Source organism: Cajanus cajan, chromosome 3, assembly GCF_000230855.2.
Source record: "Cajanus cajan strain Asha chromosome 3, NIPB_CcT2T_4, whole genome shotgun sequence".
Classification (NCBI taxonomy): domain Eukaryota; kingdom Viridiplantae; phylum Streptophyta; class Magnoliopsida; order Fabales; family Fabaceae; genus Cajanus; species Cajanus cajan.
This window is the reverse complement of record NC_138519.1, coordinates 17,382,196-17,444,160: the sequence shown is the minus strand read 5'-3', so window position 1 is coordinate 17,444,160 and position 61,965 is coordinate 17,382,196. Positions and strand designations below refer to the sequence as shown.

The window sequence follows — 61,965 nt, the reverse complement described above, 5'->3', positions numbered from 1 at the left end:
ACACCCCATTTTTCTTATTTCAATTTTATTTTATTTTAATTGAGGGTATTTTGGTAATTTTATAAAGCTGATAGGGGTGATTTAGTAGCTTGGAACGGGCTGTTCCGGAATTGGAACAGGCCGTTCCAAACTACCAAAAGGTATGTGATTCAGTAGCTTAGAACGGGCTGTTCCGGAGTTGGAACGAGCCGTTCCAAACTACTAGAGAAAGTGTGAGTTAGTAGCCCAGAACGGGCCGTTCTCAAGTTGGAACGGGACGTTCCGGACTATTACTTTTGCCTTAAACCCTAAATGGGAACGGGCTTGGAACGTGGTGTTCCCAAATTTATGGCCGTTGTGAGTAATTAATGCACACCAGAACGGGCCGTTCTGGATGTGATTTTTACCCATGGTTTAAGGGTCCGGAACGGGCCGTTCCGGCGTAGAATGCCTATAAATAAAGCTGTTCTGCTTCATACTGAGGGGAACCTAGCGAGGGAGATCAACCAGATCTAGTGTAGATTCAGCTTCTACATATCTAGATTCAACTTCTACATATCCAGGTACGGGGGAAAAGGGAATTATTTATATGTAGAGTTACATAAGAGAATTGGGTAGAAGAAGAACCCTTAGGATTATGAGCATTTTTATAATTATTTCTGTTTGGAGAATTATTGGTCTTATTTGATTCTGTATATATTTAGGACTACGAATATATGATTTATATGTAAAAATGATGATTTGGGAGAGAGAACGAAATTATAGAAAAGTACCTGTTAGTTAGGTTGTGAAAAATTGGATGATTTCTGTTTGAGGAATTGATGATCTGGGAGAGAGAACGAAATTGTAGAAAAGTGCCTGTGAGCTAGGTTTTGGAACAATTAGGGGTTTTACTATTTATGTTGAAATTATATTAAATTAGTAATTCCTTTGAGTATTATATTAATTTATGAATGTTAATGCTATATTACTTGATAAAAATTGATGACTTAGATGTGAATTGCTTGAGATGTATGAACCCATTATTTTGGACTTATCTGATATGTGTATGGAATTGAACTATGAGATGTGGTTGTGGTTCTTCACACCTATGACCAGGGGTGAGCACGGCACGAGATTGTTATATGAGTATCGTGACCTTGGTTAACATGTCAGGGGTGAGCACGACCCTAGGTTAGGGGTAACGTGACCTTGGCACAGTGTTATATCTGGGTGAGCACGGCCCGAGATTGTTACATGAGTATCGTGACCTTGGTTAACATGTCAGGGGTGAGCACAGCCCTAGATTAGGGGTAACGTGACCTTGACACAGTGTTATATCAGGGGTGAGCACGACTCTGGATTGTTACGTGGGTATCGTGACCTTGGTTAACATGTCAGGGGTGAGCACGGCCCTAGGATAAGGATAACTTGACCTTGGCACAGTGTTATATCATGGGTGAGCACGGCCCGAGATTGTTAAGTGGGTAGCGTGACCTTGGCATAGTGTGAAGTGCAAGATTTGTGATGATTGGTGTGATTGAGAATTATGACGTGATGACAATACATGATTGATTGAAATACGATATGTTGAAATATTTATGAATATTAAATTATAATGAGATAATATATTGTGTTTTCTTATGTGCTATATATATAGATGTTTTCTTTTCTCACCGTGCGATTTGTGGATATTTTAGGTAAGGAAGATCTGGCTACGAGTGGTATCTAGAATGCCAACGGTTGAATTGTCGGGATGCTCTGATATTGTGACATCGGGGCAAAGGATTTTTTAGAACATAGGTTTTTATTGTAAATGTTATTTTTGAAAACAATTTGAAAACTCTTGCGTTTCATTTTTGTTATTGTGGTTATTGAAGGATAATTTTTAAGATTCTCATGTGAACCCTTTTACTGAAATTGAAAAAAATTATTTAAAAAGTTTTTATTATTACAATATATATGTTGGGGGTAGTAAGGGTGTCACATTTAGTGGTATCAGAGCAGGTCGATCCAATCGGCCGTGAGTTATGAGTCTACTATGCTTGTTTGGTAGATAATTGATGGAATGATTGATTGTGGAATTTGTTGATATGTTAGTGTTATGATTGATTAAGTTTATTGTTTACTTATAGTATTATTGTTAACTTTTCTGGTGATCAGAAAAGTAATGGCAGGAGGTAGGAACGACCGTGCAATCGCTGATGCTTTACAAGCGATGGCTCAGGCTCTTGGTAATATGAACCAACAACTAGAAATAGATTGGTTGGAGAGATTCCAGCGAAATAATCCGCCAAGCTTCCGTGGGGGTTATAATCCTGATGGAGCTACTGACTGGATTTTTGAAGTTGAAAAGATATTCCAAGCTATGGGATGTCCTTTGATACAAAAGGTGACTTTGGCTGCCTTCATGCTTTCTGGAGAGGCTGGCATCTGGTGGCAAGGTTCTTTACAAAGAATGATAGCTGCAGGTACCCAAGTGAACTGGGAGAATTTCAAGCGGCTATTCTTGGAGAAATACTTTCCCCGAGATGTGAGACATAAGAAACAGGTGAAATTCCTTGAATTGAAGCAAGGAGAAGAATCTGTGGCTGATTATGTGACTAAGTTTGAAGACTTGGTTAGATTCTGCCCTATGTATGATGGTGTGGGCAATGAGGAGGACAAATGTGTGAAGTTTGTGAGTGGTCTTCGCCCTGAGATTAAACAAGTTTTCAATTATCAAGGGATCACTCACTATCATGAATTGGTAAACAAGTGTCGAGTATATGATGAGGACAACCATGCTAGGGTAACTCATTATAAGAGTGGATGACCCATAAGGAATAATAAGTTTGGTTCATCTAGTAAGAGTAAACCTTACACCAAGTCTGCTGGGGACTCAAGTTCTAAAATGAATAATCAAGGTTCTGTGCAACAAAGGAGCCAAGCTCCAACGGCTAGCAAAACTTCTAGAGGAAGAAGTGTGGGTTCTGTTCCACACAACAACTGCTACAACTGTGGGAAGCCAGGTCATAGGGCATATGAATGTTTGTTGTCCAGAGTAATAACGTGCTTCAAATGTCAAGAGAAGGGACGCACATAGCTTGTGATTTCCCCAAGAACAAGACAACAGAGGTTGGGGGGAGTGCTAGCAAACCTCGAGCGACAGGAAGGGTGTTTTCCTTGAGTGGTGCTGAAGCTTCACAATCCAAAGACTTAATCCAGGGTATGTGTTTCATCAATGGAACTCCTCTAATTGTTTTGTATGACTCTGGTGCGACTCACTCTTTTATATCACATGCGTGTGTGTCCAAATTAAAATTTCCTGTTTCTTCCTTGTCTTTTGAGTTAATAGTAGAGACACCAACTAGTGGTTCAGTGTCTACTTCTGATGTCTGTTTAAAATGTCCTTTGATTATTGAGGGTAGAGATTTCATGGTTGACTTAATTTGTTTGCCTTTAAGTCAGCTAGATGTTATTCTGGGTATGGACTGGTTATCTTCCAATCATGTCCTTTTGAATTGTGCTGATAAATCTATTGTTTTTGGTGATCCTGTTGAAAAAGTGAGTAAGGATTATTTGACTGCCAACCAAGTTAAGGTATCTTTGCAAGAGGATGCCCAAGTGTACATGTTGTTAGCTTCTTTGAATTCTGAGAGTAATATCTTGGTGAATGAACTGCCTATTGTGTGTGACTTTTCGGATGTCTTCTCTGATGATATGTCTAGCTTACCGCCTAGAAGAGAAGTAGAATTTTCCATAGACTTAGTACTAGGAACATGACCTATTTCTATTGCACCTTACAGGATGTCACCCGTAGAGTTAGTGGAACTTAAGAAACAAATAGAAGACTTGTTGGAGAAGGGGTTTGTGAGGCCTAGTGTATCACCTTGGGGAACACCCGTACTCTTAGTCAAGAAGAAGGATGGTAGCATGAGATTATGTGTAGATTATCGCCAGTTGAACAAGGTGACCATTAAGAATAAATATCCATTGCCTAGGATAGATGATCTTATGGACCAGTTGGTGGGTGCTTGTGTATTTAGTAAAATTGATCTTAGATCGGGGTACCATCAAATTAGAGTTAAGGGTGAGGATGTACCTAAGACAGCATTTAGGACTCGTTATGGACATTATGAGTATCTAGTAATGCCTTTTGGTGTAACGAATGCTCCTGCAATTTTTATGGATTACATGAACCGAATTTTTCATCCGTACTTGGATAAATTTGTGGTTGTCTTCATAGATGACATACTAGTTTATTCCAAGACTAAAGAGGAACATGAGGAACACTTAAAGGTAGTACTTCAAACCCTCAGGGAGAGACAACTTTATGCCAAGTTGTCTAAGTGTAACTTTTGGCTAGAGGAGGTGAGTTTCTTAGGACACGTGATTTCAAGTGGGGGTATAGCAATAGATCCATCTAAAGTTGAGGCGGTGCTTAAATGGGAGACACCTAAGTCAGTTAGTGAGATTAGGAGCTTCCTTGGATTGGCTGGATACTATAGAAGATTCATAGAGGGATTCTCTAAGTTAGCATTACCCTTGACAAGTTTAACTAGGAAAGGAGTTGTGTTTGTATGGGATAGTAAATGTGAGAATAGTTTTTGAGCCCTTAAGGAGAAGTTGACTAGTGCACCTGTTTTAGTGTTGCCTGACCTTAGTAAGACTTTTGTGGTTTATTGTGACGCTTCTAAAATGGGTTTGGGTGGAGTGTTAATGCAAGAGGGAAAGGTCGTATCTTATGCATTTAGGCAATTAAAAATACATTAGAAGAATTACCCCACCTATGATCTTCAATTAGCAACTGTGGTATTCACACTTAAGATTTGGAGACATTATTTGTATGGTTCAAAATTTGAGGTGTTTAGTGATCATAAGAGTCTTAGGTATTTATTTGACGAAAATGAATTAAATATGAGGCAAAGGAGATGGTTAGAGTTCCTTAAGGATTATGATTTTAATCTTAGTTATCATCCGGGCAAAGCCAATGTGGTGGCTGATGCTTTAAGTAGGAAATCTTTGCATTTGTCTTCTCTTATGATTAGGGAGATGGACCTTTTGGCTCAATTTAGAGACTTGAGTTTGACTTGTGAGGTGACCCCTAGAAGTGTGAGATTAGGTATGACTCGGGTGACTAGTGAGTTGTTGAGGGAAATTGGAGAAGCACAGTTAGTGGATTCATTTCTAGTGGCTAGACGTGATGCTATAGGACAAGGTGTTGGAGGAGAACTTACCTTGGGTGTAGATGGAGTGTTAAGATTTAAAGACCGAGTGTGCGTTCCTAGTGACCCTACACTTAGACGTTTGATCCTAGAGGAAGGTCATAGGAGCAAGCTTAGTTTTCACCCAGGTGCAACTAAGATGTATCAAGACCTTGGAAATATATTTTGGTGGCCTAGGATGAAGAAAGATATAGCTGAATTTGTGAGTGCCTGTTTAGTGTGGCAGAAGGCTAAGATAGAACATCAGAAACCTTCAGGACTACTTCAGCCTTTGAGTATACCCGAGTGGAAGTGGGATAGCATTTCTATGGATTTTGTAGTTGCTTTGCCTAGGACTAGGAGATGGCATGATTCCATTTGGGTTATAGTTGATAGGTTGACTAAGAGTGCACATTTCTTACCTATTAACATTAGGTATTCTCTAGAGAGATTGGCTAGACTGTATATTGATGAGATTGTGAGATTGCATGGGATACCATCTAGCATAGTTTCAGACAGAGACCCTAGATTCACCGTGTCGCCACCGGCCCGAAACGGGCTTTCGGCATTCGCGAAGGATGGTTGGACTCGTTTATTTGTTTAAAAATATGGATTGCTAGAATGACGTATTCTCAAACTGAGACCTTGTCAAACGAGCAATTTTATTAAATGATTCACCAATCCATATTAATCCCAAGCGAGACCCTCCATGGATTAGTGGTTTTCGCAAAAGGAGGGGTTCGTGGAGTCGCCACCAATGTTTTACTCAAAACATTGGAAAAAGGGATAAGGCAATTGATTTTACAAATCAACTTTGGCCATTACAACCAGAGTTGGGTAAGGGAGTCGGTTACGCGTGGGGAAGGTGTTAGCACCCCACAGCGCCCCTTTCGGGTTCCCTATGACAAATTATTTTCTAAAATAACAGCGTAAAATTACTAAATTACCCCTATTTATTCTAAGCAATTATAAATTAACTATCTACATGATGACAGTTTAAATATGCACACAGAAAGCAGTAAAAGGAAGGATTTAAGAAGAAACCTCTTGAAGCGTGCTTTTATATATTGAGTAAAACTGGGAAGCTTTTTGGCGTTCCCTCGCTCTACAAGCTCGCTCGCTCCTTCCTAAAAACTTTTAACTATGGAAATCCGGAGGATTTCCCTTCGACTAGGTTCGATCCTCAAGCAAAATGGCTCGGGGCTCAAGAACTTTGTCGGATCAACTCTCCGAGTGATTTCTAGGGCAGAACACTGCTCAAAAACCCCAGAATACTCAAGGAGAGGGTTAAAACTATGTAAAAAGTGTGGAATGACGTCCAATTGACGTCATATTTATAGGGAATAGGCGCAATACGGCCTACAGGAGCAATACGGCCGTATTGAAATTTTTGAACTTCAATACGGTCGTATTGAGTTCAATACGGCCGTATTGAAATTCAGAAATTTCAATACGCCCGTATTGGTTTCAGTACGGCCGTATTGAAGTTTCAGAAACTTCAATACGCCGTATTGAGTTCACTGCGGCCGTATTGAAGCTTCAATACGGCCGTATTAAGTTCAGTACGGCCGTATTGGGCTTCATTCCCTCCACTTCCTTATTTTGAGCTTTTCTAAGACCTCTAGACCTACAGAGAACCCTCCTAGGGCCTTCCGGGAGTCCTTCTGGCTGATCTTCCTTCAGTCTTCGAGAGTCTTCAAGCTTTATTTCCGACCCGGACAATTTTAGGGGTCTACAGCTGCCCCCCCTTTACTTTAGTCGGACGGCCTTTTGGTGTACCGGCTGACAAGTAAAGGAGTTGACCCAATTGTCCGGGTGATGCGCCGACCTTCTGACTTGTAGCGTCTTCCGGTGGAAAATTGTCGAGTAGCCTCTCCAGGTTTTGCTTTGCTTGTTTCCCAAGCTGGAAGCTATGAGTACCGCCTCTCCAGGCTTAGCTTCACTCTTTGTTCGAGCCGGAAGCTAAGTACCCTTGTGACAACGGTAGCAGTGTGAGTTTCGCCCCTCCAGGCTTAGTCTCGCTCTTTGTTCGAGCCGGAAACTAAGCACCTTTGTGACGACGGTGAGCAGTGCGAGTTTCGCCTCTCCAGGCTTTGCTTTGCTTGCTGCCCAAGCTGGAAGCTGTGAGTACCGCCTCTCCAGGCTTAGCTTCACTCTTTGTTTGAGCCGGAAGCTAAGTACCTTTGTGACAACGGTAGGCGGTGAGTACCCTCTTTCCAGAGATAGCTTCGCTCATTGCTCGAGCCGGAAGCTGCATACCTCCGTGTTTGTGACGACGGGGTAGCGTGAATATCTCCTTTTCAGGGATTTGTGATGATTTTGTCTCCACAGTCCACGATGCTGCTTCGACGGTTGTTTTTTAATTTTTGTGCCACTGAGGGCTGGATAACGCAGGGATCCGTCTAGGGGATGTGCAGTTACTCATAGGTTCTTGTGTCCCAACTTTTCATTGCGTAGTTGGTGCCCACTGGGGAATTTCTGATTCCTTTGGGGTGCAGACACAAAGATGCTCTTTCTGATGTGAGCGGTGCCTTATGATTGGCTGACGTCCTTTCGACGTTGGTGGAGTATCCCGGTTATCCTTGTTCGGGTAACTCTTTTTGATTTTCTGATTTTTTGCTGCCTCTGTGTAGGCTGTTATCCGCTGGGGATTCTGGATGTTGATTTTGTCTCCGCAGTCCACGATGCTGCTTCGACGATTGTTTTTGATTTTTGTGCCACTGAGGGCTGGATAACGCAGGGATCCGTCTAGGGGATGTGCAGTCATTCACAGGTTCCTGTGCCCCAACTTGCATTGCATTGTTGGTACCCTTGGGGAATTTCTGACTCCTTGGGGTATAGACACAGATGCTCTTTCTCTCTGAGTTGAACGATGCCTTATGTTTGGCTGACGTCCTTTGACGTTGGTGGAGTATCCCGGTTTATCCTTATTCGGGTGTCTCTTTTGGTTTTCTGATTTTGCTGCCCCTGTATAGGCTGTTATCCACTGGGGGATTTTGTCGTTGATTTTGATTAGCCTCTTCTGTTAGGCATATCACCTTGATGTTCAATGATTGGCTGAGAGCCAGATTCCACTTGGGGAATGATTATTGATCTTTTTATGATTTTTCCGTTTGAAGGAGTGCCTCTTATGTAGGCGATTGGGGAATGGGGGATCTTATGTATCCCAGAGTATTATTTAGGAAGCCTCTACAGGCTTAGCCTCACTCGACACTTGAGTTGGAGAGCTATCTTCACTGAGGAAGTTTAAGTCCTTTGACTTGGATATTCTGCTTGGGAGATCGTACTTCCATTGGGGATTTTGACGATCTTGCTTGATAGCTCTTGCTGGGGATTTTGAATCCAAGAGCATGAGTTGAGGTTCCCTATGGGGAGTATTATTTCTGCGAGCCTCTCCAGGCTCATTTATTCTGCATACTGTGGAGGATGTGGAGTATTATTTTGGTAAGCCTCTCCAGGCTTAGTTATTCGGTTCAAACTGTTTGTTGGATTTTCTGTATCCTTGCTTTTTTTATTTTCGGCTTTTTCTGTATTTTGCCTTTTTTATGTTTTTGGCTTTTGCTGTACAGAAATTAAAAGTGCTAAAGAAATTAAATTTAGTTATTATGAGAGAGTATTATTTCGGCGAGCCTCTCCAGGCTCAGTTATTTTGTAGGAGTATTATTTCGGCAAGCCTCTCCAGGCTCAATTATTCTGAAGGAGTATTATTTCGACAAGCCTCTCCAGGCTCAATTATTCTGTATGACGAGGGAGTATTATTTCGGCGAGCCTCTCCAGGCTCAGTTATTCTGAGAGTATTCTTTCGGCAAGCCTCTCCAGGCTCAGTTATTCTGAAAGAGTATTATTTCGACAAGCCTCTCCAGGCTCAGTTATTCTGTGGGAGTATTGTTTCGGCAAGCCTCTCCAGGCTCAGTTATTCTGAGAGTATTCTTTCGGCAAGCCTCTCCAGGCTCAGTTATTCTGAGAGTATTTTTTTCGGCAAGCCTCTCCAGGCTCAGTTATTCTGTATGACGCTGTTGATTTTCTGAATCTTTGCATTTTGTTTGCTGCTGTCATACACAAGCAATTTTTCTATTTTTTCTATTTTATGCAATTGCCTCATGATGAGGTCTTTGAATGTGCAATTAATTGTGCGCGATGCACAAAATGCAAGTTTAATTTATTTTATTTTTTGGAAAAAATGAATGGCTTCCCCTATCCTCTTCTTCTTGGAGGAATTTTGTCATTGATGTGAGGGAGGATTTCTGTTATTGCCAATACGGCCGTTATTCATTTCAGTATGCCCGTATTGAATTGAAAATTTGTTCATAACCCTAATTTTGGTACGGGCATACTGAACACGATACGGGCGTATTGTTTTTCTGAAGTTTATATATTTTTTGTTTTTTCAATAAACAGAGAATAAGTGATCTTCCAGTACACCTATCATCTGTATGCATGTATGCAGTATGATGCACCTAATTCTATTTGATTCTTTTTTCAAAAGAATTAACCGATGCGTTTTTGTGTTTGGATTTTGCCATTCCTCCAGACGGACTGTGCTCTGCCGATTTCTGTTACCGAGGAATGATGCATATTTGATTTTGGTGTCATCAACCAAATGATTCTTCCCTTTCTTTAGAAGATGTGTCAACCCTCCTATTGACCACTATATCTCCATGTTTCCACTAGATTATTCAAAAATCGTTGGGACAAGAGAGAAAAGAAGGAAAGGATATATATTTTCAAAAGTTTGTGTTTTAGAGGGGATTATTTTATTTTTGAAAAATGGATTTTGTAAGAATGGCTGGCCATTGGTAGGCTTATTGTGTTTAGGCTTGTTTGATTAAACACTTATGAAGTTAAGCACATCTTTATTAATGATTGTGCTTTTGACAACTTGGATAGCTTTTCTTGAGCCCCTTGTTGAATTCATTTGATGGTACCATCATGGATTTATTTTGTTTTTCTGTTTGTCCTTATTTTTGCCTAAAACCCCCTTTTGTGGCGTTTTAGCGGACCTTTGTTTTTTGTTCATTTTTGTAACCCTAACTTTTGCCTAGGTCACCCTTTTGTGGGATTCCTAGCGGGTCTTTTGCTCTTATTTTTGCGCAGTCCCCTTTTTGGGTTTCCTGCCGAGCTTATTATCTTTAGGATTTCTTTTATCCATGATGGCACTTATTGATGCCAAGAAAAGGTGCTCCAAGCTATCATGCACACTTCCACATAAAAATGATGCGGGTTTATTGATTATTAAGACGATTTTAACCTCACTTATGTTTATTCAAACAGGGTTAAATGACGTGGTTTAGAATTTTATTGCAAGCAAGAAAAGAAGCAATAAAGAATTAATGAAGAATGATTTTATTATAATCATGATGGAAACATGTGCCCTATCGAGGCTCGGGGGTCGGGCTGTCCCCGAGGAGTGATCTCTAATAGTCACTGAATTTACACATCCCTATTAGAAGGAAAAGGACACTTGATGACGACAGCTGGCCTTGACGTTTGTGAACCAGCCTTCCTAAAGATCTGGCTTAAAGAACGTCGAGAAGGATCTTGATTCCTCTTCGTTCTTTGATCTTTAATAGGGTTGTATCCTAACCCTTGTTTCCCCGGATTGTCCTTGATAATGGGTAGCTCCGGGATTCCTTGGGAGTACTTGCCTAATCCTTGTCCTGGCAAGTATCCGTTCTTTGTGAGCATATGAGCTACCTTCTTCATTTCTCGGGGAAACGTTTCAACATTGGCGATTTCCAATGCTTGGAAGGCGGTTTCCAAAGCTTCCTCTGCTGCATCCACATAAGGTATGTTGGATGGCTTACTGATGAGTATGTCATCTTCAGCTTGTACGGTCACCAGTTTGTCACCCACGATGAACTTGATTTTCTGGTGGAGCGTAGAGGGTACAGCTTTCGCATCATGAATCCAAGGTCGGCCGAGGAGACAGCTGTATGCAGGAGTAATGTCCATTATTTGAAATTCGACGTTAAAGATAGTGGGTCCGATTTGGATTGGAAGACTGACTTCTCCCACCACTTCTCTTTTAGAGCCGTCGAAAGCTCGAACGATCATGTTGCTTGGGCGCATTTGGACTCCCTTGATTGCCATCTGATCGAACGTTCTTTTTGGCATCACGTTCAAGGAAGATCCATTATCTACCAAGACTTTTAGCGATGTGATACTCCTTGCACTTTATAGAGATGTGCAAGGGCTTGTTGTGGTTTGATCCCTCGGTGGGGATTTCTTCATCGATGAAGGTGAGGTGGTCATTAGCCTTGATGTGACTAACAATCCCCTCAAACTCGTCTTGGGAGATAGTGTGCGACACATATGCCTTGTTCAAGACTTTCAACAGATCTTGTCGATGCGGTTCGGAGCTTCGGATCAACGACGACAGCGTAATCTTTGCTGGCGTCTTATGAAGTTGATCCTCGATGGAGTACTCGCTCTGTCGGATATACTTTAACAGCTCGTCTGTCTCCTCCTCAGATTCTTTTTCCTCGGTTTTCTTTTCTTCTTTTTCTTTATTCTTGGGGGCTTTATCATGAAGATCTTCGGGAGTGTAGATCCTGCCACTCCTAGTTATGCCCCCAAGTCCAGCGATGTTGGAGATATCGCTGTCGGCAGAAGAGTGGATGTCGTATATCCACGGCACAGCCTTATTTGATTTGCAAGGGAAAGGCCTTGGAACTGTGATCCTTAATGGTGTTGGACCTTCCCCTTTGTTTGTCTGATTACCAACAACGGAGTTGACGTATGCTCGCTTGGCATGGTTGTTGGCTTACACTTGATAACGAACGGCGTGCGATCCATTCTTTGAACATACGCATCGATTATTTCTTTCTTTTTATTAATATTTATTAATGGAATACTAGGAGAGATGTATGAAATGAATAACTCCTAGATCTCTCCATGATCTATATGCATGATATGAGATGATGAAGTTGAATATGCATGCATAGTGTTTATTCAACTAAGCATTATCATGTTTTTAGGATGTTTCTAAGATGATGCATGATATTGCTTGGTTTGGATAAATAACCCTTTTTCTTTTTTTGGGTATTTTGTATTTTTTTTGTATTTATTTTTTTGGGTGAAAAGGGAAACTACCTATATGAATGTGATGAAGGTAGATGTTAACACCATGTAATGGAAGATTCTTATTCCCATTTATTCTTATTTAAAAAAAAGGAATGTTGTATGTTTAAATAATGCAATGTATGCTCATACAATGTCACATAATCAATGCGCAAACAATTCACTCATCCACGAACAGTCACGAGCGAATCACGAGGTAGGGGTCTCCTGCAGAAAAGTGCATATTCAAGGAGGATCTAACAGTTCTCACTTGGTCAAAGGCCCCCAAGGTGCCCCCATTATAGGGACCCAATTCCTCTCATCGTAGGTCGATGGAAAGTTCCAACGCACCGTCGGATTCAAGTTCATGGTTATCACCTTGAGTGATGTTTTCCGACAACGGTCTCGTAGGCTCCTATAGACCCATTCAACCGGCCGTACTAACATCCACTCCCTATGGATTACCACTCATGCCCCCGGGTATAGAGGGAACTGTTGTGTGCAAAGGTTTGTGTGTAATTTTTATTTCAAACAATTGCGGAAATTTAAACAAACAACAGTTATTTAAAGCCAAATATATAAAGCATGTTATCATACAAGCAAGGGGTAATAAAGTAATTTTTAACTATTATTTGTTAAAAATAATCTGTCACTAAATGGGACTGACTCTCGAGGCTTCCCCAGTGGAGTCGCCATCTGTCGCCACCGGCCCGAAACGGGCTTTCGGCATTCGCGAAGGATGGTTGGACTCGTTTATTTGTTTAAAAATATGGATTGCTAGAATGACGTATTCTCAAACTGAGACCTTGTCAAACGAGCAATTTTATTAAATGATTCACCAATCCATATTAATCCCAAGCGGGACCCTCCATGGATTAGTGGTTTTCGCAAAAGGAGGGGTTCGTGGAGTCGCCACCAATGTTTTACTCAAAACATTGGAAAAAGGGATAAGGCAATTGATTTTACAAATCAACTTTGGCCATTACAACCAGAGTTGGGTAAGGGAGTCGGTTACGCGTGGGGAAGGTGTTAGCACCCCACAGCGCCCCTTTCGGGTTCCCTATGACAGATTATTTTCTAAAATAACAGCGTAAAATTACTAAATTACCCCTATTTATTCTAAGCAATTATAAATTAACTATCTACATGATGACAGTTTAAATATGCACACAGAAAGCAGTAAAAGGAAGGATTTAAGAAGAAACCTCTTGAAGCGTGCTTTTATATATTGAGTAAAACTGGGAAGCTTTTTGGCGTTCCCTCGCTCTACAAGCTCGCTCGCTCCTTCCTAAAAACTTTTAACTATGGAAATCCGGAGGATTTCCCTTCGACTAGGTTCGATCCTCAAGCAAAATGGCTCGGGGCTCAAGAACTTTGTCGGATCAACTCTCCGAGTGATTTCTAGGGCAGAACACTGCTCAAAAACCCCAGAATACTCAAGGAGAGGGTTAAAACTATGTAAAAAGTGTGGAATGACGTCCAATTGACGTCATATTTATAGGGAATAGGCGCAATACGGCCTACAGGAGCAATACGGCCGTATTGAAATTTTTGAACTTCAATACGGTCGTATTGAGTTCAATACGGCCGTATTGAAATTCAGAAATTTCAATACGCCCGTATTGGTTTCAGTACAGCCGTATTGAAGTTTCAGAAACTTCAATACGCCGTATTGAGTTCACTGCGGCCGTATTGAAGCTTCAATACGGCCGTATTAAGTTCAGTACGGCCGTATTGGGCTTCATTCCCTCCACTTCCTTATTTTGAGCTTTTCTAAGACCTCTAGACCTACAGAGAACCCTCCTAGGGCCTTCCGGGAGTCCTTCTGGCTGATCTTCCTTCAGTCTTCGAGAGTCTTCAAGCTTTATTTCCGACCCGGACAATTTTAGGGGTCTACACACCGCTAGGTTTTGGGAGAGCCTACAACGAGCTTTGGGGACCCAACTTAGACTTAGTTCAGCTTACCACCCTCAAAATGATGGTCAGACTGAGAGGACTATTCAATCTTTAGAGGATTTTCTTAGAGCCTATGTGTTGGACCAAGGGGGTAGTTGAGATAGTCTTTTACCTTTGATAGAGTTTACCTATAATAATAGTTACCACTATGATATAGGTATGGCACCTTATGAAGCCTTGTATGGTATAGGAGATGTAGGACCCCTTTGTGTTGGTGCGAGCATGGTGATAATGTTATCTTAGGACCTGAGATTGTGCAACAAACCACTGATAAGGTTAGATTGATACAAGAGAGGATGAGGACAACTCAGAGTAGACAGAAAAGTTATGCTGACAGGAGAAGGAAGGACTTGGAATTTCAAGAAGGTGACCATGTGTTCTTGAAAGTCACTCCGTGGAATGGGGTTGGCAGGGCATTCAAATCCAGAAAACTTACTCCTCGATTTATTGGTCCTTTCCAAATTCTAAAAAGAGTAGGTAGTGTTGCCTACCAAATTGCTTTGCCTCCTAATCTGTCAAATCTCCATGATGTTTTCCACATTTCCCAACTTCGGAAATACATCTATGATCCTTCGCATGTGATTGAGTCGGATCATCTTGAGGTTAAGGAGAACCTAACTGTGGAAGCTACCCCCGGTGAGAGTCGAGGATCGAATGGTGAAGCAACTTAGGGGAAAGGAAATTCCTTTGGAAAAAGTTATTTGGGGAGGAGCTACACCTGAAAGTGCTACTTGGGAGCTAGAGGAGAAGCTGAAAGCGTCATATCCATCTTTATTTGCTTCAGGTAATTTCGAGGACGAAATTTCTTAAAGGAGGGGAGAATTGTAACATCGCATTTTTCTTATTTCAATTTTATTTTATTTTAATTGAGGGTATTTTGGTAATTTTATAAAGGTGATAGGGGTGATTTAGTAGCTTGGAACGGGCTGTTTCGGAATTGGAACAGGCCGTTCCAAACTACCAAAAGGTGCGTGATTTAGTAGCTTAGAACGGGCTGTTTCGGAGTTGGAACAGGCCGTTCCAAACTACTAGAGAAAGTGTGAGTTAGTAGCCCAGAACGGGTCGTTCTCAAGTTGGAACGGGCCGTTCCGGACTATTAGTTTTGCCTTTAACCCTAAATGGGAATGGGATTGGAACGGGGCGTTCCCAAATTTATGGCCGTTGTGAGTAATTAATGCACACCAGAACGGGCCGTTCTGGTTTGGGAACGGGCCGTTCTGGATGTGATTTTTACCCATGGTTTAAGGGTCCGGAACGGCCGTTCCGGCGTAGAATGCCTATAAATAAAGCTGTTTGCCACTCCCAAAAAGCACACCTCTCATTTCTTATTTCTTTTCTTTTGCTCTCTCTCTTCTTTCCTCTACTTTCTGCTTCAGACTGAGGGGAACCCAGCGAGGGAGATCAACCAGATCTAGTGTAGATTCAGCTTCTACATATCTAGATTCAACTTCTACATATCCAGGTCAGGGGAAAAGGGAATTATTTATATGTAGAGTTACATAAGAGAATTGGGTAGAAGAAGAACCCTTAGGATTATGAGCAATTTTATAATTATTTCTGTTTGGAGAATTATTGGTCTTATTTGATTCTGTATATATTTAGGACTACGAATATATGATTTATTTGTAAAAATGATGCTCTAGGAGAGAGAACGAAATTATAGAAAAGTGCCTATTAGTTAGGTTGTGAAAAATTGGATGATTTCTGTTTGAGGAATTGATGATCTCATTAGATTCTGTATGTGTTGAGGATTATAAATATGCTAATAATTTGTAAGAATGATGATCTGGGAGACAGAACGAAATTGTAGAAAAGTGTCTGTGAGCTAGGTTTTGGAACAATTAGGGGTTTTACTATTTTTGTTGAAATTATATTAAATTGGTAATTCCTTTGAGTATTATATTAATTTATGAATGTTATTGCTATATTACTTGATAAAAATTGATGACTTAGATGTGAATTACTTAAGATGTATGAACCCATTATTTTGGACTTATCTGATATGTGTATGGAATTGAACTATGAGATGTTGTGTGGAATGTGAATGAGATGTGGTTGTGGTTCTTCACACCTATGACCAGGGGTGAGCACGACCCGAGATTGTTACATGAGTATCGTGACCTTGGTTAACATGTCAGGGGTGAGCACGGCCCTAGGTTAGGAGTAACGTGACCTTGGCACAATGTTATATCAGGGGTGAGCACGACCCGAGATTGTTACATGAGTATCGTGACCTTGGTTAACATGTCAGGGGTGAGCACGACCCTAGGTTAGGGGTAACGTGACCTTGGCACAGCGTTATATCAGGGGTGAGCACGGCTCTGGATTGTTACGTGGGTATCGTGACCTTGGTTAACATGTCAGGGGTGAGCACGGCCCTAGGATAGGGATAACGTGACCTTGGCACAGTGTTATATCAGGGGTGAGCATGGCCCAAGATTGTTAAGTGGGTAGCGTGACCTTGGCATAGTGTGAAGTGCAAGATTTGTGATGATTGGTGTGATTGAGAATTATGACGTGATGACAATGCATGATTGATTGAAATACGATATGTTGAAATATTTATGAATATTAAATTATAATGAGATAATATGTTGTGTTTTCTTATGTGCTATATATATAGATGTTTTCTTTTCTCAAGATCTGGCTACAAGTGGTATCTAGAATGCCAACGGTTGAATTGTCAGGATGCTCTGATATTGTGACATCGGGGCAAAGGATTTTTTAGAACATAGGTTTTTATTGTAAATGTTATTTTTGAAAACAATTTGAAAACTCTTGCATTTCATTTTTGTTATTGTGGTTATTGAAGGATAATTTTTAAGATTCTCATGTGAACCCTTTTACCGAAATTGAAAAAATTTATTTAAAAAGTTTTTATTATTATAATATATATGTTGGGGTAGTAAGGGTGTCACACTTACTCTTAAAATAAGTAGATCCCTCCTCTACCATATATATATATATATATAATAAACATGTTTGTACATTGTACAAATTAAAATACTAGTTATACACTATAAAGGAAAATTTTGCTAAATATATAGATGTCACTTGACATCACCATATATGAGGAAGGAGTTTACTTATTTTTAGTAAATTTATTTCATTCAATAAATTAGTTTTTATATTAAATTTCAATAATTCAATAATTAAATTTTTAAAAAATTAACGCATAGATCATGTTTATAATTTTTTTAAAATTTTAAAATTATTTGATACTTCGTTTCATTAATTCAAATTGATGAATAATTGTAAAAATATTTTATACATTGATTCTAATCTATATAAAGAAGTATCATATGATTTTAAATTTTTTTAAAAATTTGTAAACTTAATTTATTTATTAATAACTTAATTTAATTATTAATAGAAAAAATCTATTAAAACTTACTCAAAATAAGTAGATCCTTCCTCTACCACACACACACACACACACACACACACACACACACACACACACACACACACACACACACACACATATATATATATATATATATGTAACACCCCGAATTTTTACTAATGCAATATTAATTATTATTTATTTTTATATTTATGAAGATTATTTTATTATAGTTGTTTTAGTTAATTAAAAGGGGTTTTTATAAAATATTGTACAGATTTTTAATAATTTAAATTGTTTGTGAAAATTTTTATAACATTCTATTTTTTTTACGCCGGAACGGGCTGTTCCAAAAGTGGAACGGGCCGTTCCAAACAAAGAAAATGTACTATTTTTGAAGCAGCAGAAAGGGCCATTCCCAAAGTGGAACAGGCCGCTCCAAAGTAGAAAAGAGGCCAATTTTGATTTCTCTAGAACGGGCCATTCCCAAATGGAAACGGGTCGTTCCGGAATTCTAAAAATGCCTAAAAACCTTAGTTGGAAACGGGCCGTTCCAACTATGGTCAATCAGTGTAAACATGGACCCCATAACAGGTCGTTCTGATTTTAGAACGGGCCGTTGTGCTTTTTAAAAATGGGCCGCTCTGATTTTAGAACGGGTCGTTCCAGTTGAAAATTTTGCATATATTCGAAGGATCCGGAACGGGCTGTTCCGTATTCAGTACGGGCCGTTCCGGGTACCCTAGAATGCCTATAAATAGGAGGCATGGGGGGTGAAAAATTATATCTGAGAAGGGTGAAAAATTTTAGAGAGAGAGAGAGAGAGAAAGAGAAAGAAAGAAAGGGAAAGAAAGAGGAAATCCAGAGGAGGAGATTCTTCTCTAGTTTCAGCTCCGCTTATCCAGGTAAGGGGGGAGTGAGAAACCTCACTCGAGGGTGTGAGGATAATTGTTGGATAGTTTGATTGTCGGATTGGCCCCCAATCCCTTACCTGTTGTTCTGTTTTATTTTCTGTTTGCTCTACTTTGTTTCTTCTTGGAAATAATAAATAATTATGTAACTAATGTTAAAAATAAATGTTTTAATATGAATAAGAATGTTCTCTGTGAATTCCTGTGCGGACCTTATGAAGAATAATTATGACATGACTATCTCTGTGGATTCCTATGCGGACCTTATGAGGAATAATTATGACATGACTATGTGAAATATGCACAAATGACATGAGACATAAGAATGGACTATTGAGACAAGCTATGATTATGAGACTATAAAAAATGATGACATGATGTACTAAATGAAATTCTGTAATAAGTCAAATGTTGAGTCAATGAAATAATGAATGTATGACATGCATCATATGCATATATTACTCCAGGTGTACCGCTGAGGCTGCATACCGGTGATGCTAACAAGGTGTACCTTAGGGTCACCCACAATTGTAACATGCTAACAAGGTGTACCTTAGGGTCACAGGTGATGTAACAAGCTAAAAAGGTGTACCTTAGGGTCACCAATGATGTAACCAGGTGTGCCTTAGGGTCACTAGTGATGAATTGTGAAACTTCCTTATGGCGCCACATGCATGCATTTATGAGTCGAGTCCATGACATCATAGCATGATAAATGAGTATATATGTGATATTGATTATTTATGTGTATTATTTACATGTGACTTATATTTGTTGTGCGTGTGTGTGTTATCTAACCTTTATTTCTGAACCTGAAACCGAGTGAGATGTTTCTCACTCCCTTGTTGTTCTTGTATATGTTTAAATTATGTTGCAGGTGATCATCATCATGAGGATGTTGGTGATGAGGCTTAAGGCTTCAGTTGGGCATGCTCTGATAGGATGTGACATCGGGCCTAGCTAGACTTATTTTGGGATGTTATTGTTTTAAAAGCTTTAATTTTCTTTTCTTTTGTAATTTTGAACATTCTTGAGAAAAGACCAAAATATGCATCTTTGTCATATTATTTTTATTACATGATTTGAAAGTTATAAATTAATTCCTAACTAGGAGGCACTGCCACCTTTGCTGGAATTAATCTATATTTTCTTTTATATGATTTCTTGAATTTTGATACTTACATGATGACTTTCTATGATTTATGAGTTACGAATGTGAATCTTCAACCTTATGATATTTGAGACAATTATTTTATCTATGAAAGATGTTGTTAACTATGAAAGATTTTATTCACTCAAAAGAGTAAGAAAAAAAATTGTTTACATTTATTGTGTATTAATATTGAGGTAGAGGGTGTCACATTTAGTGGTATCAGAGCAGGTCGATCCAATTGACCGTGAGTTATGAGTTTACTATGCTTATTTTGTAGTTGAATGATGGACTGGATTGATTGTGAACTTAATTTAGTGGTATCATATGATTTTAAATTTTTTTAAAAATATGTAAACTTAATTTAATTATTAATAACTTAATTTAATTATTAATAGAGAAAATCTATTAAAACTTACTCTTAAAATAAGTAGATCCCTCCTCTATCACACACACACACACACACACACACACACACATATATATATATATATATATATATATATATATATATATATATATTACGTGTCAATATGTTGATTCTGATGGTCACTTGAAATCTATTTGAGAAGAAAAGGTAAGGAACAACAACTTCATATGATAGAAAATTTGTTGAGGGAATTAAAATTATTGAACTGACGTACTCTATGTTAAAAGGTTATCTCTTAACAATTATTAAAGATAAATACTATTACACACACACACATATATATATATATATATTACGTGTCAATATGTTAGATTCTGATGGTCACTTGAAATCTATTTGAGAAGAAAAGGTAAGGAACAATATCTTCATATGATAGAAAATTTGTTGAGGGAATTAAAATTATTGAACTGACGTACTCTATGTTAAAAGGTTATCTCTTAACAATTATTAAAGATAAATACTATTTCACGGATATTATTAGTGATAATTTTAAAAAAATTTTGATAAATGCCTAAAATTACCTAAAATATATGGATTATTATTTATCACATATATCTTTAAATTAAAATTTAATATTTTTATAAAAAATTTAAAATAAATATTTTAGGAATTGTTTTATCTTCTTATCAAATATAATTTTGTTTATTATCTAAAATATCAATAATTCAAAATAATTGTAAAGTTGTTGATTTATATATAGTCATTCATTAGCGCTTTATTCATTATTCAATTACGCGTTCTGACTAGGGATGGCAATGGGGCCCAATGGGGGCGGGTAATAGTAAACCCGTTCCCGCCCCGCTAGATGAAAATTGGCCCCATACCCGCCCATATCCATGCAGGTATCCATTAAACGGGTATCCATGAATTTCTTGAATACTCACGGATATCCATGAATATCCATGGATATTTATAAATTTTTTAAGAAATTAAAAAAATTATATTACAAATAATTTTTAAGTTTATATTTAAAATCATTGAAATATTAAAAAAATTAATGTTAATTTTGAACTTGTATTTAACATTAATTTTGTTGAAATAATAATAAAAATGCAAGATAATTAATAACTTAAAATACATCAATCTCAGAAGTAAGTGAAAGTCTCATATCACAAAGCTACAATAATTTAATCTCATAATTTCAAACGAAAGTAAAGGACTTAAATTACATAAATCTTATTAGTCCAATCAAAGCTAGAAAATTAATCAAATTACTTCCAACATAATTCTATAATATGCTTAACACATGTTGATAACTTCATCAACCTCACTTTTGTAAGAAAATAAGATGAGAGAATATAGTTTTAGGGTTATGTGGTACAAGGATAATTAGGATATTTAAGAAATATTATTAAATGGGTACCCACAGGTATGGATATCATCATACCCGCCCCGCCCCGTTTATAAACGGGTAAAAAATTATCCGTCCACATTATCCGCGGGTACCCAATTAGCTTATCCATTTATTATCCGTAGCGAATTTTACCCCCAGATATATGCGGGTGCGGGTATTTTTTCCATCCTAGTTCTGACTCTAATTATGACTATCTTAAGTTTCTAGATAAAACACATTTTGCAATCAAATCTCTTTCCAAAAATGTCTCTCAAAAGAATGGCAAATGTGACACCCTCTACCCCGTTATTAATATACAACAAATGTAACAATAAAATATTTCTTATCTTCTTTTTGGGTAAATAAAATCTTTCATAGTTGACAAATATTTCAAATATAACAAGGTAGAAGATTCACATTCGTAACTCATAAATCATAACTCCAGTGTAAAAATTATAAAAGAAAAGAAGTTAAGATTTTCAATACAATTTAGTGTAAAACAAGAAATCATATATATACAAATAATAATAAAGGAAATATAAATTAACTCCAGTAAAGGTGGCAGTGCCTCCTGGTTAGGAATTAATTTATACTCCCAAATCATATAATAAAAATATAACAAAAATGTACATCTTGGTCTTTTATCAAGAACGTTCAAATTACAATTCTTAACATATATTTTCCTTGAATTATATATGTTATCTACGTTATTTCTTCGTTAGAAATTACAAAAGAAGAGAAACTAAAGTTATAAAAACAATAACATATTAAACTAAAATAACTATGCCCCGATGTCACATCCTATCAGAGCATGCCCAATTGAAGCCTTTAAGCCTCATCACCAACATCCTCATGATGCTGATCACCTGCAACATAATTTAAACATATACAAAAACAACAAGGGAGTGAGAAACATCTCACTCAGTTTCAGGTGCAGAAATAAAGGCTAGATAGCACTCACACACACAACAAATATAAGTCACTTATAAATAATACACATACATCATCAATATCACATATATATTCATTTATCATGCAATGATGTCATGATCTTGACTTATAAATGCATGCATGTGGCGCCATAAGGAAGTTTCACATATCATCACTGGTGACCCTAAGGCACACCTGGTTACATCACTGGTGACCCAAAGGTACACCTGGTTACATCACTGGTGACCCTAAGGTACACCTGGTTACAAGTTACATCACTGGTATGCGGCCTCAGCGGCACACCTGGAATAATATATGCATATGATGCATGTCATACCATCATAATCTCATTGACTCAATATTTAACTTTTTACATGATTTCATTTAGTACATCATGTCCTCATTTGTCATAGTCTCATAATCATAGTTTGTCTCAATAGTCAATTCTTAGGTCTCATGTCATTTGTCCATATTTCACATGGTCATGTCATCAATACTCCTCTTAAGGTCCGCATAGGTATTCACAGAGATCCAGAGAGCATTCTTATTCATATTAAAACTCATTTATTATTAACATTAATTTCATATTCATTTATTACTTTCAACAAAGAACAAGGTAGAGTAAATAGAAAATCAGACAGAACAACGGCACTTTCAACAAAAACAAAGTAGAATAAATAGAAAATCGGACAGAACAACGGCACCTTCAACAAAAAGCAAAGTAGAGTAAATAGAAATTTAGACAGAACAACGGCACCTCCAACAAAAAAGCAAAGTAGAGTAAATAGAAATTAAACAGAATAACGACAAAGGATTGGGGGCCAATCCGACAAACAACTATCCAACAATTATCCCTACACCCCTGAGCGAGGTTCTCACTCCCCCCCTTACCTGGATAAGCGGAGCTGAACTTAGGCAGAGCCTCCTCCTCTGGATTCCCTCTTCCTTTCTCTCTCTCTTTCTTTCTCTTTCTTTCTCTCTCTCTCTCTCTCTTCTCTTTCTCTTTCTAAAATTTCACTTTCTTCCTCTGTATAAAAAATTTCACCCCCCTGCCCTTATTTATAGGCAATCTGACGCACCCGGAACGGCCCGTACTGATTCCGGAACGGCCCGTTCCGGATCCTTCAAATCTGGGCAAAATTTGTAACTGGAACGGCCCGTTCCAAAATCGAAACGGCCCGTTCCCAAAAAACCAGAACGGCCCGTTCTGAAACCAGAACGGCCGTTCTCAATCTCAGAAGAACGGCCCGTTCTCCTTCCGGAACGGCCCGTTCTCCATACCGGAACGGCCCGTTCCAAGGCCGTTCTGGGACTACAAAAACCTCACATTTTCAACATTTGGAACGGCCCGTTCCACTTTTGGAACGGCCCGTTCCAGAACCCAAAATACCCCTATAACTTTATTAAAATTACGAAAATGCCATTAAAATAATAAAAATTTGGGTGTTACAATTCTCCCCTCCTTTTAGAAATTTCGTCCCCGAAATTTACCTGAAAACAGAAATGGATGAGCTTCTCGCATCTTGCTTTCTAATTCCCATGTAGCACTTTCTTCAATATTTCCTCCCCAAACGACCTTAACCAAAGGGATTTCCTTTCCTCTTAGTTGTTTCACTCTCTTGTCATCAATCCTTAGAGGAACCGTTTCATAAGTAAGATTATCCTTCAACTGAATGTTGTCAGACTCAATGATATGGGAAGGATCATGGATATACTTTCTGAGTTGGGAAACATGAAAGACACTATGGAGATTTGAAAGAGATGGAGGCAAAGCAATTTGATAGGCCACTTCACCGATTCTTTTAAGAATTTGATAAGGACCAATGAAACGTGGAGTAAGCTTACGGGATTTCAGTGCTCTGCCTACTCCTGTCCAAGGAGTGACTTTAAGGAATACATGATCACCTTCTTTAAACTTAAGGTCTTTTCTCCTCTTGTCATTATAACTCTTTTGCCTACTCTGGGTTGCTCTCATCTTCTCTTGGATCATCTTAACCTGTTCAGTAGTTTGTTGAACTATCTCAGGTCCTAACATGACATTCTCTCCAGGTTCTACCCAACATAAAGGTGTTCTACATCTCCTACCATACAGAGCCTCATATGGTGCCATCCCAATACTAGAATGGTAGCTATTATTGTAGGTAAATTCTATCAAAGGTAGGAAACTATCCCAACTACCCCCACGTTCTAAGATGCAAGCCCTCAACAAGTCTTCCAAAGATTGTATGGTTCTCTCAGTTTGGCCATCTGTTTGGGGATGGTAAGCTGAACTCAATCTAAGCTTAGTGCCTAAAGCCTTATGCAAACTCTCCCAAAATCTAGAGGTGAACCTAGGATCTCTATCAGACACAATACTAGTAGGAACTCCATGCAACCTCACGATCTCACTGATGTACAACTTGGTTAACCTCTCCAAAGAGTACCTAATATTAATGGGAATAAAATGGGCAGACTTAGTCAATCTATCCACAATGACCCATATAGCATCCAAGTTCTTCACAGTCTTAGGTAACCCAACTACAAAATCCATAGAGATGCTATCCCACTTCCACACAGGCACATCTAAAGGTTGCATCAAACCTGAAGGTTTTTGGTGTTCTACCTTAGATTTCTGACATACTAAGCAAGCATACACAAATTCCTCCACTTCCCTCTTCATCTTAGGCCACCAAAACATCTTCTTAAGGTCTTGGTACATCTTAGTGGCTCCTGGATGGATACTAAGGATACTCTTATGACCTTCTTCCAGGATTGCTCTCTTAAGTTCTGGCACACTAGGAATGCACAACCTATCCTTAAATCTTAAAACTCCATCCACTCCAATTCTAAACTCACTTTTCACAGCTTGATTCAACTTCTCTACCCGACTCAATAAGAAAGGATCCATCTTCTGACCTTCTCTAATCTCATCTATCAAGCTATTAGTCACTCTTAAAGCTCCCAACTTAATACTCTTAGAGGTCAACTCACACCCTAAGCTCATATCCCTAAACTCCTCAATCATTTGCATTTCCCTAATCATCAAGGAAGACATTCTCAAAGATTTTCTACTCAAAGCATCAGCTACAACATTAGCCTTGCCAGGGTGATAATTTAATTGAAAGTCATAATCCTTAAGAAACTCTAACCATCTCCTCTGCCTCATATTCAATTCCTTTTGGTCAAACAAGTACTTAAGGCTTTTATGGTCACTAAAAACCTCAAATCTAGACCCAAACAAGTAATGTCTCCACAACTTGAGCACAAAAACTATTGCAGCTAACTCAAGGTCATGGGTAGGATAGTTTTGCTCATGAATTTTAAGTTGTCTTGAAGCATAGGCTACTACCTTACCCTCCTGCATAAGCACTCCTCCTAAACCCAATTTAGAAGCATCACAAAATACCTCAAAAGTCTTATTAGGATCAGGTAATACTAACACAGGAGCACTAGTTAATCTCCTCTTAAGTTCTTGAAAACTTTCCTCACACTTAGAATCCCACACAAAAGGTTGGTCTTTCTTCGTCAGCTTAGTCAAAGGAAGAGCTAGCCTAGAGAAATTCTCTATGAACCTTCTGTAATAACCAGCTAGTCCTAGAAAACTCCTAATCTCAAATACTGATTTAGGTGTTCTCCACTCTAACACAGCTTCTACCTTAGCAGAATCTACAGCTATTCCACCCTTGGATATCACATGTCCTAGAAAGTTCACACTATCCAACCAAAATTCACATTTTGACAATTTTGCATACAACTGCCTCTCCTTAAGGGTTTGAAGAACGATCCTAAGGTGCTCAACATGCTCCTCCCTAGTCTTGGAATACACTAGGATATCATCTATGAAGACCACTACAAATCTATCCAAGTAAGGGTGAAAGATCCTATTCATGTAGTCCATAAAAACACCAGGTGCATTAGTCACACCAAAAGGCATAACTAAATACTCATAGTGCCCATAGCGGGTTCTAAAGGCAGTCTTAGGAACATCCTCAGCTCTCACTCTAATCTGATGGTATCCTGACCTTAAATCTATCTTACTGAACACACAAGCTCCAACTAGTTGATCCATAAGGTCATCTATCCTAGGCAAAGGATACTTATTCTTAATGGTCACTTTATTCAGTTGCCTATAGTCTACGCACAACCTCATGCTCCCATCTTTCTTCTTAACCAACAAAACAGGCGCTCCCCAAGGCGAGACACTAGGCCTAATGAATTGTTTTCCTTGTAATTCCTCTATTTGTTTCTTAAGCTCAACTAACTCTGTAGGGGACATCCTATAGGGTGCTATAGATATAGGTGGGGTACCTGGTACTAAGTCTATGCTAAACTCAATCTCTCTCTCAGGTGGTAAACTAGACACATCCTTAGGAAATACTTCTGGAAATTCTCTCACTAAGGGAATCTCATCTAGCTTACTATCAGTCTCAAGTGTTAAAGAAGCTAAGATCATGTACACTTTTTCATTGTCTTTTAAACAAGTTTTAATGTCAGCAGCACTAAGAAATTCCGTACTCTTACATTCACCAAAGGAAATAGATTTCTCAAAGCAGTTTAAAAGGACGTGGTGAGAAGATAACCAATCCATACCAAGAATTACATCTAATTGACTAAGAGGCAAACAAATTAAGTCAACTAGAAACTGCTTATCAGAAACTGTCAAAGGACATTTCAAACACACTAGGGATGTAGTCACAGGACCATTAGTAGGGGTTTCAACAACTAGATCAAAATCTAACAAAGACACAGGCAAATTCAATATTTGGACACAAGAGACAGAAATAAAGGAATGAGTTGCACCAGAATCAAATAGTACAACAAAAGGAGTCTCAGCTATGAAACAAGTACCTTGTATCAAATTTTCTGACCGAGAAGCTTCAGCACCACTAAGAGCAAATACTCTCCCCACAGTCTTTGGACGCTCAGTTTGCGAACCCGATCCCATAACACGTGTTCTTTGTGATTCAGGACATTGGGTACTGATGTGACCTTTACCATTGCAGTTGAAGCAGGTAACTTCCCTGTCACGACACTCAGACTGATTATGACCAACAAGTCCACACTTCCAGCATCTTACTGAAGGAGTGGACACAGACCCTCCAACACTTCCAGTAGCACTAACAGTGGATCCTCTAGTAAGAAACTTACTTTTATTAGCAGCAGTTTTACTCCCTTGAAATCTATTAGAAGCGAAGTAAGGCTTACTCCTTCCCGAAGTACTAGAACTCACAGCACGGATAGGACCTCCAACTCCTTTATAAAAAGCAGCACGAGCACGGTTGTCATGATCATAAATGCTGCACTTATTGACCAGAGTGGGAAAGTGATATATCTCCTGATAGTTAATTGCAGTTTTCACTTCAGGACGCAGACCATTTACAAATTTTATGCATTTAGCTCTTTCACCACCCTCACCATGGTAGTGTGTGCAATAACGAACCAAAGCATCAAATTTGGCAGCATACACAGCCACTGTGTCGTTCCCTTGATTCAGCTCAAGGAATTCCATTTCTTTCCGACTTCTCACATCATCCGGGAAATACTTCTCAAGAAAGACCTTCTTGAAGTTGTCCCAATTCAAGTGCACCCCTCCATCAATCATCCTCCGAAGTGCTCCTTCCCACCAAAAATGAGCATCAGCAGTCAACATGAATGTGGCCAACTTCACCTTCTGAGCGATGGGACAATCCATAACATTGAAAATTTTTTCTATTTCTGTTAGCCAATTCATAGCAGCATCTGGGTCATATCCTCCTTTAAAGGTAGGTGGGTGATTTCGTTGAAATTGCTCCAACCAGTTAGGAGCGACCTCAGTCCTATTGTTATTATTCATAGCTTGTGCTAATGCTTGAAGAGCATCGGCAATCGCACGATCATTTCTACCAGCCATAGTCTAAGAAAATAATACAATCAATAAACATAATCAATCATCATACTATCATACCAACAAGTTTTACAATCAATTCAGTCCATCATTCATGTACCAAATAAACATAGTAAACCAAATAAGCATAGTAAACTCATAACTCACGGTCGATTAGATCAACCAGGCTCTGATACCACTAAATGTGACACCCTCTACCCCGTTATTAATATACAACAAATGTAACAATAAAATATTTCTTATCTTCTTTTTGGGTAAATAAAATCTTTCATAGTTGACAAATATTTCAAATATAACAAGGTAGAAGATTCACATTCGTAACTCATAAATCATAACTCCAGTGTAAAAATTATAAAAGAAAAGAAGTTAAGATTTTCAATACAATTTAGTGTAAAACAAGAAATCATATATATACAAATAATAATAAAGGAAATATAAATTAACTCCAGTAAAGGTGGCAGTGCCTCCTGGTTAGGAATTAATTTATACTCCCAAATCATATAATAAAAATATAACAAAAATGTACATCTTGGTCTTTTATCAAGAACGTTCAAATTACAATTCTTAACATATATTTTCCTTGAATTATATATGTTATCTACGTTATTTCTTCGTTAGAAATTACAAAAGAAGAGAAACTAAAGTTATAAAAACAATAACATATTAAACTAAAATAACTATGCCCCGATGTCACATCCTATCAGAGCATGCCCAATTGAAGCCTTTAAGCCTCATCACCAACATCCTCATGATGCTGATCACCTGCAACATAATTTAAACATATACAAAAACAACAAGGGAGTGAGAAACATCTCACTCAGTTTCAGGTGCAGAAATAAAGGCTAGATAGCACTCACACACACAACAAATATAAGTCACTTATAAATAATACACATACATCATCAATATCACATATATATTCATTTATCATGCAATGATGTCATGATCTTGACTTATAAATGCATGCATGTGGCGCCATAAGGAAGTTTCACATATCATCACTGGTGACCCTAAGGCACACCTGGTTACATCACTGGTGACCCAAAGGTACACCTGGTTACATCACTGGTGACCCTAAGGTACACCTGGTTACAAGTTACATCACTGGTATGCGGCCTCAGCGGCACACCTGGAATAATATATGCATATGATGCATGTCATACCATCATAATCTCATTGACTCAATATTTAACTTTTTACATGATTTCATTTAGTACATCATGTCCTCATTTGTCATAGTCTCATAATCATAGTTTGTCTCAATAGTCAATTCTTAGGTCTCATGTCATTTGTCCATATTTCACATGGTCATGTCATCAATACTCCTCTTAAGGTCCGCATAGGTATTCACAGAGATCCAGAGAGCATTCTTATTCATATTAAAACTCATTTATTATTAACATTAATTTCATATTCATTTATTACTTTCAACAAAGAACAAGGTAGAGTAAATAGAAAATCAGACAGAACAACGACACTTTCAACAAAAACAAAGTAGAATAAATAGAAAATCGGACAGAACAACGGCACCTTCAACAAAAAGCAAAGTAGAGTAAATAGAAATTTAGACAGAACAACGGCACCTCCAACAAAAAAGCAAAGTAGAGTAAATAGAAATTAAACAGAATAACGACAAAGGATTGGGGGCCAATCCGACAAACAACTATCCAGCAATTATCCCTACACCCCTGAGCGAGGTTCTCACTCCCCCCCTTACCTGAATAAGCGGAGCTGAACTTAGGCAGAGCCTCCTCCTCTGGATTCCCTCTTCCTTTCTCTCTCTCTTTCTTTCTCTTTCTTTCTCTCTCTCTCTCTCTCTCTTCTCTTTCTCTTTCTAAAATTTCACTTTCTTCCTCTGTATAAAAAATTTCACCCCCCCTGCCCCTATTTATAGGCAATCTGACGCACCCGGAACGGCCCGTACTGATTCCGGAACGGCCCGTTCCGGATCCTTCAAATCTGGGCAAAATTTGTAACTGGAACGGCCCGTTCCAAAATCGAAACGGCCCGTTCCCAAAAAACCAGAACGGCCGTTCTCAATCTCAGAAGAACGGCCCGTTCTCCTTCCGGAACGGCCCGTTCTCCATACCGGAACGGCCCGTTCCAAGGCCGTTCTGGGACTACAAAAACCTCACATTTTCAACATTTGGAACGGCCCGTTCCACTTTTGGGACGGCCCGTTCCAGAACCCAAAATACCCCTATAACTTTATTAAAATTACGAAAATGCCATTAAAATAATAAAAATTTGGGTGTTACAGCAAGAAGAAGCAAAGGTAATCGGTCAACAAACAAATCTACTAGGATACAACCAACTGCTCAAAAGGAGATGAAGAAAATAACAAAACGGTTTCAAGAAATCGTTTATATTTCTTCTAGGTTTTTTCATTTAAAACCCATTATTTAATTTGTTTATTTTATTTTATTTTTAATTAAATTCTCTAATATTTTTTTTTATAATTACAGTACAAGTGCTCATCAAATATCTCAGCCAAAAAATGACAGAGAAAAATATTATAATATCTCGAATGCATCATCACCCATAAAAGTTGCTGAAAGTAGGATTGATAAGGATGTGGAACAAGCTAGTGGGATGGATCCATTAATAGTCACTTTCAATAGCTTAACTAGGATGATCAAGCAATATCTTTCTACTTTCACTTTGACTGTTCACTCTTGAAGGAATTTGATGCGCATTAGTTGACCATGTTTGTTGATTATTATCAATAACTATTGGAAGTCCTGATGGAGAAAGTGTGAACTTCAATTTAGGATATTTATCCACTATCATCTTGGCTAAGCTATTGAAAGTGACTATTAATGGATCCATCCCACTAACTTGTTCCGCATCCTTATCAATCCTACTTTCAACAACTTTTATGGGAGATTACGCATCCGAGATATTATAGTATTTTTCTATGTCATTTTTTGGCTGAGATATTTGATGAGCACTTATACTATAATTATAAAATAATATTAGAGAATTTAATTAAAAATCACATAAAATAATGAAATTAAATAATGGATTTTAAATGAAAGAACCTAGAAGAAATATAAACCATTTCTTGAAACCGTTTTGTTGTTTTCTTCATCTCCTTCCGAGCAATTGGTTGTATCCTAGTTGATTTGTTTGTTGACTGATTACCTTTGTTTCTTCTTGCCATTCTTTTGAGAGACGTTTTTGGAAAGGAATTTGATGACAAAATGAGCTCTATATAGAAACATAAGATAGTCTTAATGAGAGTCAGAACACATAATTGAATGATAAACATTGAACCACATAATTACAATCATAAATTATACCTTAGATGTAAATGGAATAATAACGAACATTAGCCCCTTCTCATATGCCTACAATATGGAAAACAATTTGATAAGAAAATGACCAATTTAAGGGCCATCTGCACCTGAAATATATTCAATTTGGAAATTACCTCTATAATCAAAGACTTTGGGTCTATTTCCCGAGCCATCAAAACCTTATTAATGCCAATTGTTAACTTCCCTAGCCAGCTCCCCAAATTTTTAAGCAAAGAGCGTTCTTCTAAACTTGATTTTAAGAGCTCTGATCCTAAAAGAGCCTGAAGAATATTCAAACACCAAATATTATTTCATATTATTGAGACAACTTGTCACTTCAATCAAGCAGGGAACAGAAACAAGGCTCAAACCTTGCAATTTTCGTAAGTTGCCTGCACAATCTCTTTGTTTAAAGCCTTTGAATTAACCTTATCCAGGAATTTCAGGTACAAGTCATGGAAATTTGGCTCAATGCTTGCTCTAGAAATAAATAACAAATGATATAAGTGAAGGTACCAATATATATAGCATGCCCCATATCTCTACATGGATGCAACTGTTTTAAGCAATTACATGGTACATGACTTGACTTATGAATCATGCTAACCTTTTCATAACCATATACTGTGCAAACCAAGGATAGTACTGCTCTTTCAAAATATACGTGTCTCGTCAAGATTCCATAGCATAATCCTGCAAATGAATTACATAAATTAAAATCTAGCAAAAAAAACAGAGTACAAGCTTGTCTGTTAAGGCTTCCGGTTAAAACAACTACTACAGACATATCTATATACGTTACCTAGCAACAAAATCCAGCAGTTAAAAAGATATTAACGCACTTAAAAAAATGTGACAATATTATATACCATAACATCCTGATATGTTTGTAGAGTAGATTAAATTAGGAATTACAACAAATGGAATTGCAAAATCAAGCAGTTAGAATCTCAGCTTCACTGATATGTATGTAAACCTTTAAAACAAGCTCCTTGGTTGTTGTTGTTGATAAGGAAACAATACTCTGCTCATTACTAGACACTGTCTCTTTGATAGCTCTGTCCATTGCAATGGATACCGCTCTGTAATAAACAAATAGTAACTCAGTCATATAGATTCAAACAGGAAGCAGAACACCATACTGAGAGCATCATACATTTGCATCCCAAAAACACTGAGCTTTTGCTTGATAATAACGTCTGTCCAAAAGTTAGGTATCTGTGTTGGAAGCTGTAAACACAAGTTGTAGTCAGTTATACTTCAAAACTTAAAATAGCATCTGAGCATAGAACCGACACAGACACCCGACACTTTGACACAATTAATGTCTAAAATATAGGACACCAAACACCACATACACATACCAAAAGAGAGAGACTCTAATACAATAAAATATAACATAACAAAATATCTAAATTGATGACATATTCACCTTTTTAAACCAACCTTCTATGTTTTTTCTATGACAAGCCTAAACGAAGGCGAGACATTATTTTTTTAAGATTTCATATTATATTCTAAGGTTATTGACAGGTCTAAATCAAAAAAAGAATTTTTTAATAATACCAGTGGATGTCCATTCATAAGAAGGTGTCAGCTCAAGTGTTCGAGTTGGGCAGAGGTGTCACCTTAAGTGTTCAAGCCAACAAAAAAAAAAATTTTAATTGGACACCTGATAAGTGTCGGACATGTGTTGAGCAAGTGTTAGAGTGTCAATATCAGAAACATGCTCAACACAGCGACATTTCGAACAAAAGAGGTATTCGTGTTTCATAGCATCAAGCTAAATATGGCTCCATGAACAAGAGAGGTTTTCGGGTTTCATAGCATTGAGCTAAATATGGCTCCAATTGGCATGTATCTTCACTAAGTGACTTACCTGTACTAAATTTCTGGATCTTATTGTCAAAATGGGAATGATTGATATTCATTTACCAACTCGAGAAAAAGTTTGTCAAAATGGGAATGAGAAGTTTGTTTGACATCCTTCATATCGACTCCAAGATTCTTGAATAAAACCTATATATCACAAATATTTCAATAAACCTTTTTTGTCAATGACACTCCAGGAAGGAAACAAGAAAAACGTACCTCTATGTCAAACTTGAGGTTCATTTTCAAGTTGGGCATTGAATAAATCTCATTAAGCAATCCTAAAATGGCCATAGTCCAAGGATTAGGTGGTTGATATGCAAGACTGGTTTTGCATGGTTTGAGGATCTGTAAAAAGAAATTGAATGATAATGTAGCAGGCTACTGAGTATAAACATTGAAGCAGATAATTACAATAATAAATTATACCTTTGATGTAAATGGAATAACAACGAACATTAGCCCCTTCTCATATGCCTACAACATGGAAAACAATTTGATAAGAAAATGACCAATTGAAGGGCCATCTGCTCCTGAAGTATATTCAATTTGGAAATTACCTCTATAATCAAAGACTTTGGGTCTATTTCACGAGCCATCAAAACCTTATTACGGCCAATTGTTAACTTCCCAAGCCAGCTCCCCAAATTTTTAAGCAAAGAGCGTTCTTCTAAACTTGATTTTAAGAGCTCTGATCCTAAAACTAAAAGAGCCTGAAGAATATTCAAGCACCAAGTATTATTTCATATTATCGACACAACTTGTCACTTCAATCAAGCAGGGAACAGAAACAAGGCTCAAACCTCGCAATTTTCGTAAGTTGCCTGCACAATCTCTTTGTTTAAAGCCTTTGAATTAACCTTATCCAGGAATTTCAGGTACAAGTCATGGAAATTTGGCTCAATGCTTGGTCTAGAAATAAATAACAAATGGTATAAGTGAAGGCTCCAATATATATTGCATGCCCCATATCTCTACATGGATGCAACTGTTTTAAGCAATTACATGATACATGACTTGACTTATGAGTCATGCTAACCTTTTCATAACCATATACTGTGCAAACCAAGGATAGTACTGCTCTTTCAAAACTTCAGCAAACACTTCTGCTTTGTCTTCAATATTAGCAGCAAAAACATTATTAATTATAAATGGTATCTTTTCTTGAACATCTGAGTCCGGAGCCTGTTAACAATATAAAAAATTAGGGTTAAATTACTCCAAGTAAAGGAAATCAAAATTTAGATTTGTATAAGATACTAAATTAAAACTAGTATTTTAGTCCATGCATTGTACCAGTTAAATAATTTTAGGATCACAATTATTTATTTTGAAAAGTGAAAATTTATTAATATCATATAATTAAAGTAAATATCTATCATATGACCTTGACAAAATTTAATAAATTTGTATACAGAATAATATCAAATATATCTAAATAAAATCATTGTCAATATTATAATTAAAATTCAATAATAATTTCAGTTATCGATGACAATAAAGTGTAAGAAAATTAAATAGAGAGAATAATTTGTTATCCTCCTCATAATAGGAGAAAGAATAATCATAAGCCATTTTGAATCAAAGAAATTTAAACCGGTATGAAAATAAAGAAATAAGGATAGTCTATCCCCAAGAAATTAGAGAAAATCCCCATGAAATAATAGATGAGGGACATGTTACTTTAAATAAGGACAGAGATGAAAGAATCAGGAGATAAGTGATAAAGAAGACATTTATAGGAGAGAGATTTTTGAAACCAAGAATGCTTGCATATAGAGAGTGTGTGTAGTTCATCTCTACTTAATTAGAAAATTTAAACAAAATCAAATGTGAGGGAAAGTGTAGCTCTCACAAGCTAGATGTTTTTTTTGGTAAACAAAGATATCCCTTAGCTGAAACATGAAACTCTTCAAAATTATTTATAAGCAGATAAGTAAAATCAGTGATAATATAAACAACTGAAGGAATCAATTATCAAAACTGAAGAAAGCAGCCAGTCTGATTAATCTTTTGTACAAGGCTAGAGAGTACCTCAATAGGACTTTCTATTTTCGTAGCAGCAGCAACCAAAGTTTCAGGGTTCAAGGCAGATCCTAACCCTGCACCAGATGCACATATCAAAGGAGCACAACATATTTTCAGAAATAGAAAGCATAAATTTATGTCTTTATGCTAAGCAACAGCCTATGTAACTATAGAAACACAAGTGATAGAAATATACCAGTAGAAATAGATCCACGGGAAGGACCAACATAACCAGGATTAGAAGATAGCCTTGACGAGGTTCTGTCTGTACTATGTAACTGCAATTGTAGCAACAAAATTAAGTGCAAATATAAAATGATATGAGCACGAGCGATAGAATAAACATAGGAAACTGAGAAAGTGAAGAGTAAAAACTAGAGAGTAATCTTTAATAGATATATGCAGCCTCTCCAACTGCAGAGAAAGTTGTCCAGAGGCAACCGAGTTGGTGTGAGATTTAAGAACCTGTAATCAGAAAAAGTTAGATGAAAATCAAATGAGATCAACAGGCAGAGAAACCAAATATTAAAGTAGAACCTTCAAGAAGGTGGAAGTCGTCTCAGCATAGAGGCTCAGAACAGCACCAGGCTGATGAAAAGATTTGCCAGAAAGGTTTTGTGATCTACCAAAATGGACATCCTTTAAGAACTTGAGGCACTCCTGCAAAGCCTAACAATGTCAGCCACTTTTCTGCTACAATAAACTCAGAAGAGTACACGTTGGAATGCACAAGTGACAAAACCAAAAGACTGCATAAGAGATTGTTTGGGTAGAAGCTTAAAAGCATATTTTAAGAGTTTTCTATTGAAAAAAGTTCTTTATTTTCAATATAAAAACTCTCAAGCACTTTTAATTTGTATTCATTTAGATTCTAAATCTGTGAAGTTAGTGTGTAAAAAAATTAGGACCCAAAGCACGAGGGAAGGTATTATTGTTACCACAAAAAGGACGTCCTTGCTTCTAGTTAAGTTTCTATTCAACCACCTCTCAAGGTTATAATGAATTTTTTTCTTGATGCCACTGCTGCTAACCTTATACTATAATAAGAGGGAATAATTTCCACCACGGATGATAGAATCTGTAAAACCAACAAGAAAGCATGAGTTAAAAATGGCAAAAGATTGTAAAAAAGAAAAGAGATTGGCATTTGTGAATCGTGAAGACAAATTTGAAGGCTTCTTGCGACTAAGGGCTCAATGAAAGTAAGATTTGCTTATTATTAAAACATATTAAGAAAACAAATTATGAGTCGAAAACAATATATAAGGTAAGGATTGCTATCTCCTAATATACTTTGCTAATGCCTTATTTCTATTTTGGCCACGTCGACTAGTAATATATTTATATATAAGTGAGAAATAACTCTCATCTTACAAGTCAATTTTTGTATTATGAACTTGACTTAATCTTACAAAACTGGTTTAAAAGATGAAAATTACTTTTTGCTTATATATTTTATTAATGCATTATTTCTATTTTGGTCATATCAATAGTCAATTGTAATCCTCACATATAACAAAATCAAGAAAGCCATAACAACAAAGTGCAATCTATCTGTCTATCAGGAAAATGATTGAAATGAAAAAAAGTAAAAAAAAAAAAAACACACTTAAAAAGAGAACAACCTTTAACTCCCGACAGATGTCCACAATTCTTATAATGCTGCCTGCATCATTGTTTTGAGAATCAATAAACCCTCTCAAGACCAGATGTGTATTAACATGCCAAAGGTGTAGAATCATCCCACTGCCTACTGCACTTTTTACTATCTTGGGAAAAACAATCAGAGATACTTCCCGTTGCAAGAGATAATAGGCAGTCTGCAAGAACAACCAATGTAAACTACATGAATCAAGAAAACACATAGAATAGGTAATTGTGGAGAACCAACAAATATGAATCCATTAGATTGTACATTAATATGTGCCATCCCAAGAAGCAACACTTCAGGAAAGTGTTTAAGAGGGTAATCAAGGATTGATCGAACATTATTGGCATGACCCTTCTCGGCTAGCTGGCAGAGGACGTCTAAAAGGTCAAGACACAACCATGCATGATTTGCATGGCCATTTTGAAGCTTGTGGCCATTAATTGCATCAACATATGCCTGCACAGCAATTTGTTGTCATAAGAATTTGGCAATAGGAACAAGAAACAATAATGGTCAACTTAGATAAACTTCTCTAGAAATATTTTTAAGAGAGAAAAATATAAATAAATAAATAAATAAATAAGTTTCTTCGTGAGTTAAAATTAGCTTAAATATAAGTTAATTTGTAGAAATTTTCTTTTATCAGTTTTTCAAAAAATTTATTTTTAACTCATGTATAATTTAGTTTTAGTTCATTAATAAGTTTATTTTAAATTTTTTTTTCTAAAAGTGCTTTTGGAATAATTTATCCAAATAGGTCTAAATTTACAAACAGATAATCATACCAGCAATCTTCCCGAGTGTGCAAAGGTAAATATTTCTGGAGGTGCTGATACAGCATACTTAAGGAGAGACAGCTGACCCTCAGTATTCTTCCATACAGATCCACATATGGCATGGAGAGGAAATGGTTCCTGCTAGGCATATTTTCATACATTCAGAATTTTATGCCAGAGTTTGCATATAAGATCCTATTTAGATACAAGATTAAAAATGGTTTTGATAACTTTTCTTCTAGAAAAAATTCTTTATTTTTCAGCAAAGAAGCTCTAAAAATTATTTCTAACTTGTATCAAAACTGATTTTAAATCAGCTAAGCTACGGGAAAAGCATATCTAAGGTTCTGATATCATACCTTAGAGGCATGTTTATACACACACATGAGAAAAAGGAATGCTTCTTCACAAGGAAGGAAAAACCCTTCATGATCAAGACTTTCCATGACACATATCCAGTTGGTTTGAGGTGCCTGTATCAGAAAGCACATAAAAATGAAATGATTTACTTTCTTATTCAAAAGGCAATAACAAAATGAGAGGAACTTTAAGTCCTATTGAATAAAACTCACAAGATGGTTAACTGTATCTACCAAGACATCAATATTCCAAGAGTTAAGAGGTGGCAACTCAGACACGTTGGATCCATTGGCTGCAGGGAATGTTAAGTATGTGTTCTGGTTTTCCTCCATCCCAGTACGACTATAAGCAATTGCACCAAGTAATTTAGATAGCATATTATCAGTTAGAGATGAGAATGGAGAAAATATCTCCTTGCACTTTGAGACATCAACCGTGCATCCATAGCCTTGCTCCTTCACAATATCTCCCATGTTTATTTCCTTCTGCATGTCTTCCAAAATAGCATCAAAATCATTTTCTCCACACTTGTGGAACAACTCCATCTTCCTGTAAAATGATGGATAACTAATTAAACATCATAACTGAATTAATTACTATTGATAACTAATAATATACAACCAATATATGATTGTATTGAAAAATGGTTGCCAGTTTTATGTTAACCACTTATTTCAGTGGTTAAATCAAATACTTTTTCAATATCATTGACCCAATGATGTGTAGTTAACTTAATAAAATGGTAATAAGGATTACTAAATACATTACCACCTTAAATCAGCCTCATGCATCTCTTCAGGAAGCAATAGAGTCAAGGCAAAAGTTGGCTTGTCTTTGAACTTCACAAGTGATAATATCTGCATAAAGGAAACCATGTGCTTGGAAAGACCCTTAGACTGCTTTCGGAACATGATAATTTTGTGAATTTGCTCATTGCAACTCCAAGAACCAGGATTGACAAACAATTCCTCAATCCGAGCCATGCAAAAAGATTTGCCTATACACCAGCAATATTTCAGGTCAAATATACTATATATAAACGGCAAAATAATATTGACACAGTATAGATGATATAGAAATGACCATGAACATTATTAGTCAAGTAAAATGTAACTTCATACTTACCACCCAGCCTGGCATCAGGATTCTCAGAATCAGATAAAACAAGACTGATAATAATTTTTTCCATTAAAGATAGCTTCAATCCGTTGCATAAACTTTCTAAAAGGCTTTCATTAGTTTCTTTATTCTTCATTGACTCAGAAAACTCTTTGCTGCAGGTTATTTGGTTCATGAGGTAAGGACCGCCCCTAGAATTAGCTCATGCTCTTCCATGTTTTTAGCAGCAGAACTCATCCCAATTCAGAGAACTGTCAGTAGAAAATGTTAAAATAGTGCATAGCCTAAGTCAACCCTACAAAACCGGCTTGTAAAGTGAGGGTTGCTTTCCACTTATATACTAATCAATTGTCTAATCTCTAGTCGATGTGGGACTTGGGTTTTTCCCAATACACTCCCTCACGTCCAGTACTATTGGGCTTAGTACGTGGATAAATGGTGGGTGACCCTTTTTAATGATCTAGGATTGGCGGGACTTGGGTTTATCCCAATACACCCCCTCATGTGAGGCATGCATCAATGGTGGGTGGCCCATTTTTAAAGTGGATCTAAATGGCTCTGATACCATGTTAGAATAGTGGATTAAGCCTAACTCAACCCTACAAACACGGCTTAGGTGGAAAAGCTAAGAAACCAGTAACATTTGCGGTTCTAGAAGTAGAAGTAAGAGATGGTGCTGGAATACGTACTTGGACTCCAGAAAATTGAGCAGGTAAAGATGCTGGCACAGACAATTCGGATAACACTGATTCAAGTGAATTGAAATTTGAGGAGCTTGGAGTTGCTTTAGCCCCAGGAGCAACATCAAAAGAGGCCCAATTGTCATTGCCGGAATTTGCTGGTTGCACAACAGGTTGCGGCACAGTAGATTGTTGGGCTTGAGGAATTGATGGAGCCACCGGAAGTTCAGGATCAACATCAAAATCAATAAGGCTCTTAGTCGTCTCAAGTTTAACATCTACTAGGTTTTCGTTGACAGATGTTAAGTTACTGGAAGATGCAGTTCTCTGTTTCAATGCTGAACTATCAGCAGGTCTTCCACTGTTTGATTTGGGTGGTTCACTTATCCGAAGAGGTACTACATTTTCTCCCAATATTTCTCTAATAGATCGGACCACTGGTGGGCTTGAAGAACTCACATCTTTGGCTCGCTCAGGAGATTGGCTTTCCACCTTATAATCTCCATCTGATATTCTACGATCTTCACGGCGCCAATCATTAATTATTGGAGGACGACCAAGACTTCTCCTATAATCACCATATTGCCTACTTTCTTGATCATATCCAGGACTTCTTCCACCTGGACTAGATCTGTCACTATAACGACGTTCATATGCATCCTCATAGGGAGGGCTTTTAGATCCTCCTCCTTTATAGAAATCATCTTTGTCAACTGCTTTGACTCTTGGTGGTTTGTCACTGGGCTTTTCTCCAATAAATCTTCTATCCACATAAACATGCTTAATAAAGTCTCAGAGCCTGTCAACATTACTGCTATCGGGGAAAGAATGACGCTGTGCATTCCATTCTTTAAAATATATTTCTTTTGCACGCTGATTTCCTCCTTCTTGAAGTGCACTAACTTCTTGTGAAGTAAACTTAGCCATTGAAACTGACTTTACTCGATGATTGAATTCCCGATGTATTCCACTACAGTTTGTGCAAACAAACGTCCAGAAATTTGTGCACACATATTGTGGTCCCAGACTGTTGCAGTTAATGCATCTGCGATTAGGTTGAAGCTTGAGAAGACCTCGAATCACGTGCTCATTCTTCTCGTCTTCCTTCAGGCGACTCGCCATCTCCTCCGCTACTTCAATTCCGCAGTACAAAGAAAACAGTTGGGGGACTTGAATTGAAGAGAGGAGAGAGATGAAGCAGTCACGCACCAAAACAAAGAGTGGAAGACCTGCTGATAGTTCAGCATTGACACAGAGAACTGCATCTTCCAGTAACTTAACATCTGTCAACGAAAACCCAGTAGATGTTAAACTTGAGACGACTAAGAGCCTTATTGATTTTGATGCTGATCCTGAACTTCTGGTAGCTCCATCAATTCCTCAAGCCCAACAATCTACTGTGCCGCAACCTGTTGTGCAACGAACAAATTCCGGCAATGACAATTGGGCCTCTTTTGATGTTGCTCCTGGGCTAAAGCAACTCTAAGCTCCTCAAATTTCAATTCACTTGAATCAGTGTTATCCGAATTATCTGTGCCAGCATCTTTACCTGCTCAATTTTCTGAGTCCAAGTACCTATTCCAGAACCATCTCTTACTTCTACTTCTGGAGCTGCAAATGTTACTGGTTTCTCAGCTTTTTCACCCAAGCGGTTTTGTAGGGTTGAATTAGGCTTAATCCACTATTCTAACATGGTACCAGAGCCATAAGTTTGTGCACACATATTGTGGTCCCAGACTGTTGCAGTTAATGCATCTGCGATTAGGTTGAAGCTTGAGAAGACCTCGAATCACGCGCTCATTCTTCTCGTCTTCCTTTAGGCGACTCGCCATCTCTTCCGCTACTTCAATTTCGCAGTACAGAGGATCAACAGAAGAATCCGAGGATCAACAGGTGTACTGGGGAATTGAAGTAGCGGAGGAGATGGCGAGTCGCTTGAAGGAAGACGAGAAGAACGAGCGCGTGATTCAAGGTCTTCTCAAGCTTCAACCTAATCGCAGATGCATTAACTGCAACAGTCTGGGACCACAATATGTGTGCACAAATTTCTGGCTCTGATACCATGTTAGAATAGTGGATTAAGCCTAACTCAACCCTACAAAATTGGCTTGGGTGGGAAAGCTGAGAAACCAGTAACATTTGCGGCTCCAGAAGTAGAAGTAAGAGATGGTGCTGGAATACGTACTTAGACTCCAGAAAAGTGAGCAGGTAAAGATGCTGGCACAGACAATTCGGATAACAATGATTCAAGTGAATTGAAATTTGAGGAGCTTGGAGTTGCTTTAGCCCCAGGAGTAACATCAAAAGAGGTCCAATTGTCATTGCCGGAATTTGCTGGTTGCACAACAGGTTGCAGAACAGTAGATTGTTGGGCTTGAGGAACTGATGGAGCTACCAGAAGTTCAGGATCAACATCAAAATCAATAAGGCTCTTAGTCGTGCCAAGTTTAACATCTACTGGGTTTTCGTTGACAGATGTTAAGTTACTGGAAGATGCAGTTCCCTGTGTCAATGTTGAACTATCAATAGGTCTTCCACTCTTTGTTTTGGTGCAATACTGCTTCCTCTCTCTCCTATCTTCAATTCAAGTCCCCCAACTGTTTTCTCTGTACTGCGGAATTGAAGTAGCGGAGGAGATGGCGAGTCGCCTGAAGGAAGATGAGAAGAATGAGCGCGTGATTCGAGGTCTTCTCAAGCTTGAACCTAATCGCAGATGCATTAACTGCAACAATCTGGGACCACAATATGTGTGCACAAATTTCTGGATGTTTGTTTGCACGAACTGTAGTGGAATACATCAGAAATTCACTCATCGAGTAAAGTAAGTTTCAATGGCTAAGTTTACTTCACAAGAAGTTAGTGCACTTCAAGAAGGAGGAAATCAGCGTGCAAAATAAATATATTTTAAAGAATGGGATGCACAGCGTCATTCTTTCCCCGATAGCAGTAATGTTGACAGGTTTCAAGACTTTATTAAGCATGTTTATGTGGATAGAAGATTTACTGGAGAAAAGCCCAATGACAAACCACCAAGAGTCAAAGTAGGTGACAAAGATGATTTCTATAAAGGAGGAGGATCTAAAAGCCCTCCCTATGAGGATGCATATGAACGTTATAGTGACAGATCTAGTCCAGGTGGAAGAAGTCCTGGATATGATCAAGAAAGTAGGCAATATGGTGATTATAGGAGAAGTCTTGGTCGTCCTCCAATAATTAATGATTGGCGCTGTGAAGATCGTAGAATATCAGATGGAGATTATAAGGTGGAAAGCCAATCTTCTGAGCGAGCCAAAGATATGGGTTCTTCAATCTATTGTGCCGCAACCTGTTGTGCAACCAACAAATTCATGCATCTGCATTGGGGCCAAGGGCATACATGGGGCATCAAATGCCAACTAACATGCTAATACCAAGGCAAGTTGGGGATTTCAAAAATCAAGGAGCTGCTTTCGGCTTGTGAAATCCTGATCAGCAGCTGACCGGTGGGTTATCGAACACTCCCCCCTCTAATTCATTCCCTACAGGAGGAAACCCATTCAGATAATGTGAAAAATTGTCCACCTGGACTTGTAAAGTCAATCATCAACTTGTTGCCCCCTGTATAAATATGTGCAAGTTTCAGCTTCACTTTCTGTTGTCAGTCAAAGTGATGCATACACTTACGGATTTATTAGGAAAAACCCAAGTCCCACATCGACTAGAGTTAGGCAATTGAATAGTATATAAGTGGAAAGCAACCCTCACTTTACAAGCCAGTTTTGTAGGGTTGAGTTAGGCTTAATCCACTATCCTAACATGGTATCAGAGCCATTTAGATCCACTTTAAAAATGGGCCACCCACCATTGATGCATGCCTCATAGGCATGAGGGGGTGTATTGGGAAAAACCCAAGTCCCGCCAATCCTAGATCATTAAAAAGGGCCACCCACCATTTATCCATGTACCAAGCCCAATAGTGCTGGACGTGAGGGGGTGTATTGGGAAAAACTCAAGTCCCACATCGACTAGGGATTAGGCAATTGAATAGTATATAAGTGGAAAGCAACCCTCACTTTACGAGCCGATTTTGTAGGGTTGAGTTAGGCTTAATCCACTATTCTAAGATGGTATCAGAGCCATTTAGATCTACTTTAAAAATGGGCCACCCACCATTGATGCATGCCTCATAGGCATGAGGGGGTGTATTGGGAAAAACCCAAGTCCTGCAATCCTAGATCATTGAAAAAGGGCCACCCACCATTTATCCACGTACCAAGCCCAATAGTGCTGGACGTGATTTCCACTTATATACTATTTAATTGCCTAATCTCTAGTCGATGTGGGACTTGGGTTTTTCCCAATACACCTCCTGACGTCCAGCACTATTGGGCTTGGTACGTGGATAAATGGTGGGTGACCCTTTTTAATGATCTAGGATTGGCGGGACTTGGGTTTTTCCTGATACACCCCCTCATGCCTATGAGGCATGCATCGATGGTGGGTGGCCCATTTTTAAAGTGGATCTAAATGGCTCTGATACCATGTTAGGTTGATCTGTGGCTGGTGCACTGCTGACATCAAATGGATTTTTGACCTTGATGGCTGAGGAAAACTTGGCACAGGCACCACATTATTGTATGGCATTGCGATACCCATGCCATGGGGAACACCCATTTGCCAACCTACAACTGGAGCTGGGAAGGGAGAATATTTTATAGTGAACAGATCCTCGGGAAGTTCTTTCCTTCCACTTGCTTTAACTTCCACAATAGGAGGTTGTGAAACAACACTGGATATAGCCTCATTGGCAGGCTTTGAGGCATGATGGTATGTATGCGGCATTGGTGTGTTTGGATGCCCTTGCACTGTGGGTCCAGAAGGTACATTCCATGACTGATTATTTGCTGCTCCACCTAATGGTGGTGTGGATTTCCACTTATATACTATTTAATTGCCTAATCTCTAGTCGATGCGGGACTTGGGTTTTTCTCAATACACCCCCTCACGTCCAGCACTATTGGGCTTAGTACGTGAATAAATGGTAGGTGGCCCTTTTTAATGATTTAGGATTGGCGGGACTTGGGTTTTTCCCAATAGAAAATAAAAAAAGAATTAATGAACACCATGTTGCAAATATACTAATAAGGTCTGTTGGTAGCAAATTTTGCCTATTATTCCACATATTAGGGTAATTCAACGGGCAGCAAAACAAAAAGAGAGAGAGCACAATAGAGGAGATAAACAAAGATGCATGTCCATAAGAATGCAGAAAAGCAACAACATGCAAGTTCACAAAGGAAGGCATGAATAAATACTGGTGAATGTGTCATATTTTGAATCACCTGAAAAATAATGATCATTATAAACAAGAAATGATATCAATATACTCATTTAAACACAGGTTAAAATTTATTGAAAAACACAAATTTTAGTAAGTCATACACTTATATAATGCTTTTTTCTTTTATTATTATTATTTTTTAATTTTTAATAAATTTTAATTAATAAAAATAAGTGTATTAAAAAGATGTATTAGAGAGTGTATAGTTAATATTTCTTTATTATTATTTTACTAAATCGCTGTAATGAAAGAAAAAAAAGATTGATGATTGAGTTTATGTAACTCTTTTTCTAATTCAAATTCAACTAACTCAATCATGATTAGGATTAGATTAAAATAAGTCAATTGGATATAATTAGTTTAATTTATAATGAAAGCATTTTTAGGAATTTCTATTTGATTAAGAGGCTTTAGAATTCTTTAACAATATTAAATTCAGTTAATTCTTTAGGAATTAATAAATTTTAATATTTTAAAATAAATCATTAATAAATAATTATTTTGTGTTATATATAAATTATTTATTATAAATCTAAAATACAATCTATATATTTAAACATATTTATTTATTTAAATTTTAAATATAATTTATATATTAAATATAATATTTATTTATATATAAATCATTTTAATTTTTAATTATATATTATAAACATTTAGCATGTGTATTTGAACCTACAAATACGAGTAATTAAAGAATTGTTGTATACAATATGAATCTATATACACACAACTTAAGTCTGATTAAAGAGAAAATCTCAATCTGTAACAACAACAAACAGTAAAGTAAAGTCTCTAAAGTATTGTTCATTGTTACAAATTTTAAAAAAAAAAATATGTTTGTTTTTTTTCCCATAATTTGTATGTGTGAGATAAAGATGTAGGGTTAAAATGCTAAGTATCTTGAATTCAAAATATATAATTATAATATTATATGTATAATTTTAATAATATATTATACATTAGGGTTGAATTGAATTAAGTTAAACTTAAAAATCAAAATTTATTATCCAACATCCGTTTGAACAAGTTGATTTAGATTTAATCCAAACATTAAAAATAATCGTACAAAATGATTGAGTCAGTTAGATTAGTTTGGATTCACGCCTAATTAACATTTTATTCAAAAGAAAATCAACGGATAAAAAAAGTGAATTTAAGAAAACAAGACCAACAAAAACCCTAAGGCATTCAACTACACAAATCCACAAAATATCCAGCATGGTAGCAAAATTAAAGCATTGAAAGCACAGAAAGAAACAAGAATGTGGAATGCATATAAACTCAACTCCAATACCCTATTAAAAAATTGAATCAAACAAAAACTCTATCATCTCCCCAAACACGGAGAGATGATGGAAAACGGAGTGGAAGTTGAATTCATTAAAGAAAGCTAATCTGGTTGGATGAGAATAAGTGGGTCATGGCGTGCAAAGAAAAAGAGAAAAAGATGAAATTGGTGGAGAAGATGATGCATAAAAAAGCACGTGCATGTGGCGTAACTCCCATGCAGCATGTTGAAGGTATGAATTGCTCACCAGTCAGAGCAGGTCTCAGAGTAAGGCTCTCACGCAATCCAATTCACTTCTTTCTTTGTATCATATGAGCCTACTCCTTACAGCCAATTTATAGATATCAAATTCTATAACATATAATATATTATATATTATATTATACGAATGTGATGTGATTATATACATATTCAATATTTTATTAAAGATTGTGCACAAAATTATATTGATTTAAGAATCTATCTAATGACGCTGAATTATAATATTTTTATATCATATCAATTTAATTTATCTTACAATCAACCTTTATACATTTAAATACAAACCAGTATCATTTATCTTTTATCTATTTATTTATTCTCTTTTTTCTATTTCAATGACATTTAGTTTTCAAACCTCTTATATTTTAAATAACTACCCACTATTGTGACACCCTTACTACCCCAACACATACATCGAAATAATATAATTAAATTAAGAGGAATAAACTTTCAAAGTTGGTAAAAGGGTTCACATAAAACTTCATAACTGTTCTTTCTTCGATATAAGAAAATGACTAAAAAATAAATCTTGAAAGGTAGAATTTAAGAATTTACAATTTTAAAATCATTTATTACAATACCAAATCCATATAAATATTCTGTCCTAGAAATCCTCTGCCCCGATGTCACATTAACTATTGTCATTCTAGATGCCACTCGTAGCCGGATCTTCTTCACCTAAAATATTCACAGTTTATACGGTGAGAAAAGAAAATATCTATGCAAAGTACATACAGACACATCACAATATAATCTCATCATAATTCATTATTTAATAAAATATATATCGATATATATATATATATATATATATATATATATTAATTACTCATCATCTTCACATCTTAATTCACATTTAACATATCTCATTTCACATACATATCTCAATCCATCATAATCCACACCAATTATACAATTTACAACATCATTTCCATATCCATAATTCATGTCAATCTTACAATTAACAATATCATTTCCACATCCATAATTCACACAAATTTTACATTTAATAAATATCATTTCCACATCCATAATTCACACCAATCTCACAATTAACACTATGCCAAGACCTCGCCACATCTGACACAAGTGATACAGGTTAATTGCCTCCCACACCAAACCAGGGTCACGCCCTCCCTGTAGGATCACTTACCCAGGGGCCGTGCCATCCCTAGTCATTAAGGAGTACGCTCGTCCCTGAAGCATCACCTACCCAGGGTTCGTATCATCCCTGATCATCCGGGAGTACGCTTGTTCCTGAATCATCAACTACCCAGGGTTCGTATCATCCCTGATCATCCAGGAGTACGCTCGTCCCTGAAGCATCCACTACCAGGGTTCGTATCATCATTGATCCTTTAATGTGAGGAACCACAATCACATTACAATCCACACAATCTCTTGCAATTAACCCTATGCCAGGGCTGCCATAATCGACATAAGTGGTATGTGTTAACTGTCTTACTCACCCCACACCATGCTAGGGTCACGCCCTCCCTGTAGCACCACTTACCCAGGGGTCGTGCCATCCCTAGTCACTGATGTGAGGTACCACAATCACAATCATAATCACATCCATACAACATCTCATCTCATAATTCAAATTCACATCACGTACACAATTCCACCTCACATACACAATAGATAAGCCTAACAAAATAAGGGTTTACACACCCCTCAAGTAATTCACATCAAGATCATTCATTCTTATCAATCAATACAATAATAACATTCATAAATTAATATAATTTTAACACCAACAGTGAAACCCCCAATTGTTCCAAAACCTAACTCACAGGCACTTTTCTACAGTTTCGTTCTCCCGCTCTCAGATCACCATTCTTACAAATTAAATATGTACTTCTAATCCTCAACACATACAAAATCTACTAGGATCATCAATTTCTCAAACAGAAATATTCCAATTTTCCCAAAACCTAGCTTACAGGCACTTTTCTATAATTTCATTCTCTCTTCTAAAGCATCATTTTTACAATTAAATCATATATTCATAATCCTAAATTCATATATAATCAAATAAGACCAATAATTCTTCGAACAGAAATAATTATAAAATTACTCATAATCCTAAGGGATTCTTCCTCTACCCAATTCCCTCATGTAACTCTACATATAATTAATTCCCTTTTTCCCCCGTACCTGGATAAATAGGAACTCGGGCAGAACCTCCTCCTCTCTTTCCTTAAACAGTGACCGGAACTAGGGCAGAAACTCCTCCTCTCTTTCCTTAAACAAGGACCGGAACTAAAATTGGGGCAGAATCTCATCCTCTTAGTTCCTCTTGGTCTTCAGAGAGAAGAAGAGGAACGGAAGAGAGAACAGAAGAGAAAAGAGAGTGAGAATGAAAGGTGTGAAGAAATGAGAGGATTTGAGGCCTATTTATAGGATTTTTCACCCACCTACCACTACGACCCGTTCCAAAATCGGAACGGCCCGTTCTGGGCCCTTCAAACCTATGCAAATTTCTCAACTGGAACGGCCTGTTCCAAAACCAGAACAACCCGTTCCAAAATCCAGCAAAACGGCCCGTTCTGCTTCCAGAACGGCCCGTTCTGCTTCCAGAACGGCCCGTTCTCCAAACCGGAACAACCCGTTCCAAGGCCGTTCTGCAACAATAAAACAAATTGTGTTTCCTCTTTCAGAACGACCCGTTCCATATTTGGAACGCCCCGTTCCGACACTCGGAAATATCCTTATTCCTTTATTAAAATATTACGAAAATGCCATTAACAATAGTAATAAAAAAAATTGGGTGTTACAACTATTTTTTTTTTTTTAAATACAGAGGCACAAAAGTGTCTATTTTTCCTAATTAGAAATTAGGTTAGTTCTTTTGATCGAGTATCTTACTAAATTAAAGAATAAATTATATTTAGTATTTTATCTTATTGTTTTTATATTTATTTTGGATTTTTATCTTTTAAAAAATTCATTTTAGTTTTTTATCTCCTAAATTTGGATCTATTTGATCCTTTTGAAACGATAATTATTTTAATACTGAGAGACAATTTTGAATATTTGATTAACAAATTCAAAATTTAAAACTTGTCTAATTAGATACACTTATATGAAAATTATTAAACACTTGAAGTTTAAACAAAAAAAAAGTGTTTTAAACATGATGAAAGTTATATATAAATAAATCCAAAAAGTGACGAAAACAATTCTAAAACTTTAATTTCATGTTATTTTGTAATTAATCATAAAACATAACTTTTCACATAATTTTCTCTATGTTTATAATTTTTTTTATTCAAATGTTAATTGAATTTCATAGTTTTCATATAGGTGAATCTAATTAGATAAGGTTTAAGTTTTGAATTTGTCAATTAAATATTCAAAATTGTCTCTCAAAATTAAAAATAATCATTTCAAAAGGATCAAATAAATCCAAAATTATAAGATAGAGGACTAAAATGAACACTTTAAAAGATAAAAGATTAAAATGAATCTAAAAACCTAAGATAAAGGGCCAAAATTATAATTTAACCAAATTAAAATTAGCATGTGTAATTTATAAACAATTTTTCTATATAACTAAATTTTAAATATACAAATTAAATTTTAGATTAGTGAGAAATAATCTATTATTTATCATTTGTCAATCTTTATACATTAAATACGAATTCAGATTCTGAGAATGTCTTTAAGAAGTTTTCTTTCAAGAGAGTTTGTAGAAATTTTTTTAACTTCTTATATAATTTAGTTTTTATTTATCACAATTATTATGAATTAAATATTAATGTTTAAAAATAAATTATTAATAAATAATTTTTTTTTATTATAATATAAATTATTTATCATAACTCTAAAATATAATTTATATGTTTAAAAATATTTATTTATATAAATTTTCATACAATTTATATACTCAAACATATAGTACTTATATATATAATTTATATAAAGGAAAATTTTGCTAAATATATAGATGTCACTTGACATCACCATATATGAGGAAGGACTTTACTTATTCTTAGTAGATTTATATCATTTAATAAGTCAGTTTTTATATTAAATTTCAATACTTCAATAATTAAATTTAAAAAAAAATTAACGAATAGATCATGTTTATAATTTTTTTTTAAATTTTAAAATTATTTGATACTTCGTTTCATTAATTCAAATTGATGAATAATTATAAAAATATTTTATACATTGATTCTAATCTATATAAAGAAGTATCATATGATTTTAATTTTTTTTTAAAAATTGTAAACTTAATTTATTTATTAATAGAGAAAAAATATTAAAACTTACTCTTAAAATAAGTAGATCCCTCCTCTACCATATAATATATATATATATATATATATATATATATATATATATATATATATATATAATAAACATGTTTGTACATTATACAAATTAAAATACTAGTTATACACTATAAAGGAAAACTTTGCTAAATATATAGATGTCACTTGACATCACCATATATGAGGAAGGAGTTTACTTATTTTTAGTAAATTTATTTCATTCAATAAATTAGTTTTTATATTAAATTTCAATAATTCAATAATTAAATTTTAAAAAAATTAACGCATAGATCATGTTTATAATTTTTTTCAAAAATTTAAAATTATTTGATACTTCGTTTCATTAATTCAAATTGATGAATAATTGTAAAAATATTTTATACATTGATTCTAATCTATATAAATAAGTATCATATGATTTTAAATTTTTTTAAAAATTTGTAAACTTAATTTATTTATTAATAGAGAAAATCTATTAAAACTTACTCAAAATAAGTAGATCCTTCCTCACACACACACACACACACATATATATATATATGTAACACCCCAAATTTTTACTAATACAATATTAATTATTATTTATTTTTATATTTATGAAAATTATTTTATTATAGTTGTTTTAATTAATTAAAATGGGTTTTTATAAAATATTGTACAAGTTTTTAATAATTTAAATTGTTTGTGAAAATTTTTATAACATTCTATTTTTTTTACGCCGGAACGGGCTGTTCTAAAAGTGGAACGGGCCGTTCCAAACAAAGAAAATGTACTATTTTTGAAGCAGCAGAACGAGTCATTCCAAAAGTGGAACAGGCCGCTCCAAAGTAGAAAAGAGGCCAATTTTGATTTCTCTAGAACGGGCCATTCCCAAATGGAAACGGGTCGTTCCGGAATTCTAAAAATGCCTAAAAACCTTAGTTGGAAACGGGCCGTTCCAACTATGGTCAATCAGTGTAAACATGGACCCCAGAACGGGCCGTTCTGATTTTAGAACGGGCCGTTTTGCTTTTTGAAAACGGGTCGTTCTGATTTTAAAACGGGCCGTTCCAGTTGAAAATTTTGCATATATTCGAAGGATCTAGAATAGGCCGTTCCGAATTTAGTACGGGCCGTTCCGGGTACCCCAGAATTCCTATAAATAGGAGGCATGGGGGGTGAAAAATTATAACCAAGAAGGGTGAAAAATTTTAGAGAGAGAGAGAGAGAGAGAGAGAAAGAGAAAGAAAGAGAGGGAAAGAAAGAGGGAATCCAGAGGAGGAGATTCTGCTCTAGTTTCAGCTCCGCTTATCCAAGTAAGGGGGGAGTGAGAAACCTCGCTCGAGGGTGTGGGGATAATTGTTGGATAGTTTGATTGTCGGATTGGCCCCCAATCCCTTGCGTGTTGTTCTGTTTTATTTTCTGTTTGCTCTACTTTGTTTCTTGTTGGAAATAATAAATAATTATGTAATTAATGTTAAAAATAAATAAGTTTTAATATGAATAAGAATGTTCTCTATGAATTCCTTTGCGGACCTTATGAAGAATAATTATGACATAACTATCTCTGTGGATTCCTATGCGGACCTTATGAGGAATAATTATGACATGACTATCTCTGTGGATTCCTATGCGGACCTTATGAGGAATAATTTTGACATGACTATGTGAAATATGCACAAATGACATGAGACATAAGAATGGACTATTGAGACAAGCTATGATTATGAGACTATAAAAAATGATGACATGATGTACTAAATGAAATTATGTAATAAGTCAAATGTTGAGTTAATGAAATAATGAATGTATGACATGCATCATATGCATATATTACTCTAGGTGTGCCGCTGAGGCCGCATACCGGTGATGCTAACAAGGTGTACCTTAGGGTCACCCACAATTGTAACATGCTAACAAGGTGTACCTTAGGGTCACCGGTGATGTAACAAGCTAACAAGGTGTACCTTAGAGTCACCAGTGATGTAACCAGGTGTGCCTTAAGGTCACCAGTGATGAATTGTGAAACTTCCTCATGGCACCACATGCATGGATTTATGAGTCGAGTCCATGACATCATAGCATGATAAATGAGTATATATGTGATATTGATTATTTATGTGTATTATTTACATGTGACTTATATTTTTTGTGCGTGTGTGTGCTATCTAACCTTTATTTCTGCACCTGAAACCGAGTGAGATGTTTCTCACTCCCTTGTTGTTCTTGTATATGTTTAAATTATGTTGCAGGTGATCATCATCATGAAGATGTTGGTGATGAGGCTTAAGGCTTCAGTTGGGCATGCTCTGAAAGGATGTGACATCGGGCATAGCTAGACTTATTTTGGGATGTTATTTTTTTAAAAGCTTTAATTTTCTTTTCTTTTGTAAGTTTGAACGTTCTTGAGAAAAGACCAAAATATGCATCTTTGTCATATTATTTTTATTACATGATTTGAAAGTTATAAATTAATTCCTAACTACGAGGCACTGCCACCTTTGCTGGAATTAATCTATATTTTCTTTTATATGATTTCTTGAATTTTGATACTTACATGATGACTTTCTATGATTTATGAGTTCCGAATGTGAATCTTCTACCTTATGATATTTGAGACAATTATTTTATCTATGAAAGATGTTGTTAACTATGAAAGATTTTATTCACTCAAAAGAGTAAGAAAAAAAATTGTTTACATTTATTGTGTATTAATATTGGGGTAGAGGGTGTCACATTTAGTGGTATCAGAGCAGGTCGATCCAATCGACCGTGAGTTATGAGTTTACTATGCTTATTTTGTAGTTGAATGATGGACTGAATTGATTGTGAAACTTGTTGGTATGCTAGTATGATGATTGATTATGTTTATTAATTATATTATTTTCTTAGACTATGGCTGGTAGAAATGATCGTGTGATTGCTGATGCTCTTCAAGCATTAGCACAAGCTATGAATAATAACAATAGGGCTGAGGTCGCTCCTAATTGGTTGGAGCAATTTCAACGAAATCACACGCCTACCTTTAAAGGAGGATATGACCCAGATGCTGCTATGAATTGGCTAACGGAGATTGAGAAGATCTTCAATGTCATGGATTGTCCCCTCGCTCAGAAGGTGAAGTTGGCTACTTTCATGTTGACTACTGATGCTCACTTTTGGTGGGAAATATCACTTCGAAGGATGATTGATGGAGGGGTGCACTTGAATTGGGACAACTTCAAGAAGGTCTTTATTGAGAAGTATTTCCCGGATGATGTGAGGAGTCGGAAAGAAATGGAATTCCTTTAACTAAATCAAGGGAACGACACAGTGGCAGTGTATGCTGCCAAATTTGATGCTTTGGTTTGTTATTGTACACACTACCATGGTGAGGGTGGGGAAAAAGCTAAATGCATAAAATTTGTAAATGGTCTGCGTTCTAAAGTGAAAATTGCAATTAACTATCAGGATGTTTATCATTTTCCCACTCTGGTCAATAAGTGCAACATTTATGATCGTGACACCCTCTACCCCACATACATAATACACAATAAATATAAAGTACATTCTAGAGTAAATAAAACTTTCTTAAAAATAAGGTTTCAAAATACATAAATAGAGAGTTCACATTCATATTTCGTAAATCGTAGTCCAATACGGAAATGATGACAAAATAAAACATCAATCTTTCCTAATAACAGTAATGAAACTCCAATGCTAAACCTAACTAAGTCCCGATGTCACATATCCTATCAGAGCATGCCCAACTGAAGCCTAAGCCTCATCACCAACATCTTCATGCTGATGATCACCTGCAACAACAATTTAAACACAGACAAATAACAACAAAGGAGTGAGAAACATCTCACTCGGGTTCAAGTGCAGAAATAAAGGTTAGATAACACACGCACACAACAAACATAAGTCACAAGTACAAATCACATGTAAACACTACGCATACAAAATCAATATCACTTGCACACTCATTTATTATGGAATGATGTCATGGACTCGAATCATAAATGCATGCATGTGGCACCATACGGAAGTTTCACTTTTTTCATCACTGGTGACCCAACGTACACCTAAAATAAGTCATTTCATGACATTGCCTGTTACATCACTGGAATGCGGCCTAAGCTGCACACCTGGCATAAGTCATTTCATCACATTGCCTGTTACATCACTGGTATGCGGCCTAAGCTACACACCTGGCATAAGTCATTTCATCACATTGCCTGTTACATCACTGGTATGCGGCCTAAGCAACATAGCTGGAATAAGTCATTTCATCACATTGTGTGACACCCTCTACCCCATTATTAATATACAACAAATGTAACAATAAAATTTTTCTTTTCTTCTTTTTGGGTAATTAAAATCTTTCATAGTTTAATAACATCTTTCATGTATAAAACAATTGTTTCAAATATTATAAGGTAGAAGATTCACATTCGTAACTCATCAATCATAAAAAGTCAACATATAAGTATTAAGATTCAAGAAATCATATAAAGGAAAATATAGATTAATTCCAGCAAAGGTGGCAGAGCCTCCTAGTTAGGAATTAATTTATAACTTTGAAATCATATAATAAAATAGTATAATAAAGATGTACATTTTGGTCTTTTCTCAGGAACGTTCAAAATTACATAAGAAGAGAAAATTAAAGCTTTTTAATATAATAACATCCAAAATAAACCTAGCTATGCCCGACGTCACATCCTATCAGAGCATGCCCCACTGAAGCCTTAAGCCTCATCACCAACATCCCCATGATGCTGATCATCTGCAACATAATTTAAAACATATACAAAAACAACAAGGGAGTGAGAAACATCTCACTCAGTTTCAGGTGAAGAATAAAGGTTAGATAGCACCCACACACACACACCACAAATATAAGTCACATGTAAACAATACACATACATAATCAATATTACAAATACATTCATTTATCATGCAATGATGTCATGGACTCATCTCATAAATGCATGCATGTGGCGCCATAAGGAAGTTTCACATATCATCACTGGTGACCCTAAGGCACACCTGCACAACTGTCGGTGACCCTAAGGTGCACCTGGTTAGCATATCATCAACTGTCGGTGACCCTAAAGTACACCTGAACTGTCGGTGACCCTAAAGTACACCTGGTTAGCATATCATCAACTGTCGGTGACCCTAAGGTACACCTGGTTACATCACTGGTATGCGGCCTCAGCGGCACACCTGGAATAAGATATGCATATGATGCATGTCATACATTCATTATTTCATGAACTCAACATTTAACTTATTACAGAATTTCATTTAGTACATCATGTCCTCATTTGTCATAGTCTCATAATCATAGTTTGTCTCAATAGTCAATTCTTAGGTCTCATGTCATTTGTCCATATTTCACATGGTCATGTCATCAATACTCCTCATAAGGTCCGCATAGGTATTCACAGAGATTCAGAGAGCATTCTTATTCATATTAAAACTCATGTATTATTAACATTAATTTCATATTCATTTATTACTTCAACAAAGAAAAAGGTAGAGTAAATAGAAAATCATACAGAACAACGACACTTTCAACAAAAACAAAGTAGAATAATTAGAAAATCGGACAGAACAACGGCACCTTCAACAAAAAGCAAAGTAGAGTAAATAGAAATTTAGACAGAACAACGGCACCTTCAACAAAAAGCAAAGTAGAGTAAATAGAAATTAAACAGAATAACGACAAAGGATTGGGGGCCAATCCGACAAACAACTATCCAACAATTATCCCCATACCCCTGAGCGAGGTTCTCACTCCCCCCCTTACCTGGATAGGCGGAGTTGGAACTTGGGCAGGATCTCCTCCTCTGGATCCCCTCTTTTTCTTTCCCTCTCTCTCTTTTTCTTTCTCTCTCTCTCTCTCTCTCTCCTCTTTCTCTCTCTAAGATTACCACTTCTTGCTCAATATAAATTTTTCACCCCCCCTTGGCCCTATTTATAGGCCTCCTGGCGCAACCGGAACGGCCGTACTGATTTCGGAACGGCCCGTTCTGGATCCTTCAAACGTGGGCAAATTTCTCAACTGGAACGGCCCGTTCCAAAATCGGAACGGCCCGTTCTCAAAAAGCAGAACGGCCCGTTCTGAAACCAGAACGGCCCGTTCTCAAACTCAGCAGAACGGCCCGTTCTCCCTCCGAAACGGCTCGTTCTCCTTGTTGGAACGGCCCGTTCTGGGCCCGTTCCCAACCTAAAATTTTAGCTTATTTTAAATGCTCAGAACGGCCCGTTCCACTTTCGGAACAGCCCGTTCCGAGTTACTCAAATACCCCTAATACCTTTATAAAATTACGAAAATGCCATCAATAATTACGAAAATGCCATTATTAATAAAAAAAATATCCTTTTAAGGAAATTGGGGTGTTACACATTGCCTGTTACATCACTGGTATGCGGCCTAAGCAACATACCTGGCATAAGTCATATATGCATATGATGTATGTCTCACATTCACAATTACATTGACTCAACACTTCACATTCACGTTTCACATCATATTCCCATAGTCTCATAAAAAAACTTCTCATCATCATATACATCAAAATGATACATAAATCATATTCCTAATTTTACCTCATAGGGTTTCCCAAAAGAACCCACAAAGCACTCTAATTCATATCAAAACTTATATGATTTTGAAATCAAATACATATTCATACATCACACCCAATAAGGAACACAATGAAAGAATCATAAAGCAAAATAGAAAACATTCCTATTTTGCCTGTTTCTCATAGGGTTTCTCGTAGGAACCCATAGAGCACTCTAATTCATATCAAAACATGATCATTCTCAAAATCAATCACATATCTACACATCACATTCAATAGGAAGCCCAACAGAACAATCAGAAGGAAAAACAGAAAACGTTCATATTTTGCCTGTTCCTAGAAACATGCATCAGGCAAGGGATTGGGGGTCAATCCTACTACCCAACAATTATTCCCACACCCTGAGCGAGGTTTCTCACTCCCCCTTACCTGGATAAGCAGAAGAAGACGCTAAAACTGGGTCTTGCTAGTCTCTTCCTATAGGCTCCCCTTGCTCTTAAGAGAGTGTAAAAGAAAAGAAGTTAGAAAATGAAAAATGTGCTTTTTGGGAGTGGCAGAGAGCTCAATTTATAGGCATCAGGCTTCGCCGGAACGACCCGTTTCAAATCCAGAACGGCCCGTTCTGGATTCTGACGGCATGTGTAAAATTCTCATCTAGAACGACCTGTTCCCAAACCAGAACGGCTCGTTCTGGGGTTGCACTTAACCCACAACAGCCATATCTGGAACGGCCCGTTCTCAATTAGGTTTTTAGGCATTTTTCGTGATTTGGAATGCCCCGTTCCAAATTGGGAACGCCCTGTTTCAAATTGGGAACGCCCCGTTCCAAATCGGGAACGCCCTGTTCCAAAATGGGAACGCCCTGTTCCAAAATGGGAACGTCCCGTTCCCATCTAAAATTTGTAGGCCATTTAAGTAGCTTGGAATGGCCTGTTCCTATTTGAGAACGGCCCGTTCTGGGCTACTAAATGACGCTTATTTTAGTAGTTTGGAACGGCCCATTCCAATTTTGGAACGACCCATTCTGAGCTACTAAGTCACACTTAAATTTACTAAATTACCCTCATCAAAAGCATTAAAACTAGGGTGTTACATGCTCGTGCTGCTTTCTATAAAGAAGTTGGAGGTCCTATCCGTGCTATAAGCTCTAGTACATCGGGTAAGAGTAAGCCTTACTCCGCTCCTACTAGATTCCAAGGGAGTAAAGTTGCTGCTAATAAAAACAAGTCATTTACTAGAGGATCCACTATTAGTGCTATTGGAAGTGTTGGAGGGTCTGTGTCCACTCCTTCAGAAAGATGTGGGAAGTGTGGACGTGCTGGCCATAATCAGTCTAAATGTCGTGACAAGGAGGTTACCTGCTTCAACTACAGGGGTAAGGGTCACATCAGCACCCACTATCTTGAACCACCAAGAACACGTGTTATTGGATTGGATTCACAAATTGAGCGTCCAAAGACTGTGGGGAGAGTATTTGCTCTTAGTAGTACTGAAGCTGCTCGGTCATAAAATTTGATACAAAGTACTTGTTTCATAGCTAAGACTCCTTTTGTTGTACTATTTTATTCTGGTACAACTCATTCCTTTATTTCTGTCTCTTGTGTCCAAAAATTAAATTTGCACGTGTCTTTGTTAGAGTTTGATTTAGTTGTTGAAACCCCTACTAATGGTCTTGTGACTACATCCCTAGTGTGTTTGAAATGTCCTTTAACAGTTTCTGATAAGCAGTTTCTAGTTGACTTAATTTATTTTCCTCTTAGTCAATTAGATGTAATTCTTGGTATGGATTGGTTATCATCCCACCATGTTTTTTTAAACTGCTTTGATAAATCTATTTCCTTTGGTGAATGTAAGAGTACGAAATTTCTTAGTGCTGTCGAAATTAAAACTTGTCTAAAAGAAAATGAAAGAGTGTACATGATCTTCGCTTCCTTAACACTTGAGACTGATAGTAAGCTAGATGAGATTCCCTTAGTGAGAGAATTTCAAGAAGTATTTCCTAAGGATGTGTCTAGTTTACCACCTGAGAGAGAGATTGAGTTTAGCATAGACTTAGTGCTAGGTACCTCACTTATATCTATAGCACCCTATTGGATGTCCCCTAAAGAGTTAGTTGAGCTTAAGAAACAAATAAAAGAACTGTAAGGGAAACAATTCATTAGGCCTAGTGTTTCGCCTTGGGGAACGCCTGTTTTATTGGTTAAAAAGAAAGATGGGAGCATGAGGTTGTGCGTAGACTATAGGCAACTGAATAAAGTGACCATTAAGAATAAGTATCCCTTGCCTAGGATAGATGACCTTATGGATCAACTAGTTGGAGCTTGTGTTTTCAGTAAGATAGATTTAAGGTCAGGATACCATCAGATTAGAGTGAGAGTTGAGGATGTTCCTAAGACTGCTTTTAGGACCCGCTATGGGCACTATGAGTATTTAGTTATGCCTTTTGGTGTGACTAATGCACCTGGTGTTTTTATGGACTACATAAATAGGATCTTTCACCCTTACTTGGATAGATTTGTAGTGGTCTTCATAGATGATATCTTAGTGTATTCCAAGACTAGGGAGGATCATGTTGAGCACCTTAGGATTTGTTAGTCAAGTAGCCTCGTGTAACTTAAGAGGGGGGGTGAATTAAGTTATCTAATTTTTCTTCTCTTTATTAGTTTTTCTAACTTTTTTCTTATAAAATCAATATCTTAAACAATTTGTATCTAATGATGCAAAAACTTCACAACAAAATTAAAAGTATAGGGATAGAGAATTGCAAACTTGATTTTATACTGGTTCAGCCAACCTTGCCTACATCCAGTCCTCAAGTCACCCACTTGAGATTTTTCACTATGCTTGTAACCTTTACAAGACTCAAATTCTCCAACACCTAGGAATTCTCTTTCCTCGTGTTGAGAATCACAGACCACCAAGGAGAACAACAATTTCCCCTTTACAGATCAATAGAAAAGATGAATGAAGTATAACAACTCTCTTTGAAGAACGGATTTTACACTTGTTGATCTTAGTAGAACTCTTTAGATAATTTGCAAATGATTTTTGGCCAAGTGATTGTAAAGATAGTTTTTCACAATTGAGTTCGTAACCTTTGTCTGAAAAATTATTAGTATTTATAGATGATTGTTTCATAGGTCATAACTTTTCATGAAGAGTTGTGACTTTCTAAAATTTTCCAGAAAAATAGGCTCTGGTAATCGATTACAACGGTTTAGTTTCAAAATGATTGGAACGTTGTAAAGTTTAAATTCAAATTTTGAAATTTTCATCTTCTGGTAATCGATTATAGGGAATGGGTAATCGATTACCAGAGCACGTTTTAAAGAGTGACTTTGAACATATGAGACTCATCCTTTGGTAATCGATTAGATGTAATGGTAATCGATTACCAGACTCTTAAAAACAATAATTGCCTTATTAAAACTTAAAATATTGAAAACCTTTATTTTTAAAACCTTATTAATATAAATCATATTTGGGTTTTCTTTGAAATTCTTTATTTTAAATGGCCAAGAACTTTATACAATATTTCTAAAGATTTCTTTTTACATATTAAGTTAGGTTGATAAGACTTATCTAAAATATTTTGAGATTTTTGTTTCTTGGTCACCTTGCTTTAACTTGACCTCTTGTTTTCTTTAACTTCTTTGGCATCATCAAAATCCTTTAGATACGTTCTTCCACATTCTCCCCCTTTTTGATGATGACAACATACTGTAGATGGAAAGAAACATAAAATAGTGTATATCGATCACTCCCCCTTAGTCTCCCCCTTAATAAATCATTGTTTGATGTTAATTTTTATATTGTAAAAATTTGACTTTAAATAGACAGTTGTAATGATCAGATTAAATTGTTCAATTCAAAATATCTAATATTTGATCAGGACCCTTCTTTCCTTTTCTCTCCCCCTTTGGCAACATCAAAAGGAATGAGACAATATATAAAAAAATTGAATTAACCTAAAACATACTAATCAAAGATCCAGAAATTGACTAAAAAATAGGCCAAAACATAAGATAAACTAAAATAGCAAATAACAGAATCAGAGTCAACTAGCTACTCGGAAGGGCATCTAAGAGATTTTACTTCCTCCTCAAGACGAGTCATGCGAGTGTCAAGAGAATCAAAATGTTCACCAACATAGAACCGGAGATCTCTAATTTCATTGAGAACATCCGAGAGAAGTGCTGATGAAGGATCTTGAGGAGGTGGTGACGGAGTTCGATCGTCAGTGTCTACTGCTTGAAAATCCCGCTTCTTGACCCAGGTGTTGTCCAGTGTTTTCTTGTACCCAAAGGAAGCAATTACATTTTCCCCAATCTCAAAGACCCTCT

At 36.7% G+C, this 61,965-nt stretch overlaps 3 protein-coding genes and 2 pseudogenes across 6 annotated transcripts; 1 reads left to right on the top strand and 4 right to left on the bottom strand.

Moving 5' to 3' along the window:
- Nucleotides 1–21,843: 21,843 nt before the first annotated feature.
- LOC145955632 (uncharacterized) lies at nucleotides 21,844–28,406 on the bottom strand. Its single transcript, XM_083070601.1, has 2 exons — nucleotides 27,087–28,406; nucleotides 21,844–22,195 (listed from the first exon to the last, which is right to left on the bottom strand). Exons 1-2 carry the CDS (start codon nucleotides 28,126–28,128, stop codon nucleotides 22,158–22,160), a joined length of 1,080 nt encoding a protein of 359 aa, XP_082926727.1. The 5' UTR covers nucleotides 28,129–28,406; the 3' UTR covers nucleotides 21,844–22,157.
- Nucleotides 28,407–28,532: 126 nt separating this feature from the next.
- On the bottom strand, nucleotides 28,533–37,746 carry LOC114914907 (uncharacterized). Of its 4 annotated transcripts, XM_083070602.1 has the most exons (18): nucleotides 37,237–37,746; nucleotides 36,260–37,141; nucleotides 35,859–35,981; nucleotides 35,518–35,786; nucleotides 35,328–35,395; nucleotides 34,333–34,478; nucleotides 34,097–34,205; nucleotides 33,854–34,006; nucleotides 33,723–33,770; nucleotides 33,513–33,641; nucleotides 32,578–32,651; nucleotides 32,398–32,503; nucleotides 32,029–32,114; nucleotides 31,793–31,901; nucleotides 31,556–31,702; nucleotides 31,425–31,472; nucleotides 29,840–31,332; nucleotides 28,533–28,884 (listed from the first exon to the last, which is right to left on the bottom strand). In XM_083070602.1, the coding sequence occupies exons 6-13, from the start codon at nucleotides 34,344–34,346 to the stop codon at nucleotides 32,094–32,096; spliced, it is 654 nt and encodes a 217-aa protein (XP_082926728.1). In that variant the 5' UTR covers nucleotides 34,347–34,478; nucleotides 35,328–35,395; nucleotides 35,518–35,786; nucleotides 35,859–35,981; nucleotides 36,260–37,141; nucleotides 37,237–37,746; the 3' UTR covers nucleotides 28,533–28,884; nucleotides 29,840–31,332; nucleotides 31,425–31,472; nucleotides 31,556–31,702; nucleotides 31,793–31,901; nucleotides 32,029–32,093. The 4 variants fall into 4 exon arrangements, with proteins under 4 accessions (XP_082926728.1, XP_082926729.1, XP_082926730.1 ...); XM_083070603.1 differs by having other exon boundaries at nucleotides 36,260–37,746; XM_083070604.1 differs by lacking the exons at nucleotides 36,260–37,141; nucleotides 37,237–37,746 and having other exon boundaries at nucleotides 35,859–36,230.
- Nucleotides 37,747–37,917: 171 nt separating this feature from the next.
- On the bottom strand, nucleotides 37,918–39,556 carry LOC145949236 (uncharacterized). Its single transcript, XM_083070606.1, has 2 exons — nucleotides 38,321–39,556; nucleotides 37,918–38,221 (listed from the first exon to the last, which is right to left on the bottom strand). Exons 1-2 carry the CDS (start codon nucleotides 38,651–38,653, stop codon nucleotides 38,102–38,104), a joined length of 453 nt encoding a protein of 150 aa, XP_082926732.1. The 5' UTR covers nucleotides 38,654–39,556; the 3' UTR covers nucleotides 37,918–38,101.
- A 270-nt stretch (nucleotides 39,557–39,826) lies between these two features.
- LOC109791440 (uncharacterized) lies at nucleotides 39,827–41,107 on the bottom strand (annotated as a pseudogene).
- A 1,042-nt stretch (nucleotides 41,108–42,149) lies between these two features.
- On the top strand, nucleotides 42,150–43,314 carry LOC145956111 (uncharacterized; annotated as a pseudogene).
- The last annotated feature ends 18,651 nt before the right edge of the window (nucleotides 43,315–61,965 follow it).

Excerpts from the sequence above, each read along its gene's own strand:
- LOC145955632 (XM_083070601.1), bottom strand. The coding sequence starts at position 28,128 with ATGGCTGGTAGAAATGATCGTGCGATTGCCGATGCTCTTCAAGCATTA. Across the intron at positions 22,196-27,086 it reads GTCAGAAAATTTGATACAAG|GTGATCAGCATCATGAGGAT; the intron begins GTACTTGTTTCA and ends ATTATGTTGCAG.
- LOC114914907 (XM_083070603.1), bottom strand. Across the intron at positions 32,652-33,512 it reads ACCTCAAGTTTGACATAGAG|CTTCCAACACAGATACCTAA; the intron begins GTACGTTTTTCT and ends TTGTGTTTACAG. Across the intron at positions 32,115-32,397 it reads CCAAGGAGCTTGTTTTAAAG|GATTATGCTATGGAATCTTG; the intron begins GTTTACATACAT and ends ATTCATTTGCAG.
- LOC145949236 (XM_083070606.1), bottom strand. The coding sequence starts at position 38,653 with ATGGAGTTGTTCCACAAGTGTGGAGAAAATGATTTTGATGCTATTTTG. Across the intron at positions 38,222-38,320 it reads TAGATACAGTTAACCATCTT|GCACCTCAAACCAACTGGAT; the intron begins GTGAGTTTTATT and ends TTTCTGATACAG.